Source organism: Oncorhynchus mykiss, chromosome 25 (genome assembly GCF_057628025.1).
Source record: "Oncorhynchus mykiss isolate SJ-2025 chromosome 25, ASM5762802v1, whole genome shotgun sequence".
NCBI lineage: Eukaryota > Metazoa > Chordata > Actinopteri > Salmoniformes > Salmonidae > Oncorhynchus > Oncorhynchus mykiss.
In genome coordinates this window covers 76,919,759-76,985,229 of record NC_143046.1, presented here as the reverse complement: position 1 = coordinate 76,985,229, position 65,471 = coordinate 76,919,759, and the positions used below count along the sequence as shown (strand labels likewise).

Genomic DNA, 65,471 nt, shown 5'->3' with positions numbered 1-65,471 from the left:
GTTCAGAGAGAGGTGAAAAGAAAGATTGGAGACACTTTCCATGGATGTATTGCTCATGTATTTATTTTCCTGCACCAAAAATCTCTCTCTCGCTCTCTCTCTCTCTCGCTCTGTATACTGATAGTTTATCAACATAAGAGGGCAAAAGAGATCCGGCGACCTGTACTACAGACTACACGCCAAGCAATTACGTCCACATCGTTTACGTTTCCTTTTTCTCTTATTGATGGGTTGACCCGCATGAGCTCTACTTTCCTCCCGGTGTCCACCGATAGAACAGCTAGGGCAGTGGTGAGACTTGTGCACCCATATATGGTCGATTATGTACTCGATGGTTGGATGCACCGTTGCCCTCAAGTTGCAATCCAAAGACAGGAGGGGTAGGAGAGGGCCTGTCTATTTGGACGCGAACGCTGATGTGTTGTAACCCTCCCCTCATAATGCTCAAGCGACACTATGACAAGCTTCTCGATTTCTCCTCTGGTAACCGTGGAGATCGCACAACTTGGGTGTCCCCACTCTTAATCCCACAAGATCCTCCCAGTGTATGTTTATCCGTCAGATAATCAGCCGTGTTCTAAATACGGAGGCTAAATCTTTCACTTTGTTGAAATCTGATAACGTTTGATATTCCTGGTCATCCCCAAGTCGGCAATGCATCCTTATGATCATATACTCGCAAAAATAAAATGCCTCGTGTAGCCTCTATGGCCTAAATGTGTTATATATATATTTAAACTTTATTTAACTAGGCAAGTCAGTTAAGAAAAAATCGAATTTACATTGACGGCCTAAGAACAGTGCCTTGTTCAGGGGCAGAACGACAGATCTTTAACCTTGTCAGCTCGGGGATTCGATCCAGCGCTCTCTCCACTAGGCTACCTGCCACCCCTACATTTGTATTATGGTTCAGTTCCCAATCCATCTTGACTAGACTTATAGAAGCCGTTTTTATTTATTTTGCAATGTTATTTTGGAGTGTGTGATGCTTTATTCCTTTTGGTAATTTTTCTCTCTTGGTCTTGGTGGAAAAGGATTGCGCACGAGCGCATCAAAAATAAACGGGATCCCCATTCCCGATTACCTCAATCACACGATGACATGCCTACAAAAACGGTTTATACGCTTTAATTAAAAACGTGTTCTGACAGCCCAGTGGTGAATGGCCTTCAGAGAAAAGCGTGACTGATCCTGTTGCTATAACGACACCAAATATTTCCAGTATTTCCTTTCACTTTAACGCATTCCATCCATGTATTCGTTGTGGACACTCTTTTCTACTAACACTGTATGGAACTTGAGGCTCATTGACAATACAAATGTTAATTAAGCACATTTTATAAAGCCTAGGCCTATGTCTAAAGCATGCAATTTGGGGGGAAATGTGGTAATTGCACAATGATTAAAAGTGGGCTATCCTGGCTATCGTTGTTTACAGTTGTTCTTTCGATCGGGTTAGACTTTGCGTGTTTCACTTGTTTGACTATAGATTATTTGGGCGTTCCCTATTACATTGCCAAATGGTTTATGTATTCTTTGTTTTCAGTTATATAGCAAATACTGTTTGTTTATAGGGCGACATATTTAACTGACTGGCATCATAGTATTTAATATTTTGAAATCTGGTATAGGCATACATTTGGAATAATTTCCATTTGTCTTCGTCCTCTGCAAAACCTGGTAGGCATTTGTTTGTTCTAACTTTTTCCGTCACCCTGCAAAAACAGCAACCAACAAAACAACCAAATTGGGTTGTCCCTTATTGTGGCCTCCAATGGATGAATGAAGACACAAAACATCATGGTGGCAGGGAGGCAGGCCGAGGGACCACCAACCTGACATAGTCAGTCCATATTAGGAGGACACAAAGCCCTAATAAACTTCTTCCGTATAATTTTTAATGGAAAACCAGCTGCTTCTAAAGCTGATTTCGGATAGAGCTCTCTCCCTCTTCCCCCTCGGCCTTTTGAAAGGTTCTTTTCTTTCGTCAGTGAATCTGAAGGGGTATTGCTTTGCTCTTTTCGTTGGCCAAGCACAATTGTGTTATTGGAGATAATTAATTCAATCCCCATCAAAAGGTATTAGAAGCGCTTTGGCCCTGTAGTGGCTTTCTAAACTCAGAATGAAAAGACTGAGAAGAAAGATCTATGGGTAGGCTCGCTGATGGTCGCTTTTGAAGTAAAGGGGTCTGCGCATTGTTGTCTACATTTTTGTCCATAAGGCTGAAAAAAGCTCCAGGATTTTTGATGTGGTAACGAGAAATACCACATCAATTGGAAAACAAGGTCCTGGTTTAAATCTTTATGCTGGACACTGCCTGCGGCTGGGCTGGCGGATAACATATGTCACACTGTACTTAAGATTGAATTAATTCATTAAAAGTTTCCAATGTGCTGCATGGGAGAAATATAGCACACGCCCAGGGCAATTTAAAACTATTAATAATAGTAATACTATTATTATTATTATTAGGGGCCTAATAATGATGATGATAGTAATAATAGATACACGTGTTGCCATATTGTAGCGATCTATTTGTATGCTACAATTCGGATAATAAACCTAATCTGCGTTTATAATTAGGTCTACTAAATTGACCCACAAAAGTGATTACTTCACCTTGCTATCTTGTGGGCATAAAGATGTTGCTATGCCAACAACATATGTATTGGGTTAGCTTTATCAAATATCCTACTAAAGCGAGCACTAATGTATGGGTCTCAACGTGATGTGCTCGAACTGTACATTTTACATGCTGTGTCATAGCTTTCAAAAAAGCATTTCATTGCCTCTTTCACAGGCAAATATATTAATTGAATATCTCTATTTGCCCGTTGAGTTATGACTCAATCATCAATATAAAGCATTATATATAACGATTAAAATGTAATAAGCAAATATCAAGCAAAAGCTGGCTCTGTATTTGTTCTTTCACTTTTCCATACTGAATCACACCCTGCAAAGCTTTTTTCCAACAGCTGGGCAAACTAATGAACAAGATCTGTCCAAAGTTCAAAGATTGCTTATGGAAACGAGTAGTCATTTTTGCCACAAACTGGAGTTTGTTATTGTAATCTGCTAAGAACACTTTGTAATAGAGGCTTAATTAACAGAGGAGGAGAAATAAATTAATTACTTGGTGCATTTGGGGCTATCTGCTGGGGTCGATATTTGTATTCAGCCCCTAATACTGCCCAGTACCATACGATTGTTGAATAAGATAGGCCTACTGCCTCAAATGATACACCTTCAAATGCAGTAGGCCTGAACAAGGTTGTAACTGTCCCATCGAGTAATTCCGGTGGGGACCTTGATCCAAACGTATTCCAATGAAATATCTGATTATGAACACAAATAATTGAGATCATATCTGGAGCTAGGATTGTTTCTCCAGTAAATTCATTGAATGTGGTCCATACCCTCTTTGATATGCTCGTAATTGATTCATGAACACTGTCATTGTAGAGAAATGACTGTAATTGCATATATCACAATCATTTTATTGAATAAATAATTTATCTTGGTGAAAATAACAAAAATTCAATATTAACCTAGGCCTAAATTATTCAGGAGAAATATCCAATCCTTGTAGAACTATACAATTTTTATTAGTCACCATTTAGGATATTATCGTCCAATTGATTTGAATAGAATAACATTTAAATATAAAAGGACAATACAATAATAAAATGTATGATAAAAATGTAGGTTTTTAGTCTTAATATTGTTAATATGAATGTGAGTTAATCTGGAGTAAATGTAACGACTCGAGCAACTCACGCGCAGACAGGCTTTTCAGTAGTTCCAAACACACTTGTTTAGATGTATTGTCTAAATAAACATGGCTTCTTAAAATGTTTTAATATTTATATTACAATAAGTAGGCCTAAACTTGAATATGTCCGAGTGGAAATATAATCTGGTAAAAGCACAGAGCACAAACCTAGCCCATATAACTCCTCGATATTTTCACGACGCTCAATTCAATTATCTATGTTATTTGCGCATCGGGGGGCAATTACATGATAATTAAACACGTTTCACGGTTACTCGGCCAAAATGTGTGTCTACAAAATACCATGATCAAAGTAAAATCTGTTCAGGTTCAGGAGCCGCATCATGTAGGGTTACGGTTCACAAAAAGATGATTTGGCCTTTCCATGAGATTGTTAAAAATCCATCTACAACACGCCGGAATCCTTTATGAGGTAAAGCTCTGTGGCTGTATTTCTGTTAGAGTTGGCTTTAGCCTTGCTCATTGATCAACAACCTGCGGTGCGTCAACCGAAGCGCGACCATCAATAGGGTACAGTTAGCGTTTCTAAACTTTACGGGGATATTATGCACTTTAGATGTTTTGATCAATGGTTATAACCCGCATTTCATATGGAGTTACATTCATGATATAGTAAGATGACGCATTAGTTTACAAGATTGAACAATAAAGCTGGCTATATGCCACCGACTGAAGATCTAGGCCCTATAATTAGTACATTCCCTTTACAATTGTAATGTTTTTAAGGCATAATTAAACGTAATATTGTTCCTGAATTATTTGGATATGCATAAAGTTGGAACAGTTGAGTAATTGAGTGGTAGGCTACATTTTACGCGTCAGACACAGCTTCAAATTAAGGTAAAAAATTACAACAATCAGTGAATAAATCGTATTTGTTTTATTTGGAAATGAACAAGAAATAAGTTAAGCACATGCAGAGACATCAAAAAAACAGAGAAAGACAAAACGCTGACATTAAGCTGCACATAATCACCCATTTTCTGGTTTGAAAAATACCACAAAAAAGACTGGAATTTTGCTGTAGCCTATAAAGAATAACATTTTATTTATAATTCATTTCCACTTGGAATTTAAGATTGTATTACAAGATTGCTTAAAAAATATGTTTGTCAGATATTTAGCAAATGAAACCAAAGCAATGCGTAAAGTGACAACATCCATTCAAAAAAGTAGGCTGTATCTGTAACAGACAGGTGTTTTGCACTTCACCTGCGTCACGCGTTCCACGAGACCTTATTGACTGACCTTCATTCATGCAAATTGTAACACATGGACATATTCATTGTGGGGACTACAAGTTTTGGGAATACAACATTATTTTACAAGCTCGAAATTGTTTTAAATACACTAGCAATGATTTACAGCTGGATATACAATCATTCAATTGGAAACACTTTACAGGACTATTGTATTTTACTCATACATATTCTTATACATTGAAGTAACAGTCCTTATGCACCAGGTGCATGCAAAAATAAGATAAATGTTTTCTGTTTGTCCTTTTGTCGAGCACTATAAAAATGAGAAGATACTAAGAAGTGTTGAGGACCGGTCTGGAATACACACCTTGATAGTATGACGCCTCTATTGCGGATGGGTCCATGGCTCTGCCTACCATGGACGCGCTGCCGAGGGGTAGACTGGAGGACATACTTGAGCCGTAGGAGGAGTATTGCAAAGCTTGCTCGTAGGCTTTCAAGTCCAGTTTGTGCTGTTGCTCTGAAGATGACATTAAATTATTTATTGAAAAGGGGTGGTTGAATGAGTAATGGGGATCCCCTTTTAGGTGCAGCTGGGACTCGTGCGCCATTGAGTGCGGAGGTAAAGGGAGAGAGGACAGGGACGTGACGGAGCTGGCCACAGGGTGGAGAGGTGGCCCGCTGCTCTTTAGTTCAGAGGCGCTGCTACTGCTCCTGCGGTCCATTATGTGAGGGCTGGAGGACTGGTTGCAGGTGGAGAGGGAGTTGGGGTCCACATGTCCAGTCTTGCTGTTGTCGCTCGAAGGTGACCCAGAACCAGACTGGTCTTTCCTTCCGTCTCCTTTACTTGAAGATAGCTTTCTATTTTCGCATTTAAAGCGCTTTTGTCTGCGGAGATAACAACCGTTCTCGAACATATTTCCAGAATCTGGGTGCAGGGCCCAGTATGAGCCTTTGCCTGGTTTATCCGGTGATCTAGACACTTTGATGAAACAATCATTAAAAGACAAGGAATGGCGAATAGAGTTCTGCCACCTCTGTTGGTTCTGTCTGTAGTATGGAAATAGGTCCATTATCCATTGGTAGATTTCGCTAAGCGTGAGCATCTTGCTTGGTGCTTGCTGAATGGCCATGGTTATCAGGGATATGTATGAATACGGAGGCTTTGCGTGCGGGTAGCTTCTCCTGAACGACTTGTTGTCCCTTGCTCGGTTCAGGTTGGGCTGATTATAGGACATTTGGCTCATTGTAGGGCTCATGCTGGCGTATGGATTCAGAGCGTTCATGGAAGCCTGCTGAGCCGACATTGCGCCCATGTTCGAGGGGCTAAGGGCAGTGCCCATTGACGATACCCCGCCGCACATTCCATTCATGGACGTGCTCGGAGGCATCCCTGCCATTGTACCGGGGCTTATTCCGGCTCCCAGGCCGGGGTTCGCGTAGGACATGTTGAAAGAACCGGAGGTCATATTTCCACTGGTAGACATACTCATGTAACTGTTCATACTATTCATGGAACCCAGTCCTGCATTCATGCCGCTGTTTGCCATGGGTGAATATACCTGGAATAACATGAGATAAAATGTGATCACAACAGTGCTTTAGTCTTCCACACACTCAAAGAGCTTGAGTGTAATTTTTTTATTCTGTTGAAATTGACTGTTTAATGTACATCCAATAATAATTAATAATGGTTAACACAAAATATTTCGAAACGAAACCTATTTAATTGATTCGATTTGACAAGAAAACATGATTCATTTTGAGAACCTCTTAACAACAGCATGAAAACAGTCCAAGATATTGTGAATCTCGAACTCGATATTGTTCCACCGTATTAGGCCATATCAAGCAATTATTTGTTACAATAATTAGACATTTCAATTGACATGTTATGTAAGCTTATTATGCACAAACAAAATGAGGTCAAGGAAAGTGTATTATGCCGTCTTATTGTTTGTGTCAAACAAACTAATTAAAATGGAGTTCTAACATTCCAAGCACTGACTGCAACTTTTTTTTCCGAATAGCATGATTTGAAAAACATATGCCATGATGTCTGGTAAATATTCAGTTAAAATCCTAACTTATTGTCGGAGTGCATTACCAACAGATGTAATGGGTTTTTACTTATTGTAAATTGCAAATATCTCAAGTCAGCATTTGGCCCTCTGACGAACATGCACTCGTTCTTTATATACATCAGGTTGCATTTAGTGACATCTATACCAAAAACAGCCCAATATCCCATAAACAACAACACTGACTTTAATTGAACAATTTGAGGGAAACTAACTCAATGAAGTTTGCTAGAAAACATTCATTGCAAAAACGGAAAAATTGGGAATCAGTTAACACTTTATTCTATAACCCAAATCGAAAACTTAGACACATACATACCTCTTGTGCGTCGTTGTAATAGCTGCTCCAATCTGGTGTTTCGTGACCTTCCATTTTCACTGTTCCCAACATTATGGTAGAAATCCACAAATCGTAAACATGCAGTTCCTCAGATTGAAGTTTTGGGAAAATGTATCCTAGGAAATGGTGTGCTGTAATTGGCTGGATGTTGCAGGAGGGCTAGAGTAAAGAAGTGAAGAGATGTTGAATGCAGTGTGAACTGAGTGTAGATCTTCCCCTATTACGAAGACGGTATAACACACCCACTTTTGTGTGTTCATTTTCCTGGCTCATTTTCCCTCACTGTAGTCACACATCCCCTGTCCACAATTCTTCTGCGTCTTTACAGAGACAAACAGCCCAGTCAAAAGTTATTTTCACCCTCATAAGGTGTGTAAACATTCGATCGGCTAGAAAGCAGGGTTTGAAAGACAGCCGAGCATGGCATTCCTTGTTGATAATTACGCACTTGAAATGTTCTACAAATAGCCAAAATACATTTCATATGCCACGGAGAACGCCAGGCATATACCAAATCGACTGGAAACTAGCATTACAAACCTAGTCTTTTAGATCTGTATTAGGATACATCATAAAGGGAATTTTAATGCAATAAAAACAACAAAAACATCCCTGTTTATGACTAATTTCAAAATGTCCATTATGCACACATGGGCGCCAGCACCCTACAATGTTATGACAATATTTGCTCTGGCTCACAGACAGTGGGCTATAAGAATCAAATTGCTAAATTCTGCGAAAAATTAGAAGGCGTGAGCACTGAGGATATTGGATATTCCGATACAAATAATTAATTGGTATGCATTATTCTGTCAGTTTAGTTTAATGTTTTGCCATATGATGCGATGCATATTTATTTCTATTAATTTAATATTTACTAATAATACTTTGCCCATATAGTATTTCATTTTAGCCCACGTAGGCCTATGTTAAAATTACTGTTATTGTCGCTGGTCAATGGAGAGAAGAGAGAACTTGTCAACATCCATATATATGCGTGAAAAGACCTTCATAGCCCTCGGCTCTGCTGTACGCTACAAGGGGTTACAGCCACGTCCTTCGATTCCAAACTCGTTAATGAGCGAATAACAGCGATACTTATCCCCTTACATTGGATTATCTCAGGGTGATTTCTAATGCCGTTAGGGAGAGAAAATCGATTAGTTCAAGCCGGATTAAAACCTCCCATAATGCTTACTGCTGGATTTGAATTCTGTCACGGGAGATATAGCCAGGGCATCAAAGGCCTACAGATGAAAATGGTTGTTTTACAGATAGGGCCTAATTAGACTCATCGTATGCTTCATTCTATGACACTAGTTATTATGATCATCCTGCTGTTTATTTTGGCACAGCAACATTTTTTTAAGACTATAATTTGCCCCAAAGAAACGCCAATTGCTACCATCACCACATGAGGAAGGAATTATATTCCACAGTTGAATAGGCTAGTAAAGGCTACTAAATTTATACAGAATTGTATGACAATACAGGTTAATATTTCCTGAAAGCCTTCAGTACAGAATAAAAACAATATGGCAAAATTGAAATTCTACTTCTGTTGATGAGAGCAACCTGTGCTTTGCATGGAGCATTATTATAGTCATGTAGGCTAACTCTTTCTATTTTGTTCCGTTCCCGAAGCTCGTCCCGATTCTGCACCCAGGTGGAGTCTGTTTTGTCCTGCCCAGTTGTCTGGTGGTTGCTAGGAGGTCCTCCCAGCCACCAGGAATAAATATTACAAAAAGATTGTCAACTTTTAACTGGCTCTCTATTTTGCCAACGTGTTTATGAGAACACACTGGTGGATGTTCAGATATAACGTACATTTTAAAAATGAGTGCCAAAAGTTACGTCAAAGTACCGTCAATGTCAGCAAAGAGCTGTGACTTATCACTTAACTATTTTAGAAAAAGGTAAGTGTTGGAATTGTTTAATGTGTTAAAGCTAGATAGCAACTAATAACTAGCTAATATATTCTAGAATATTAAAGGATGGGTAGCATAAAAGTAACCACATGTAACATATTGATTTGCATTAGAATATCCCAATGCAAAGTTTTCAAGTTATTACTAAAACTGATAAGAATTCTGAAGAATGCTGAACTGAAGTCCTATTGGAAAATGTTTTTGCAAGGTGTGACATAATATGGAGGACCAGGCATGCCAGCATATTCCCTATAGTAATAATCCCAACAGAAATAACTTCAAATGTATAACTTTAAATTAAACCAAATCGTTTGCACTCATGACTACTGGTTTCAATTGAATTTTCCACCAATTTACAAGCAAATACTTTATGAATGTATTGTCACAAATCAGCTTGCAAGGTTGCTAACCAACTACCCTGCCATCACTGCGTGAGTCAGCTATTTGCTATCAACACCTAGCTTACAGCTACATTAAAGTAAACCAACGTTTTGGTATACATTACACCATCTAATCAGTCATCAAACAATGTTACCGGTATATGCAATTACCTTAGCCAGCAAGCCAGCCAGCTAAAGTTAGTTATTTTAGCCTTGTAGCTAGCCTAGCCTGCAAACTAGCCTAGCTAGCCAACCGCCATTGTCGACATAGCTAAGTAGTAAGCCAGAGAAAAACTAGTCTAGCACAGGCAGGAACCACAGAACACAAAAAAAAGCCTGCAGATCAAGTAGAGGGAGCGGAAACTTACTGATTGACAGCTGAGTTAGCTACCAAAGTCAAAGAAGAACCAAAGAAGAGGCCTTCAGAGGGAGGCCGTTTCACCGGCCTAGGCAAGGGAGTGTCAGCTAGCTAGCTAATCTAATAGCGATATAGTGAGGTAAATCCACATTGAATTTACTCACTTCGATTGGACACACCGCTCCCACTTCAAAGCTTGCATCTAATTTTTGGGACACAAATGAGTCGTAACCCTTTCCTTGTGGGTATTACTGCACTAGCTACAAACAACGGAAAACTATGACAACGCTCGCTCGAATACCACTACCAAACACACAGGAGAAGAGGTGTTGCAGTTTTTCACATTCATTTATATGGTTTCTACATAGTTGTTCTCCAGCACTTGGTTTGGAAAGTAATTACATGCCAGCATGGCTAGTAGTTAACGTTAGCCAGCTGGAACTAGCTAGTTAACACCGGTTCTCCATATGACTTTGAGAAATAGTGCATTGTGGGTAGTCCCAAAGACATACGGAAATAAGTTAATACATATGTAAAAACGCTAAAACATAACTGTTTGTAATTATAGTTAACCAGATTGTGACTACAACTAAGTTAAAGTATTTGACCACACTGTGTTGTTACTCTGGTGAGTAAAAACTTATGCTTCCTATATTTAAAAAAAAAAGTGGTTCAATGGCAACATTATAGCTAACTGGGCATTTGACATCTTTCAAACTTCATTACCAACTAAATATACGCTATGAAGCTGTTGTTGGTTAGGCTGACAGTGCTCCTTCTTTGTAACGTTTGGAATTGTTAGTTAGATTACTTGTTATTACTGCATTGTCGGAACTAGAAGCACAAGCATTTCGCTACACTCGCACTAACATCTGCTAACCATGTGTATGTGACAAATAAAATGTGATTTGATTTGATTTGATTTGATAACACAGTAACAACAATCTTAACATCAACAGCTTGATCATCAATTATTGAGTAATCCCATAGAGAAGAAGCATAATTAGTGACAGAGATTTACCAATCATTTTATATTTTATAATTGCTGTTTTTTTACTCATTTTAAATGAGGTTTCATTATCACCCATTAAATGATTTCATCTTCAGTACTGTACTTTTTTTTTTTTTACATGTTTCACTTTCTAACACTTGGTCATGTTGATAGACACAGGGCAACATGCTGAGAAATAAGAAGATCGGAGCCACAGAAGAGCTGAAGCTGAGGGAAGAGTTAGAGGCTCTACGCAAGAGTCCCAGCGTGACTTCCTAAAAATGAATCAGCTGTTTTTCAACTCCCACGCAACGACAGCACAAATAGCCCAGCCAGCAGACTCTCCCCACACACTGGAGTCATGAGGACTGATGGAAGAGGCTACAGAGTGACTTCGGACACACCCCAAAACAAGACCTCAACAATGTCTGCAGGGTCAGACAGCCCGTTGGAGTTCCATGCAGACCTGCTACAATCCCCACCTGCCTCCTTACCACAGAGCGCACTACTACCAGACATCCCTTAAAGGAAGTCAGAGGTGAGCAAGAGTCAAGGGATAACACATATGTAAGGAATCAGTGGAGAGAGATGTCAGCAATGCTATTGATTCAGTTCATTTGGTACTGTGTCCTCCAGAGCACAAACCTGCCTCGAAGCCGGCCATACCTCAGCTAGCAGGCACTACTAAAGTGGTGTCCATGTCCATGAGGCCACAGTCTCCTTAAAAGCCCAGGACCAGAGAGGCCAGCAACAGGGACCAGGAAGGAGCAAGAAGGAGTCAGAGCAGGTGTCTATCTTGGAGAAGGAAGCAGCTGAGAGGCGTGTCCGGAGATCAAACTTCTTCAGCAGATGTCAGGCTCTGAGCTTGGACAGCACGGATGAGAGCAGGAACAGTGAGGACTCAGGCTCCGACCAATCCCACGGGAACGCCCCTGCGGAAGATCAAAAAAAAGAAAATTAGGAAACCGAAAGATAGGTCTACATCTACACCAAGGACTTCCACTGACAACAGCATCTGTACTGTCAAGTTCACCACAGAGCAGCTTCTTGAGGCCCGGGGGATCATAGGGACTGAGGAAGAGGGCCAGGAGGACAGACTCCCAGCAGAAGACCCCGAGGAGTCAGTGGCCACGGCTATGGGGCTTGGCAGAGGGAAGATGGTGGATGAGATTATTGCCTCCCAACAGATATGTCGTCTGCCTCAGACCAGATGATCAAGGGGCTGATGGGGAGAGTGCTGGGGGACCATAGAATTAATTCATTCTATTTCTATGTGGGAGACAGCTACAATGCAGACAATTAAGTGACAATAGGATAACAACAGCCTAACAATTGAGAATATGCTGAATGGTCACAAAAACTAAAGGTGACCTTCATACTTTTGGTAGAGATTAAATAAGCCCAGTGATAGTTACATAATAATAATTGTATTAGTTATTTAAAAAAGGTCTAAAATGGTCATAACAATTGCACTTTATTATTTAATGATCCGTTTTTGTTTTCAATTATGTTTTTAAAGGAAGTGAAAACAGCGCAATCAAAATCAGAGGATTCAGAACAGGAGATAGAAGATAATATTAGCCCTGTACAAACAGGTCATGGAGAGACTACGGGCAGTGTATTTAGATTTATCACATTTGACTTGCCTTGGCTTGTGAGATTGAAAAATAGCCTCTCAGAGCATTTGAGAAAATGTTAAGTGTTGAGCTTTCTGTTATTAAGGTTGTATAATGTTTGTATGATAGTTAAGATGTCTGTTATGCTGCTTTTCCAGAGTACTCCTCAGATAACCCACAACATCCTCTGTGGAATCGTAGGACAAGAGGGAGACACCAACCCCTCCAAGACCTGTTGAGTTCCCTAAAGTCACAACAGGTCTACAAGATGGCTGTCTCACTGTCTGAGATAATCAGGGGTCTACAAGATGGCCGACTCACTGAGAGAGAGTCAGGGGTCTACAAGATGGGCGACTCACTGTCAGAGTGACAGACCGACAACAACAACTGCTCTATGGCCTCTGCTCTCCCACAGAAGGTACTACTTGGATTTATTTGGTTGTCATCGTTTTTAGTTCAGTAGGTGTTTTACCCTGATCAACAACTTCAACTACTATCAGTTCGGTATTTTTTTCTGTCAAAGGTGACTTATACAGATGTAATGACAGCTCGAGATGCCATAGCTCCTTCTCAGAGACCAACGAGTGTGTATTTACAAAATAAAACCATTCAAGGCCTTTCACTTGTAGCAACATGGGCCCCAAAGCACCATAATACTCTTGTATTCCCTGTCTGTCTGGTTGATCATGAGAGTTGTGAGTTATTGTTACAAACCGATTTTGAGTGTGATCATTGAGGTTAAACTACAAGTGTGTGTAACACATGGATACAACATGAAATGATGCAACACAGACCTAGCCTGTGTTAGCTTCCACCAACACAGAACTGTAGTAAAAAAATAAAATCAGGTTGCTGTCATAAAATCAGGTAACCCTGTCATTGGCTAGTTATAGGTAGCCGTGACTGCTGCTTGTTTTGTAGGAAGTCGTTTCCCAACGACCTCTTCAACTCACTATCATGGTAACCATCTGCAACCTTGACTTTAATGGCTGGGGCGGGGATGGTCTTGGACGGAGGTAAACTCAGTTCCAGGGAGTCTAAGCGAAGTGACTAGGCTATCATCAAAACTCCTCCACCCCATTCTCAGAGACCCATTGACAAAGAGATTAATTATTATGCTCCCGGCCTAACACTCTCTTACGACTGCTCTCAGTCTGTCTGGTGCCTAGTGCACCCACACACTTCCTTATCACTGACTGCTTACTCACCCAAAGATACCAGATTTACTGCCTCCTATTGCAAGCCCAGAGTTGGAATTGTGCCACTCACTCCCTTTCCACTCCCTCCTATCCCCATTCATGAAACATTTTTACCAAAACAAGTGCCATTTAATTAGGTAGGGGTTTCAGAGCTTTGGTTCACTGAAAGGTTTCTGCTGGATATGGATGGGAGGCTTTATAAGGGGGCCAGGCTGCCAGCCTGCCTGTCTGCCAATGGTAGATGGATTAGAGTTTGATCGACAGCAAGTCTAAAGACAGGCAGCGCTCAGGTTGGCTCCACTCCACAGTTCTAGAATTCTCATTTCATTGAAAACAAGGTGAATGACTCTGGTTGACCTTACAGGGTTTTTGCTCCGCTCACTGAGCTGAGGCATACCTACCTACCTACCCCAGAGTTCCAGAGAGATGATTCATCCCAGGAGTGGCAGGCCATAGTGAACATGCTATCCTCCAATAAATTGTCCAGTGTCTGTCAGGTTAGAAGCCCTAGTCAAGTGGTGGATGGAGGCCAGACCTTTCCCTCCCAACACTAAGCGGCCACACATAGAGTCGCAAGTTCAAAGAGGGATGATAAGTTATGGCAGGGATGATCTGAGCAAATACACCTCCAGCTCATCTGCTTACGCAACAGAGAATGTTTCATCTGTTGGGACAAGTCACAAGACCACTGTATTGATTGTAGAGGTTTCAAATATGTGGATTGTTGTTGAATCATTGACATTATTCAATGTAACAAACCAGTGGGGTTTTGTTTCAAAGTTACATTTCCATAATCCCTTTACCTTACATGATAATACGGTGTGTTATATGACCTGTGTCATTACAGACTAGGTACAGAAGTCAGAAATTATGTTCAATTTAGATATACAGGCAAGTAAGTATTAGCTTGGTCCTAGATGTATTTATGCTATTGCCAACTCAATTGTTGTCATTGTCAAGCCAGTGACAAGGAGGTGGATGGTGACACGAACAGACTGGCTAAGTAAGCATATCACAACATTTTACTAATCACTGTTGTATTGCTCTCCCACAGTGCAGATGAATACAATACCATTCACCATCTTTGTACAACCGCAGTCAGCCAGGCCCTGCCTCTGGAGCTGACTTCCCTGGTCTGTCACACCTCCAGCCAACTCACTGCACCACCACTGTTTCACCAACAGAGGGTAGCACTACAACACATTGCTACCCAGCCTGACAGACACAGGTAAAATTAAATATCTTCCAGGCTCTGCTTCATAGGATGTCCAAAACTTGGATGTTATAGCTAAATGTGGAATTTAAGTGATATACATATACACATATATAGTTGAAGTCGGAAGTTTACATACACTAAGTTGACTGTGCCTTTAAACAGCTTTGAACATTCCAGAAAATGTCATGACTTTAGAAGCTTCTGATAGGCTAATTGACGTGTACCTGTGGATGTATTTCAAGGCCTACCTTCAAACTCAGTGCCTCTTTGCCTGATATCATGGGAAAATCAAAATAAATCAGCCAAGACCTCAGAAAAAAATTGTAGACCTCCAGAAGTCTGGTTCATCCTTGGGAGCAATTTCCAAACTCCTGAATGTACCACGTTCATCTGTACAAACAATAGTACGCAAGTATAAACAACATTGGACCACGCAGTCGTCATACCGCTCAGGAAGGGGGCTGTCTCCTAGAGATGAACGTACTTTGGTGCGAAAAGTGCAAATCAATCCCAGAACAATAGCAAAGGACATTGTGAAGATGCTGGAGGAAACAGGTACAAAAGTATCTATGTCCACAGTAAAATGAGTCCTATATCGACATAACCTGAACGGCCGCTCAGCAAGGAAGAAGCCACTGCTCCAAAACCGCCAACGAAAATCCAGACCACGGTTTGCAACTGCACATGGGGACAAATGTCTTCTGGTCTAATGAAACAAAATAGAACTGTTGGTCATAATGACCATCGTTATGTTTGGAGGAAAAAGGGGGAGGCTTGCAAGACGGACACCATCCCAACCGTGATGCTCGGGGGTGGCAGCATCATGTTGTGGGGGTGCTTTGCTGCAGGAGGGACTGGTGCACTTCACAAAATAGATGGCATCATGAGGCAGGGAAATAGTGGATATATTGAAGCAACATCTGAAGACATCAATCAGGAAGTTAAAGCTCTGGTCTTCCAAATGGACAATGACCCCAAGCATACTTCCAAAGTTGTGGCAAAATGGCTTAAGGACAACAAAGTCAAGGTATTGGAGTGGTCATCAAAGCCCTGACCTCAATCCTATAGAAAATTTGTGGGCAGAACTAAATTCACCCAACTTATTGTGGGAAGCTTGTGGAAGGCTACCTGAAACGTTTGACCCAAGTTAAACAATTTAAAGACAATGCTACCAAATACTAATTGAGTATGTGTAAACTTCTGACCCACTTGGAATATGATGAAAGAAATAAAAGCTGAAATAAATCATTCTTTCTAGTATTATCCTTACATTTCGCATTCTTAAAATAAAGTGGTGATCCTAACTGACCGAAGACAGGGAATTTTTACTAGGATTAAGTGTCGGGAATTGTGAAAAACTGAGTTTAAATGCATGTTAACTTCCGACTTCAACTGTGTGTGTGTGTGTGTGTATATATTCTGTATTAAAATGTGGTCATCTTCTCCACTTTCTCTCCCACTACCCTCTTTACTTGACTTCATATATACAAATACAAACTTTGCATGTCAGGAGTATCATTACAACATGTAAAAAAAGATACCTTTAATCTCTTTGCAGTATAGGTAATGAAGGCGTGCCCTGTGTGGATGTGACTGAGTCTGATGTAAAGGACTGTGGGACCCCTCCCCTGGACTCAGCCAGCCTGGCTGACTGGCAAAAGATCACTGGATATTACGTAGAGAAGCCCAGGATGATGCTTCATGGACAGGCGGGGGAGGAGAATGTTAATGCACCTAAATTAATTCAACTTTTTTCTCAAAATAATTATCCACTAGGTGGCACCAAATACATTTGCAACTCATTAGATTCAGCAGGTTGCTTGAAAGATGCTGCTATAACGTAAGGCACAATTATACATTCACTGAACACTAACTACTCAGTGTTGAATGTCTCAATATATTGTTTTGCTTGTTTTAAAGGAGTAATTTAATTGGTTTAAATTAGTTCCCTCAACTTCCCTGTCCTAAAGTGTGTTTCTCATCTGTGTTCCAACGAGCTGAAGATATTCTGGCACCCAGTGCCTCCCAAGTTCAGCTGCTTTCATGCCTTCGTCAAACACAAACTCTTTCCAGGTAGTGTAGTACTGAGCCAAGTACCAGGTAGTGTAGTACTGAGCCAAGTACCAGGTAGTGTAGTACTGAGCCAAATACCAGGTAGTGTAGTACTGAGCCAAGTACCAGGTAGTGTAGTACTGAGCCAAGTACCAGGTAGTGTAGTACTGAGCCAAGTACCAGGTAGTGTAGTACTGAGCCAAGTACCAGGTAGTGTAGTACTGAGCCAAGTACTAGGTATTGTAGTACTGAGCCAAGTACCAGGTAGTGTAGTACTGAGCCAAGTTCCAGGTGGTGTGGTACTGAGCCTAGTTCCAGGTGGTGTGGTACTGAGCCAAGTTCCAGGTGGTGTGGTACTGAGCCAAGTTCCAGGTGGTGTGGTACTGAGCCAAGTACAAGGTAGTGTGGTACTGAGCCAAGTACCAGGTAGTGTGGTACTGAGCCAAGTACAAGGTAGTGTGGTACTGAGCCAAGTACCAGGTAGTGTAGTTCTGAGCCAAGTACTAGGTAGTGTAGTACTGAGCCAAGTACTAGGTAGTGTAGTACTGAGCCAAGTACTAGGTAGTGTAGTACTGAGCCAAGTTCCAGGTAGTGTAGTACTGCGCCAAGTTCCAGGTAGTGTAGTACTGAGCCAAGTTCCAGGTAGTGTAGTACTGAGCCAAGTTCCAGATAGTGTAGTACTGAGCCAATTACTAGGTAGTGTAGTACTGAGACAAGTTCCAGGTAGTGTTGTACTGAGCCAATTACTAGGTAGTGTAGTACTGAGCCTCTGATGTTTACAGATGGACAGGCTACTTCCCTGCCAGACACAGTCAGTCCACTGGAACAGTTACAGGCAGACTTAACTTCAGAAATCTCCATCTGTTCAGTGTTTTAGTTGAGATGTGATGGGGAACATTGGCGATGCTCTTTGATCATTACATTACAATATGTCTTACTACTCTGACAGTTAGATGACATTTACAAGGACAAATTGATCATGCAGTTTTAACCTGGTGAAATAGAATATTTTTGAATATCAAATATCTTTGATATATCTGAAATATAGCTTTGAGTCCTAAAAATGGCAAATTGCAATTTAACCAGTTAACCATACCTCACCAATGTGATCTCACTCTGTATATCCTACTGCTGTGTTTCTATGGTGTTTTTTACTTAGGCAATCCGGAATGACAAGGGAGGATCTGCAGGACCTGAAGGAATCAGCCTGTGACCTGACAGAGATGGAGCCAACCAACTCATTGGTCAGTGTGGTGTTCAGTACCCCCCATACCCAAATGTAAATGTTATGTAATTCCCAACGCTGACCCCCCATTTCAGACTATAAATATCTTTAATTAAAATGTATGCGGACTTGATAAGTAGTAGCAATATTATCTTACAGTAACCCACACAATCTGAGCTTTTTAGGATATTATTGTATGTTCCATTGTGTGCTGAACTGAAGTGTTATGTTATGCAGTACTGTGAGCACTACAGATATACAGTGTTCTATTTAATTGTGTGCCACCAGTGCTCAACAATGACAGCCATGAGAACCTGAGTGCCTTCCTGGGGCCTGCTCTACACTGAGAAACGGCAGTGGCAACAAGCCATGTCCGACTTTGAAGCGGGATCAAACTCGACAGGTAATACCACTGGGCCTCTTGCTGTGACAGAGTCTGGATCCTTTCTTCTGAAAAGAGCAACGGGGCTTTGAGTGAGAGAGGGGAGAGAGACAGAAAGAGAGGGAGGGGCTGTTGGCACGAATAAGAGTTCCACGTTGTATAAGAATGTTTAGAACTAGAATCTTGCTCGAAGTGTAATGACTGGTAATGAGAATGTTGTAGAATACCCTGGAGATGGAGATTGAGAAATGACATTTTGTTCAATGTTTTTCTCTCTTTATAATGATTTCTTGTTTCTCTCATGTCTGTAGCGCTGGCCCCAGTGAACCTGGCTTGCTGAAGGTTGGGAAAATATCTGCAGTGGTTGGTGGATACCCACATTTTACCAGCCCCTCCTATTTTGTTCCAGGCCCATTTCTCTTCTATGCTGTACCCCACCCCGCTTTCACCTCTAGCATTCAGATTGTTTCTTCTAGAGCTGAAACACACACTAAAATAAATATTAATGTACCAGCCAATGCCAAAATCTACCAGCATTTGGCAAGTGGCTGGTGTTCATTTCCCACCCGCTGAAGATGGGTCAGAATTATGTAGCCATCAGAATGTTCAGTATCTGGACAGTATCTGAGAGACATGGAACAATTTGACCTGACCACGTTTTGTATTAAATACGCTGCTAAGATGAACGAAGGTACAAATATTCTATGCATAAAGGAAGCACAATATGAGCTCTGACAAGCCATTGCTATCTCTCAGACAGACGCTATATGGCGGAACTCACTGTGTCCAAAATGATATCCTAATCCCTACATAGTGCACTACTTTTGATCAGAGCCCATAGGGCTCTAGTCAAAAGTAATGCACTACAGTATATAGTGAATAGGGGGCCATTTAGGACTCAACAACTGTCTTATCAAACAGACTGTGATATTTATATTGGCCCTTCCCCACCACCAGCTCTAGGGTCATTTCCTATCCAGCAGGCTGCAGTCCAGTCTTTCCTGGGGAATGATGCCAAAGCCATTGCCTGTCTAGAGGCAGCCACCAACAACCGACCCTCACCTCCTATCTTCATTCTGCTGGGCAAGACTCAGATGAAGGCAAGCATGGTCATAGTATGTTGTTGCTATGTTATGGGTTACCATACCTTGACATGTTTCATCCATTAACTCAGGGTTTCCCAAACTCGGGCCTGGGTGCACGTTTTGGTTTTGGCCCTAGCACTTAACAACTGATTCAAATAATCAAAGCTTGATGATGAGTTGGTTATGTGAATCAGCTGTGTAGTGCTAGGGGAAAAAACAAAAAGGTGCACCCAGGGAGGCCCCCATTATCCAAGTCACACTTAACTTTTTTCCTACTAGCGGCGACTTTGCCGACAGCTACTTTAGTGAAGAAAAAATGTACTTGCTCTATGACTGAGATGTGGTTGTCCCACCTAGCTGTATTAATATGAATGCACTAACTGTAAGTTGCTCTGGATAAGAGCGTCTGCTAAAATACCAAAATGTAAATTGATTTTTCTATCATATCCTCTCTTCTGCGTTTAACTTGGTTGTCGAGTGTCCACTTTTGTTTTCAGTGCGCCCACTGTATGTTTTATTTCAGCCACATCTTCGCCCACTTTGGCAATTTTCTCTTCAAGATTTTTGTTCATTTTGCAAATCTCCTTTAGAACTGGGTCATCAGGATGTTCTTCTCTGCCATTTTCCTTGCTAGCAGCAGGTGCAGGTAGAGACGACATTTGTGTTTTTCATCAAAAGTGTCTGCTTTTGGGCATTTCTAAGTAATTTTCCATGTAACCGATATCTTGGACAATTAGTTAAAATGTGTAACTAGGAGTTGAATAATGAGTAAAAATGGGGTTGGAGCTACACAGACTTTAGTTAGCTGCTGATCGTCACCGGAAGCAGGTGATTGGCCATCCTTGATATACACAGGAAACTGTTGAACATGAAAAACCCAGCAGCGTTGCAGTTCTTGACATAACCCAGTTTTCCTGGCACCTATTACCATACCCCGTTCAAAGGTATATTTTGTCTTGCCCATTCACCCTCAATGGCACACATACACAATCCATGTCTTAAGGTTAAAATCCTTCTTTAATGTCTCCTCGCCTTCATCTACACTGATTGAAGTGGATTTAAAAAGCGACATCAATAAGGGATCATAGCTTTCAACTGGTCAGTCTGTCATGGAAAAAGCCTGTATACACTGGGTGTAGGCTACTGCATACATGAACAAGGCAATGGCCATGGGCCAATAAGTGTCATTTTGTAAATGTCGGCTCACAATGACAAGACGCATCATTCACTGAAGTTGTGTCAAATTCTGGCCAGCACTGTTTGAGATATCACATGTGACTAACATACAAACCACAGTCCCCTTGCAGGAGTGTCACTACAAACATTTACGTGAGAGGAAAACAAAAAGTGCACATGCATGAGTGGGAAACAGTCAAGAGTAAAATTAAAGCAATCAATCCAGCGAGATTTAAGTGACAAGTGGATTTTGTACCCAAATAAATGGCTGAAAAGGAGAGATCCTCAGGTGGGCGGGGCATGCAAGTTGCTACTCAATGTGTTCACTGTTCAGTAGTTTCTCAGTCCACTGTGCGCCAGGTATTATACAGAGATTTGTCATAATACAGAGATTTGTCATAAGTTACAAGGTCAGATGGTTGTATTGTAAACTTTTTTGTAATAAGTAGTTTGTGTTTAGGCCTGTTAAGTCAACCTGTCTCAAGGATATGTGGTTCAGTGCATTCTATTGTTGCGTTGTAGGCAATGTGGTAATGAATCAAACCCAAAACACTGCCATTGCAGAATCCATGCTCCAAACCCAGAACTCTGCCATTGCAGGCTCCAGGCTCCAGCCAATGAGCCTGATTTCCCTAATGACTTGTGATTGGCCTGCCAGATTAGATTCACCAATTGTGGCCAAGGATTTTAATTAAATATGGGTGATGAATGTGTGACCCTGCAGGCCGGGTGCTATGACAGACGCCTTGTTGTTCTGTCAGCAGGGCTGCTATGTTTCATACACTGCTGTTGGGTCTCTGTCTGATACCAATATTTTGTACATTTATTGTAATTCAGTTCCACTAATTTAATTAATGTGTTTTTAGGTGCTTTTTCAGACTTGATTGTATTGATGAGTGGGATTGCATGGAACTGAATCATATTTAATTTCATTGTTTTAGACAAGCCCATAGACCAAGCCCATTCAATTCATACGGTGAATGTGGAGAATAAGTGTTATGACTAAAAACATAGTTAGCTATGAATAGACAGCCTCAAACTGTCTGGTCTTGGTTTTATTCTGTGTGTATGTCTGTTCTCCTCCAGCCCAACGATGCCCTGGTCTACAAGCGGTGGAGGACTACAGAACAGAAGGTGAACTCCAAGAGGCACCTGAGGATTGAGATGAGCCATCCCCATAGTAGTGGTACTGTACCGTCTGTCTCCATATGATGCTACTCAAATAAAAAAAAAATGTATTAAGTACTTGATGTGTTTAGGTCTGTTAAATCACTCAACCAGTAGGTCTGAACCTGACATGATGGTTGACAGTAAAGATATTGTCAATCAAAATGATTACTTTGTGCATAGGAATCTTTATTGTGTTATGCGTTTAAAGTAACTTTCATGACATTGCATCTGAGTGTTTCAAGAGTCATGTGCAATCAGATCTTAAGTGCATTTACTGTAGTTATTTTGAAAAAAAGATTTTTGTGCCAAGTTCAAGATCTACCTTCATGAATCCTCATTGAGTCATTGGAAACAGCTTGCAGTTCCCAACAAACAAAGATTTTATTTATTTGGCTTTGGAGCTCTTTCCCAGTGAAATAACTGGTTTCCTTCTTGCCCATCCAAATCAGCTGAGTCAGTCTTTATAAAACAGGAGCTAGAGAGATGAGTGGGAGGCCTATGGAGTATGAAAAACACCTGCCAAATGAACCGGCGTGCATCCAGGAGGGAGATAGGAGTGTGAACACAACCATCTGTTCCACTCACATACTGAGTGTGTGTGTGTGTTGCTTGTTGCATTTCAAGGATAATCATTCTCTCAAAACAAATCTAGCAAAAATGATATGGCTGACCCAGCTGAATGCAGTGTTTCTTGAGGAGATTCTTCTGTTTTCCAATCCACCATTGTTTGTTGCATTCTAATGGAACATGTTTATTTTACTTCAATATGAGCCCTTAGAATTATACAATTAAGTCAAAGGCCTCTCTCTCGAGCTGAGGAAATCTAAAAATGTTTTAGTTATTGCTCACCAAACACTACTTAAGTTTAATTGAGTCTGTTTACTGCCCACTGGGCACAGACCTCAGTTCCTCATTTTGATTGACTTTTGATTGAGTTAAACATGAATTCAACGTGAAAACAACAATTGAACCATATCATTGGATTTAGATTAAAAGTTTGGTGAAAAAAAGCATACCAGTTTGTGCCCAGTGGGTAGAATCTAATGTAATTTCGTCAGTTCTGATAGATTAAAAGTCAAGTTGTCACATAAGACCCAGAAACTGCTCTCCTATCCAACTTTGTCAACACAGATATTGCATTTGTCTTTCCTCATGAAACTGTATTTACTTACTTACTTACTTAGATTTTCAGTCTCTAGAGCAGGGAGTGTCGCAAGTACTGCACGATTTTGCACCAGCTAGGGACCATACCTGAACCACTGAGTTAATTAATCAGTTCAGTTATTGACTAATTTCAACACACCTGGTCTTTCAGGTCGGTTTTAATCAAAAACATGAAGCGCATGCAGCACTACAGGATCAGGGTTTCCTACGCCGGCTCTAGAGTGAATATCTATGTTTTTGTACCAGGGGGCCATACTGTGATTTGAATATGACGATTGACTTTATTGATTAAACATAAATTAAAAAATATCACTGGGACTTATTTGAAATCCTCAGTGACATTCCCCCCTGATGTGGAAATGATTTGTGATTGTGTCGTCTGTAATAATTATAGTTGGTATGACAGCTCACTTATTTCAAAGTAAATACGATCTCTGTGCTCTGTTGCCTACACATGCCAGGTATGCTTTTTGATTGTCATTTTTATTAAATTAAAGATGACAATTTATGCAATTTATGCAGTTGTATTAGTCTCGTAAATGTCCAATAGTGTTGACTGCGTTTTAATTTAATTGTAAAATTGCTGATACGACGAGAACTTGTGGAAACTTTTAACTATTGTGCGTCGTCATCAAAAGACAAGGCTCTGCAGCAATTTACCAATCAATCAGTTGAAATTGAATGTGTGTTTTGACGTTCAACGACATTTCTATTTCAGATTACAGTAGTGTATATCGATTAGGACCTAGCCTAGTCCCCACCGCAACGTCATTTTACAACGTCTGAAGCTGCGTGTCTCAAATGACTACAGCATTCGTAGATATCCATGGTCCTGAAACGCAACGTCTGCGCGCTGTACCATAGATCAACTGCCGTGAGGAGATGGGTTCTCTGGACAGTACTGTTTGAGAAGGGTTATTTAAGATATACTTTTTTGTTTTAGAAAAAACTGCCAAAATGCTCAACAGCTCTATCAGGAATCTAACACTGGAGGACGTTTTTTTCCTAATTAACAACTCGTCTGGGAACGGAACGTACAACGAGTCTCACGGCAGCGCTATCCTCATCTCCTTCATTTACTCGGTTGTCTGTTTGGTCGGACTGTGCGGGAACTCTATGGTTATCTATGTCATTTTCAGATATGCCAAAATGAAAACGGCAACAAATATTTATATTCTAAATTTAGCCATCGCGGACGAGTTACTTATGCTGAGTGTCCCCTTCCTGGTGACATCTTCACTCCTTCACCACTGGCCTTTCGGCTCCCTTCTCTGCCGACTTGTTCTAAGTGTTGATGCTATTAATATGTTTACGAGTATTTACTGCCTAACTGTACTTAGCATAGACCGATATATTGCGGTTGTACACCCCATCAAAGCCTCCCGGTACCGGAGGCCCACAATAGCTAAAATAGTCAACTTTGGGGTTTGGATGTTTTCTATCCTGGTCATTTTGCCCATTATTATATTTTCCACGACCGTTCCAAACTTGGACGGTTCGCTCGCTTGCAACATTCAGATGCCAGAGCCAGTGAACCAGTGGATGGCTGTGTTTGTGATTTATGCCTTTCTCATGGGCTTTCTGTTCCCAGTCATTGCTATCTGTATGTGTTACATCCTCATCATCGCCAAGATGAGAGTGGTGGCAATGAAGGCAGGCTGGCAGCAGCGTAAGAAATCGGAGAGAAAGATCACTCTGATGGTGTTGATGGTGGTGACCGTGTTTGTCATCTGTTGGATGCCCTTTCACATTGTACAGCTCGTTAATGTCTTCGTGAAGCACCATAACGCGACATTCATGCAACTCGCAGTGATTTTGGGGTACGCAAACAGCTGCGCCAACCCTATACTGTATGGATTTTTATCAGACAATTTCAAACGTTCGTTCCAAAGAATTTTGTGCCTGCGGTGGATGGACAATGCAACGGAGGAACCAATAGATTACTATGCCACCGCTTTGAAAAGTCGTGGTTACAGTGCGGATGAATTTCAACCAGACAACATGGAATGTGACAGCACTTATAGAAATGGAATCTGCACTTCGAGGACAACGACACTGTAACCTAGCATATGGACATAAAGTGATGAAACGATATGAACAAAATCATAAATGTGACCACTGAGTGTTTTGCTCATTAGGCCTACTAGGCTGTTACTTCGGTATTTATTAGTTTTGTTTACTTGCAACTATTTATATGAACTAAATTAAAAGGTTGACCAATCAGAATGTCTTATCGAATCATTGCAATATGGATTCAGGTGGCACTGTGCGTAAAAGTTCTCCAATTATGACAAGTAGCCTTACAGAGCAGAAACAGACTGGCACTACTAGAGCCTGCCGGTGTGCAGTGTAGTTATACCATTTCCAATGTGTGAGCCAGAGTGTGGACTCGAGTCATAAGACTTGGACTCGAGTCTGACTTGAGTCACACATCTGATCACCTGAGACTCGACTTGATAGAAAATAAAATAACTCGAGACTTGACTCGAAACGCACACTCGGCACTCTCTCTGATTGGACCAACTGTCAATCAACACAGGTTGGATGAGCTGGCGCAGTGAGAACATTTTCGGGGGTCGCTTGTGAAAGCTGAATGGGAAAATATGAATATTTTTTCATACATATTTTAATAGGCTACATGTAGCCTGCCAGTTTAATTTTATAACAATGCCTTTGCTTATTCGATCTGGTCACTAACATGATAGGCCTACAGCATTGCAACAAATGGTTGTTTCTAAAACATTCTAAACTATGCTTCAGAACCACAAAGTTGTGCATCTTGACTGTTGACCAGTCATTACCATTGGCGTGCAAAGATGGGCTCACACATCCAGATTAGTGACCAGAAATCGCTTGTTTAATTTTCCCCGGTTTTGCTAGGCAAAAATAGAGCAGCCTGCCTAAATTAATATTATCCAGTGGAGATGCGTCATTCATGGCAGGTGGGGCAGAGCTCCATCTGTTTTGAGCCCCACCTGTTTAGAAAAAATATGTGTGACATATCCGTCTGTAAACAATGTAAAAAAAAAAATTGCATTAATAAAGCCACATACAAACATGGTCTCTTTTTTTGCTTTCTTGAGTAAAGCAGCTCCAAAATGAATGTGTTTCAGCCTAGCTCAGTGCTTTTTGTGATGGTGGGTCAGCCAGCGGAAAATATGGAGAGTAGGGGTTGGTAATGTTCTCTAGTTGCGCCATGATTGGCTCATTATTCTGTCACTCATGGGGACACTACCTCACCACAAAATCTATGGGTCGAGCTCGAAAATTCAAGCCTGCCATAGACTTACATTAGAAGTGCCCATCCAAGAAGGCTCAAGGTCATTGGCCACAGATAAAATGACATCAAATCATGTCATATCTACCTTAGCTTTGATTGGATTTATCATGTCAACTTCATACTTTCAACATCTTAGCTATCAGGCTAGACAAGCAATCATCATCATGCATCAAGTCAACAATCTACTGGGAAATCCTTTCAATCCTTGTCATATAAATAGAAATTATAGATTTAACGTAACGGTGCTCATCAGCCATTTGACATAAACATTACACAACAAGTTGGAAATCGCAAATTCAACAATGAGTGCTAAGGCGCCACTGCAGCCCCGGGTTCGATCCCAGGCATAACCGGCTGCGACCGGGAGACCCATGGGACGGTGCACAATTGTCCCAGCGTCGTCCGGGTTAGGGGAGGGTTTGGCCGGCTGGGATGTCCTTGTCTCATCGTGGTCTAGCGACTCCTTGTGGTGGGCCAGTCGGTCGACTTTGGTGTGTCAAGAAGCAGTGCAGCTTGGCTCTCGACCTACGCCGAGTCCGTAGGGGAATTGCAGTGATGAGACAAGATAGTAACTACCCCGAAAAGGGGGTAACACCATTGGCCAGAAAAGTTTGAATACATTGGCCATGCTATTAATCCGGCATGACTTCTGCCGAGTTCAAAACTGGAAATTCGGAACTGGGAAATCTGACTTCAGTGAGTTCAAGACAACTGGAAACTCTGAAAAAACGAACTCCAATTGTGAAAATACGGAAAATAATTTTGAACTGTCAACCAACTTTCTAGAGCCCACAAGAGCGCCACCTTCCTGTTGAAGTGAGCACAGCACAACAAGTCCAAAAATGTCTTGTATGCTTCTGCATAAATTATGTAATATGCCAGGGAGATAGTATTACTTTCTTAGCTACAGAATGTTGTGTAGTAAGCTGTTAGTAGACCAATCATTTGATCCCTTTTCCCTTCATAATTAGCCTACTGTTCTAACTTGGTGGGGCACATGTAGCAAATAGCCAGTTGTAGAGAAATGTCATCATCAAATATTGTAAGAGCTTTCATTGTCTGCTTCTATGCGCCCTTTATTTATCTTACGGTTCTGACTTAGTGTACAGGGAGAATACTGTAAGAACGGTCCATGTTCTGAATTCTAGCACCATACATTTCAAAGGTGCTGAACAAATAGTTATATTGACTAGGTCGCTCATTAATGTCTTAATCAAAATTAACGATTGCCTCTTATCCGCTCCTCTTCCCCTTATGCCATAGTTTGTACATCTCAGTTGTCAGTAGAAACCACATTTGTTTAGCAAGTCAGGCATATCAGCTATGCTTTTTTTAAAGGCAGCAAATGAGGCTGAATGAACTGTTTCGCTGCCAGACAAGGCTCCGCTGATAGCCAGGTGTAGCAGTGGTAAGGACAGCTTTATGTAAGCCCTAATAGTTTGTAGGCATCATTTGTAACCCTTATAGTGGAATTATTGTTTAGTATTGTGTAGTGGCTTTGCTGGCACATCTAAAATCTTTATTTTTGTTTGCCCCACCAACATTTACATGCCTAAATTGCCACTGATAGCATGTCATACTATTTCTGTCCAGACAGCATCAGTTACATGGGCACGCATAGAGGGGCTCTGTTTCGCTTGCTCGAATGCTTTCTCCAGTGATACAGTTTCAGCAGAGAGGGTGAGGCGAAGCAAGAGGGTTTATCCTCTCCTAGTATCCCAGCAGCATACCACCCTGCATACCACTGCTGACTTGCTTCTGAAGCTAAGCAGGTTTGGTCCTGGTCAGTTCCTGGATGGGAGACCAGATGCTGCTGGAAGTGGTGTTTGAGGGCCAGTAGGAGGCACTCTTTCCTCTGGTCTAACAAAAATATATCCCAATGCCCCAGAGCAGATGATTGGGGACACTGCCCTGTGTAGGGTGCCGTCTTTCAGATGGGACGTTAAACGGGTGTCCTGACTCTCTGAGGTCATTAAAGATCCCATGGCACTTATTGTAAGAGTAGGGGTGTTAACCCTGGTGTCATGGCTAAATTCCCAATCTGGCCCTCAAACCATCATGGTCCCCTAATAATCCCCAGTTTACAATTGGCTCATTCATCCCCCTCCTCTCCCCTGTACATAGGTTGTTGCTGCAACTGAGAATGTGTTCTCAGTCAACTTACCTGTTAAAATAATGGATGAATAAATAAAAATAAATCCCTGGTAAGCAATCACTGAGCTAGTTGATACAATGTGACAAGTTTGTTAGGGACAGCTTTGGGGCAGACCCTGTGAAGATTTAATAAGATGTTAAACTTCACTAGCAATAGCTCAAGGCAGGCAGATAGGCAGAGAAGAGAGATTCATGTGATTGAAAGAACTGGCATTTATCAGGATACTTTCAACTGTTTTTATTTGTTGGCTTTAGGCATATGTATTTTACTTAGTTGATGATGGAAGTTATAGTCCTACTGCTGCATTGGCCTATAGACTATCTCTGAGTTATATGCTCTCATTTCTTTAGCCACCAGTGGATCACAGTGCATCAGTGTGTCCATATGGCAGAGACTAGTGCCCTCACCATAGTTGAAATTGAACTTTTAGATTTGTATCATTTTACTTCAGATTTGTATGATTAACCATGTAACAATGATTTTGAGAAACAAACACGTTATTGAAATTAAACTGTTAAATATTTATAACTGAGAGGCAGATCGGTAGAAATTTGAAGATTAATTGTAATCCTCCCTAAACTTGAAACTCATGAGCCCCCTGTGGTCTTTACTATTGCACCCATTTAAAAAACAAACACGTGCAAGCGTGTACACACATTGGAGGTCCAGTGAACAAAATGGACCCGCCTATGGAAATCAAATGCCCGTTCAACTGATCCATTCTAGCGCTGGGTCTGCACAGAGTGATGAAAGATCAAATTGACCAGGAAAAAAAGAAACCATTTTTGAGGAAGCCTGGCGTCCCTTGGCATCCATGAGTACAAGCCACTGCCTAGATCTCAGAAGTTTTTGGTAGTGAACTCTTCTTTCATAACCCATTAAGGTCCTCATCTTAAAAGGTCCCTCAAGTCAAAATGCCCATCTGGGTTCAACCATAAGGTTCTATCTGACACATTTTCAGTTTTTAAGAAGACTGTAGCTATTTGACCACATAAATGACAGAATAACACTTCTACCAAGATAGAGTCAGAACACATCATCAAATAGAAAATGCATTATGAGCATCAGACAAATCACTGTCATCGCTGAACAATGATGTGACAACATCATTACTTTAAGATTTATGACAGTTTTGTTTTGTTCCTTGTGTGCCATTATTGCTGGCTAGATTAGCCTGGACCAGTGGTTCCCAACCAGGGGTACTAGGACCTCTGTATGTACTTGGTCTATCCACAGGGGGTACTTGAGAAGACTCATGAGACAGTAAGCCAACTGGTAAAAGACGCATGAGGGGGTCCTTTTGGGGTACTCCGGGCAGAGCAAAATTGAGTTGGTGGCACAGTAAGTGGAAAAAGGTTGGGAACCATTTGCCTAGACCATACTTAGAGTGAGATGGCAAAGACATGTCTTGTGTTTGGTCCGGGTCCGTCTGGATTTGTTCAGGCTTGTGATTGGATTGCAGATATAACTTTATAGTGCCATGTTCTAATGGGTTAATGCAGATATAACTATCTAGTTTTTCATTTATTTCACTTAAAATGTACTTCTAATTTCACAGACATATGAAGAACCATCTAAAGATGTATTATATCTGACTAACTAATTTTTGACAAGGTCTCGATTTGTAGTTGCATGTATCGATTTTTTTCACTTGACTTGAACTTGTGACTTGCTTTTAAAATGTATGACTTGGACATGATTCGAGACTTGACCCATTCTATTTGAAACTCGGACCTTGTGACTTGAGACTTGCTTGTGACTTGAATAATAGTGACTTGGTCCCACCTCTGGTGTGAGCACATACAAAAAAAGTGTTGAACCCTGCTGCCTATGATTCATTTATTCCAGAATTCTTGAAGAGTAAAAGGAGATTGATGCAGAGTTTAAGTTCAGATTTATGCTCAGTCTCTATGATTCATTATTCATTGTGTAAGTTCAAGTTAAAACAGCAGCAGTGATTTTTGCTTTAACATCTCTCAGGCAGACAGCAACAGGAAAACGTTTTTACCATTTGGCAAAACGACCACATCCTGGTCCGGATAGAGCAGCCAAGCCATCTCTTATCAGCTGTCCTCTCTCTCCTCTTTGGTGCATATTTACTCGGGCCTCTGTAGGCTAGAAGATAAACCTACCCACAGTGTCTGTTTGCTCATAATTCATTCAACCTTTATTTTCAATTATAATAAAATCATTGCTTTTAAAATCAGTTGATCTATTGACAAGATAGGGTCTTTCTTTTGAACTGAGAAAGAACTAGGTTAATATGGGCTCAACATTTTAAGCCATGGGCAGAGACTGTGATCCTTTATATCAGGACTAGAAACTTCCAAAATACTGAAGCATCAAATTCATCTTCCTATGTTACATGATGCCTTATATAAATACACACAAACCCTATACAGTATATACAACAGTACAACAGTTAAGTACGTAAATAAACATAGGCCTAGCAAATACTATGAAGAAATGTGAGCCCACATACAAATCCTCAAAATAAAATAATATCCAAAGCTTTCATTTTCACTACTGCAGTGAAAATTAACATTGTATTGTCTAAGTAGTGGTCAATCCTTTCTATTAAGAAATGTTATTCAAGTGCTTATTGACAATTAACTTTAAGAACTGAAATAAGTCATATATTGTCATTTTAAATCTTCAGGTTGTCTGAGTCTGCTGTGACCTCCGTTCACACTTCTGCTTAAGTTGCCTCCTTCTCATTTGTGTTTTCCAGGGAGTATTTTTCCTCCGAGGCCTCTGCCCTCTTTATTGCCATTTTCTCTGCAGTTTTCATGGCCAGTTTCTGCGATCGCCTCCTGAGACAGCACTTCACAGTAGCCAACACCACGACCACCAGAACGACCAAGGTCATCACTGCTATCACCACAGGTATGACGATTTTGGCTTGTTCTCCACTCTTGTCCACTATCTCAATGTCATCCGTAGGGGAAGTGGGAGTGGGTTGGTCCGGCAGAAAGATGGTAATTGTTGGCTTGGGAGTGGGAGTGTGGTCTTGGACCAAATAGTTGTCACTTCCTTCAGGAGTAAAAGTAGCTACTGGTAGTTCATTGCATGACACTGAGCCCTCGTCTTGAAAATTTCCATTTTTATCACGGCATTTACAGAGGTAAGAACCCTCTGTGTTGACACACAGGCCTTTGCAGGGCTGATCTCTGCATTCATCATTGTCCACACAGTTTCCAGACTCATCTCTCACATAACCTGCTTTGCACGAAGCACAAATGCCATCTATAGCCGATCCATCATCACGTTTCCATTTCAGAGTTGTTGCAGAGCAAGTCAGTTTAAACAATTGCCCAGACAAACATTCTAGATCCAGTTTATGAGGATTATTTGGGTCTGGCCTTATTGATCGGGCCTCCAGTATGTGTGGGGTAAGACACTGGTCCATGAAAGGCATCTTTTCATCACGTTGTTTACAAATGAATGGACGATTTGTCTTACAGGTACTGGGAACAAACCCCCAGTTCACTATTTCAGTTCCATTAAACTCACCTGAGAGAAATACACAGTGTATAACCGTGCAGGTTGGTTTGGGCAAAGACTTCCACTGATCCAGTTTTGTGTCACTGCTGCTATCCACTGTCCATTTAAAACCTTTCAGAGGTGTGTCATTGTTCACACAATCCAACTTTTCTTTCCTCAAACCCACCCAAAACTCAAATCTACCTTCTGTGGATGACATGTTCGCGATGACTTTCAAAATCTTCGTGGCTTCCTCCATACTGGCCACTTTAGTTAGGAAACTGGCAGGCAGACAGGCTTCTAAAGCTTTGTCGAAGTTGAGAGGACTCTGATGAAGAGTATAGTGTTCATCATCAGGAACACACAGACCCACCCCCAAGACGCTCCACAGGCATATCCAGTAGTACTCCATTCTCCCCGCTTGCACCAATCGATCTGATGACAGTGGTGCTCAGTCAGACTGATGATGGTCCTCCTGCTAGCCTCCCCTGTAATGGACTGGCTGACGATGCAAATATTCTTGCTACTTTCTTAGCCTACCCTGAGAGGCCCTCCCAAGACAACAAACACAGGAAGTGTGCTTAGACTTGATACAGCCATCCACTTCCTCTGCAGAGGGGGTGGTGGCATATCCAAACATTAGCAACTTTTAAACAAATTATTGTTGTTATAAAAGTATACAGCAGCCTAAGATTCAAGGCCTGGCAGTACACTAATGTACTCTAGGTCATATCAGCATAATAACTCCAGTAATTTCAATGATTTAGCTCTTTGATAATATTTCCCCATGAGATCACCAGGCGAGCTTCACTTTCTGTTGTGGGAAATGCAGGAAGTTTTCCTTCACAGAAAAGGTTTGCATAATAAAGAAAAGAACCAGTGTCACAAATGGGTGCTGAGATCCAACTTGAAACTTGTGAGAGGATATGCCAGCCTGCTGATACTGTCCTGGTATCAGGATGTGATGATAAAAAGCAGAAGTATGATTAATTCCCTCAGGAAATAGACCCTCGCTAATGTGTGCTTTGATTTTTATCAACCCTAAAACACGAAACTCAGAAAGTCATTGTGTCATTGTATAGCAACTTGACTTAGTGAGGCGTTCAGGGGGGACCCCACTTGGGATATACAGAGTATTCATTGTCTACTAAGTAAATTACTATTATTTAGGTTCTGTGGCAGTGTTTCTTTGTCAGAGAAAAGCAGATGCTTCCTGGGGAAGTGCCAGAGAATGGCAGGAAGAGAGGCTGAGGTGGAGTGCATTTCTACAACTCAGATAGGAGAGGACCTTATCCACAGCACATCTCAGACAGGAGAGGACCTTGTCCACAGCACATCTCAGACAGGAGAGGACCTTATCCACAGCACATCTCAGACAGGAGAGGACCTTATCCACAGCACATCTCAGACAGGAGAGGACCTTGTCCAAAACACATCTCAGACAGGAGAGGACCTTGTCCACAGCACATCTCAGGCAGGAGAGGACCTTGTCCACAGCACATCTCAGACAGGAGAGGACCTTGTCCACAGCACATCTCAGACAGGAGAGGACCTTGTCCACAGCACATCTCAGACAGGAGCAGTCCAAGGGACACAGAGGGAAGGGTCCGGTGTGGGGGAACCAAAGGAAATGGAATTCTAAGTGCACAGGAAAAGGAGTCTCCCCCAAAAGCCATCAGAGAACAAAGGAACAAGGGAGTGAAGTCACACTTCCTTTTGTCTACTTACTGTGAAAATGTATGTGAACTCCAGTCAGGGTTTAATTAATGCTTTCCATTTAAGACAGAAAAAATAAACAACCCTGTCTTGTACCCCAGACTGTATGGTTTCAGTGTGATTGCAAAGGATTGTGGGTAGAGGATTTGTATCATCATTTGCATTTCCACTCCCTACAGTGACCAACCACACAGTCCTTCAGGTGAGGAGGCAACTGTTTGCCGTGGTGGATGGAAAAAGGAAACCAAGATATTTAACTGGTTGGATAGATGTCACCAGGTGTACTCAGCTCCGGTCAGAGAGCAAGCAGACGACAGAGAGGACTGGTGGTTGGATATGGTAAAGGTGTGTGATTCTGCAACAAAGGAGAGGCATCATGTCAGGTTGCATAACATAAAAGGTAATGTTGATAAGGACAAAGCTATTAAAACACATCTCAAATGATGAAAATTACATTGTTAGGTAACTACAATAAACATGGAAAATAGGAAACAAACTTACTCTTAACTTGAACGCACACAACAGGAAAGAAATGTAGGAATTTCTTGCCAGGATTTAAATACAAAAGGTGTGAATGAGCGTATCTGGGCAGTCCGGATAATTAGTGACAAGTTTGTGCCATTGATAGAGTCAACAGGTAGTCAACAAGTTCCATCTCAGCAGTATGCTGCGCCACTGAGCACTTTTGTACAAAACCAATAACAACCTTTGGAGTATTGAGTGTCAGTGCAATGTGCTTCATCTTATCATCCTAAAAGCTAATTTATGCTTGATCTGGAAATGTGGACGGAGGCTGTGTGGAGAGTGTGGCGCAATTTCGGTGCCTCCAGAGGCATGCAGAGGACAAATCAAGCTCCTTACCGCATTTCTGTGCACCTCTCAAATGTTGCAACAATGCGGAAGGCTCCTTAAAGCTCACCATTAACATGATTGGTTGACGGTAGGTGGGGGCGGGAGGTTCTGTATAAACACAAACTGACTTCGCAAGAAGTATGAAAACCCTGAAGTCTGCAGAGGTTGCATTACAGTAAATGCTGTACGTGCACGTCAGACATCAGATTGACGCAGAGCCTTTAACACTATTGTACTTGAGGACTATTTCTATGGTTTTACTTAGTGGGAGTCATGACGCCAAAAGTCGAATTATGATATTAAAGTAATGAATGCTACCTACACAACGCTTCTGAATACTATTGATGCAATTTTTTTGTGAACACCGATTCATGTAGCAATACAAAGAGTGGTTGAATTATTTAGTACCACAGTACCAATTTGTTTTCAGGTTTTTACATTTTTCAATGTTTATTCAAGAAAACATGGTTGCTCCAAACTGTCCACCTATTTTTTATATTTTTTATATTTTCCCCCCATGAACACTGTTAAAGATTTAGACTGCTTGTTCTCCTCCTCAGTTTAGTTTGTTCTTAAACTACGGTGCCTCTCCCTTCAGTTTCCTGTCGTACCTCATCAATGTAAACACAACCGTTCTCGATGCACTAACTTATTTCCTCTACCCTGTCATCCATTTTCCTTTGCTATGATTTCTAATGATATACAGTGGGGTAAAAAAGTATTTAGTCAGCCACCAATTGTGCAATTTCTCCCACTTAAAAAGATGAGAGAGGCCTGTAATTTTCATCATAGGTACACTTCAACTATGACAGACAAAATTAGAAAAAAAATCCAGAAAATCACATTGTATGATTTTTAATGAATTTATTTGCAAATTATGGTGGAAAATAAGTATTTGGTCACCTATAAACAAGCAAGATTTCTGGCTCTCACAGACCTGTAACTTCTTCTTTAAGAGGCTCCTCTGTCCTCCACTCGTTACCTGTATTAATGGCACCTGTTTGAACTTGTTATCAGTATAAAAGACACCTGTCCACAACCTCAAACAGTCACACTCCAAACTCCACTATGGCCAAGACCAAAGAGCTGTCAAAGGACACCAGAAACAAAATTGTAGGCCTGCACCAGGCTGGGAAGACTGAATCTGCAATAGGGAAGCAGCTTGGTTTGAAGAAATCAACTGTGGGAGCAATTATTAGGAAATGGAAGACATACAAGACCACTGATAATCTCCCTCGATCTGGGGCTCCATGCAAGATCTCACCCCGTGGGGTCAAAATGATCACAAGAACGGTGAGCAAAAATCCCAGAACCACACGGGGGGACCTAGTGAATGACCTGCAGAGAGCTGGGACCAAAGTAACAAAGCGTACCATCAGTAACACACTATGCCGCCAGGGACTCAAATCCTGCAGTGCCAAACGTGTCCCCCTGCTTAAGCCAGTACATGTCCAGGCCCGACTGAAGTTTGCTAGAGAGCATTTGGATGATCCAGAAGAAGATTGGGAGAATGTCATATGGTCAGATGAAACCAAAATATAACTTTTTGGTAAAAACTCAACTCGTCGTGTTTGGAGGACAAAGAATGCTGAGTTGCATCCAAAGAACACCATACCTACTGTGAAGCATGGGGGTGGAAACATCATGCTTTGGGGCTGTTTTTCTGCAAAGGGACCAGGACGACTGATCCGTGTAAAGGAAAGAATGAATGGGGCCATGTATCGTGAGATTTTGAGTGAAAACCTCCTTCCATCAGCAAGGGCATTGAAGATGAAACGTGGCTGGGTCTTTCAGCATGACAATGATCCCAAACACACCGCCCGGGCAACGAAGGAGTGGCTTCGTAAGAAGCATTTCAAGGTCCTGGAGTGGCCTAGCCAGTCTCCAGATCTCAACCCCATAGAAAATCTTTGGAGGGAGTTGAAAGTCTGTGTTGCCCAGCAACAGCCCCAAAACATCACTGCTCTAGAGGAGATCTGCATGGAGGAATGGGACAAAATACATGCAACAGTGTGTGAAAACCTTGTGAAGACTCACAGAAAACGTTTGACCTCTGTCATTGCCAACAAAGGTTATATAACAAAGTATTGAGATAAACTTTTGTTATTGACCAAATACTTATTTTCCACCATAATTGGCAAATAAATTCATAAAAAATCCTACAATGTGATTTTCTGGATCTTTATTCTCTTTTTGTCTGTCATAGTTGAAGTGTACCTATGATAAATTACAGGCCTCATCTTTTTAAGTGGGAGAACTTGCATAATTGGTGGCTGACTAAATACTTTTTTGCCCCACTGTATTAGGGCCTGATGACAGTCATAACATTGTTGCCACGGTGCCTTTTTCAATTTGAATCACCCCTCTGCATGTCCTGAATTGTAAATGAACTGTTTTGCTCAGTCAGTCAGGCATAACTCTCCTCATGTAACACAGTGAAACTTTGCTGTGATGTGCTGGGTGGGTGGTGTGTACCAAGATGGAGGCTTCATGTATCTCTCCCACAAACCGCCCTGACTGATACAAACGGGATGTGAAATTACAAAAAAAATATTTATTCAGTGATTCTAAGCTACCTGTCGAAAAACTAATATATTGACAACATTCTTTTGACGGAACATAAGCTTTTAATGTCAATGTCCATCAAAAACAGCTTTCTATTCAGAATGAATATGAAGTATTATGACATCTGCCAAACATACAGCAATGAATTAATTTCACGTTCAACTGAACCTTTCAAATAAGATTTGAGTCTATAGTGGGACAGCCTGACAGTCGGCTGTGTGAAGGCTGATTGTGGTGAGGTCCTGCAGGACCTCTCTAAGTGTGAATAGATCTCCAGTGATACATGGAGATGGATATATTGTGTGGGAGGGTGGGAGGCAGCCCAGTCAGTATACATACAGAGCCTTCAGAAAGTATTCACACCCCTTTACCTTGTCCACATTTTCTTGTGTTATAGCCTGAATTTAAATTGAATTAAACTTAAAATTTTTGGTCACTGGCCTACACACAATACCCCATAATGTGAAAGTGGAATTATGTTTTTAGACATTTTACAAATGAATTAAAAATGAAAAGCTAAAATGTCTTGAGCCAATAAGTATTCCCTTTGTTATAGCAAGCATAAATAAGTTCAGGAGTAAAAATGTGCTTAACAAGTCACATAATAAGTTGCATGGACTCACTCTGTGTGTGATAATAGTGCTTAACATTATTTTTGTATGACTACCTCATCTCTGTACCCCACACATACTATTATCAAAGGTCCCTCAGTTCAGCAGTGAATTTCAAAAACACAGATTCAACCACAAAGACCAGGGAGGTTTTCCAATGCCTCGCAAAGAAGAGCACCTGTTGGTGGATGGGTAAAAATAAAGAAGCATAAACAACCTGAAAACAAGTTGGTTAACCCTTGCGTCAATCTAAGTAACATAATGAAAAAATCCCCATCAAAATCCATCAGTTTCAGCTAGAGATATCCCGAAAATCTATAACGCTGATGTGCCAACTTCTGTCTCTAGTGTCCGAACCGTTTGGGCTATAAACTAATATGTGGAAAGGGGAGACTCTCACAAACACCATGTTGTTCCCTATTTTTCTCAACGATCTACAGAAGTGTCACGGGACTCGTCTGAAGGTAACCCATTCAAATTAATGGAAGTTTGGAGGAACGGTAGTTTTGTGACAACAAAAATAAGCGGTTAATTATGTGTCCAAAAAACACAAGTATTTCCTTAGCTTTCTTATATATCTCCTAGATTTTGGGACAGACACTTCAAAACGTTATTCCTGATGATTTATTTTTTATGAATGTGTTATTCAATGTGTTTCAATAGGCTATAGTAGTAAAGGCCAAATTCAATATTTTATCAAATAATATTTTAATATTTTTGGGGGATACCTAAAGTGGTCCTAAAATTCCAAATCAAATAGCTAAAATATCCATGGTATTGTCACGTTCTGACCTTTATTTCCGTTGTTTTGTATTTATTTAGTATGGTCAGGGCGTGAGTTGGGTGGGCAGTCTATGTTTGTTTTTCTATGTTTTGGGGCATTTCTATGTTTTCGGCCTAGTATGGTTCTCAATCAGAGGCAGGTGTCATTAGTTGTCTCTGATTGAGAATCATACTTAGGTAGCCTGGGTTGCACTGTTTGTTTGTGGGTGATTGTCTATGTTAGTGGCTTGTGTCAGCACAGGTCTCATTTTGTAGCTTCACGGTCGTATTTGGTTTATTGTTTTCGTTACTCTTTTGCATAGTGTTCAGTCTTTCTTTATTAAAGATTCACCATGGACACTTACCACGCCGCATATTGGTCCTCTGATCCTTCTCGCCTCTCCTCTTCAGACGAAGAGGAGGACGATCGTGACAGGTATGACCATCTTAAAACAATTCTGTATATTATCTTACACTTTAAGCTTTTAATCCATTTTGAATTCAGGCTGTAACACAACAAAATGTAGAATAAATCAAGGGGTATGAATACTTTCTGAAGGCACTGTAGGGATGAATTCACACTGATCCCATCAATACCTTGTGGTCCCAAGATCCCTGACATTTACTCTCAATAAGTCCCTGACATTTACTCTCAATAAGTCCCTGACATTTACTCTCAATAAGTCCCTGACATTTACTCTCAATAAGTCCCTGACATTTACTCTCAATAAGTCCCTGACATTTACTCTCAATAAGTCACTGCAAATATGAAATATTCCATACAAATGGAGGAGATAAATAATGTACTCTTTATGAACATGATGACATGGTTTGATGTGTGTGTATGTAACAGTATAGCTTCCGTCCCTCTCCTCGCCTCTAACCAGGGACCCTCTGCACACAGACAACAGTCACCCTCGAAGCATCGTTACCCATCGCTCCACAAAAGCCGCGGCCCTTGCAGAGCAAGAGGAATAAATACTCGTCACCGTTTGAAACTCTATTAGCGTGCACCACTGCTAACTAGCTAGCCATTTCACATTGGTTACATGTACATGCGTGCGTTCACGGATACGTGCGTACTTGTGTGTACGTGTGTGTGTGAAAGCTGAGACGAGGGCTGTCTATTGGTACATGCAGTGGCGATTTTAGAATGTAAAGTTGAAGTTGGAAGTTTACATACAACTTAGCCAAATACATTTTAACTCAGTTTTTCACAATTCCTGACATTTAATCCTAGTCAAAATTTCCTGTTTTAGGTCAGTTAGGATCACCACTTTATTTTAAGAATGTGAAATGTCAGAATAATAGGAGAGAGAATGATTTATTTCAGCTTTATTTCTTTCATCACATTCCCAGTGGGTCAGAAGTTTACATACACTCAATTAGTATTTGGTAGCATTGCCTTTAAATTGTTTCACTTGGGTCAAACGTTTCATGTAGCCTTCCTCAAGCTTCCCACAATAAGTTGGGTGAATTTTGTCCCATTCCTCCTGACAGAGCTGGTGTAACTGAGTCAGGTTTGTAGGTCTCCTTGCTCACACACGCTTTTTCCGTTCTACCCACACATTTTCTATAGGATTGAGGTCAGGGCTTTGTTATGGCTGCTCTAATACCTAGACGTTGTCCTTAAGCCATTTTGCCACAACTTTGGAAGTATGCTTGGGGTCATTGTCCATTTGGAAGACCCATTTGCGACCAAGCTTTAACTTCCTGACTGATGTCTTGAGATGTTGCTACAATATATCCACATACATTTCCCTGCCTCATGATGCCATCTATTTTGTGAAGTGCACCAATCCATCCTGCAGCAAATCACCCCCACAACATGATGCTGCCACCCCTGTGCATCACGGTTGGGATGGTGTTCTTCGGCTTGCAATCCTCCCCCTTTTTCCTCCAAACATAACGATGGTCATTATGGCCAAACAGTTATATTTGTGTTTCATCCGACCAGAGGACATTTCTCCAAAAAGTACGATCTTTGTCCCCATGTGCAGTTGCAAACTGTAGTCTGGCTTTTTTATGGTGGTTTTGGAGCAGGGTCTTCTTCCCTGCTGAGCGGCCTTTCAGATTATGTCAATATAGAACTAGTTTTCCTGTGGATATAGATACTTTTGCACCTGTTTCCTCAAGCATATTCACAAGGTCCACAAATGAACTTTTAACAAGGCACACCTGTTAATTGAAATGCATTCTAGGTGACTACCTCATGAAGCTGGTTGAGACAATGCTAAGAGTGTACAAAGCTGTCATCAAGGCAAAGGGGGGCTACTTTGAAGAATCTTCAACACTTCTTTGGTTACTACCTGCCCTGAATGAAGGGTGACCACTGGGTACGTGGGGTTAAAGACAGAGTCCTGTATCTCCTGGATGCAATTAAAAGTGTAACCTTCTAATTGGACGAAACACTGACGGTTATTCAGCCTCTCAACACATTAATCAACACACAATGGCAATCATTCCTGTGGGTTAACAGATCTGCTAACATTGACTTAATGAGGAATGATGTTCAGAAGTGACTGCAACTGTGCTTACTGACAATGCCTTTATATATATAATAGTGTTGTTCACTCATTAATATAGCTACTTTTGTTAGTTGACAGCTCTATAAACCAGTAAATGGCCTGCTATAATATGTGTTTCAGTTTCAGAAGGCAGTAGAACATGTTCCTTGTACTTTACAATGAATGTCATTCACATGTATCTGTAGGAACTGCGCAAACAGCATTCAGTGCATCAGAACGCTTAAAAAAAAACCCACTGTATTATCCACAATATGACCCGAGGATGACAACAGATATCGACAAGAAAATTGGCATAACTTTAAAAAAGTAACCTCTTTCAACTTAATTGGACATGGCAAGTTACCTTCTGACTGCTGAATGACTGTTCATATCCATGTAGTGCAAACAACATTCTGTTTGTTAGAACACAGTGCTTTGCTTTTGCCTCTGATCTGGGGATGACCTGCGAGCTCTGTCGAACCACATTTATCCAATACAGGTAAGTGCTGTGGGAAATGCTTTCAAGCTGAGGCACATATTCACCCTTTGTTCTCGACAAAGTACTTGAACGGAGTGATTCTTGGCGAATACAATGTGCAGGAAATGAACTGACCCCGGCTGCAGCTGGTAGTCAGACAGACCCGAAGGCCAGACCGTTTGAAACTCCTTTCTCTTTTCTCTACATTTTACTTTCACATTTGAGTCATTTAGTAGACACTCTTATCCAGAGCCACTTTTTTATCATTATTCTAATTTTATTTTGTTTTTTAGACAATACACAAATATACGTATACAATAGACAACTTAATGCCATAAGGCTTCAAATTGCACTTTTTTGTTTCTCTCTGTAACACAAGGTTGTTCAATATATATACAGTATATATAGTATGGTCACATTGGGTATCTCAGCACACTCTTGTATGCCATGTCTTGAATATGCAGATAGACTAATTAAAGTAAACTTTCATTGTTAAACTTCTGACAGCCAACTTTCTAAGTCTGAGTGCCATGAGAGTTATTTAAGATACTTTTCAAAGAGGTAGGGTTTCAGACATTTTTTAAAGATGGGAAGGGACTCCACTGTCCTGGTTTTAGGGGAAAGCTAGTTCCACCATTGGGGTGCCAGTACAGAGAAGAGTTTTGACTGGCCTGAGCGGATGGGAGGGCCCAGAGACCAGAGGTGGCAGAACGGAGTAATCGGGTTGGGATATAGGGTTTGATCATAGCCCCTTAGCCCTCTTTTCATCATGTCTGTAATTGTAAAGGAAATGACAACAGGACCCCTCTCTCTGCTCCTCTCTCAATAAAGCCACATCATTACATTTTTGGGAGAAGAGGAAATGTTTCATATTGTCCCAGGAGTCTCCCTGGGCTGGTCCCCGAGGGGGAAGGATGGGGGATGGCCAGGGTTTGACAGGCTGTGGTCTGTGTTAATACCATTAATACCATTAACACAGACCACAGCCTGTCAAACCCTGGCCATCCCCCACTCAGGCCGACAGCAACATTTTACCATAATTTCTAGGCGGCAGGAGGACTATTTATAGGTGTAGCACATCAATCCCATACGGATTAGCCCTGGATATTTCATTACAGTTTACCGCCTCTCCCTGTTGTCCTCTTACTCACTAGCAGCTATGTGGTTTGTGGGGCAGTGAGAGAAAAGAGAGAGAGCGAGAAAAGAGAGTGAGAGAGAGAAAGTAGAGTGAGACAGCGAGAGACAGAGAGAGCAAGAGAGAGAGAGAGAGGGGAAGGTGAGAGAGAACAGAGAGGGAGTGGGGAGAAAGAGAGGCAGAACTATAAACCATTATCATCAGCACAGAGGATCCTGATATTTACTTTGATTAACAAGAGGGAGCAATTTATCCAAGAGGAAAATATATTTTTATTTCATCTTTAGGAAACCATTCAAACGGGAAATGAATGTCAGAGATGCAATATTGAATACGTAGCTGAGAATAAACTTGAGTTATTCGCTTCCCCTCTCATTTGACAGGCATATGCTAATTACTTGTGTATGAAAGTAAGGTATTTAGAGAGGTTAAAGACCTGTATAATGTTAGCTCTAAGAACATATGTTCTTCAATTCTGGTCCTGGAAACTTTGTACTAACACACCTGATTCAACTAACCAAAAATCATGTATTAGTGCTACGCAAGAACAAAAGCCAGCACCTCCTGTGGGCTTCTACGACCACTGTCCTGGAGAGTATTCTGCCTAAGCGGTTTTGCTGGATCATCGCCAAAGTGAAGATTACTATCAGACGTGGAATTCTCCAGTGATTCAATATCAATACTGTATGCGGGTGAACAGCCAGACAAACACTAGAGCTTTGAAAGGGTACATGGAAAACACAAAGAAAGGCAAGGATGCATGGCCATACAGTATTACAGGGCTTCAAAAGCGATATGTAAAATGTACTACATTTGTAGAGAAGCCTTTTTTAGTCCCCATGTGTAACCGTTTCTCTGGTAGACAGTCGCACAATTGTGTAAACCAAAGCTAGTGAGATTTGACAGCACAGCGGACTGGATGACGTAAATAACAGGTAAATGACAGGTACACATTTCTCAAGGTCATTTCCTAGACTATGATGGAGTTTGATGTCACGTGGTTTCCCCCCCTATCATCTTGAAAAGGGCTTGAATTTAATTGAAATCCCAGATCTGATACATCTTGGATACAACTCAAACAATAATTTCTTTGTAGGTCAATATCAACACTGAGAAATCACAATCCCCATCAGCAGCAGAGGAGATGTTGGTGCTTTGCTCCCTATACCCACTGCTGTGTACAGACAGGGGTAGGTGCAACATTTGCGGGCTGTGGGTTCTGAACAACAATGACAACAACAAAAAAACATAGTATACCAAATTGTTAATTTGTCATTTATACCATTGGCCAAAGGGGCAGGTGCTCGGGCACTGGTAGACCTCTATCGGTGCACGTGCCTGCCTATACCATTACTGACATTATGGGTTGATACAGCGTAGCATGGCAAGACAATACATCTACACAAATTATATGATACAACTTGTGTCAAAGACATTTCACCACTTGCCTGTTGTTAGTGACTATGTATTTCAAAGGAATGCAGGTTTGAATGAGCCATAAAGAGCAATAGTTTAATTTGTAGAAAGCTTAAGGCAGTCAGGTGGTTTTCATTGAGAGTTGATACATGTGGAAAAATGACTCTCTTTCTGATGTCCTCTGGTGCTTTTCAGCAAAATTAAATTGATCCTTGACTGGAAGTGTTTTCAACAAATCTTTTTTTCCTGGATTTACAAAATGGTAGATAAGAGGAAAAACACCCTACAGGAGAAATTGTTATGCTGTTAAATTGTTATCACAGGAGGCTGGGGAGGGGAGAAAGGCTCATAATAATGGCTGGAACGACACAAATGGAATGACATCAAACACATATTTTTTAAAATGTATTAACCTTTAACTAGGCAAGTCAGTTAAGAACAAATTTTTATTTACAATGACGGCCTACCAAAAGGCAAAACACCTCCTGCGGGGACGGGGGCTGGGATTAAAAATACATTAAACAAAAATATAGGACAAACACACATCACGGCAAGATAGACAACACAACACTACATAAAGAGAGACCTAAGATAACATAGAAAGGCAGCAACATAACATGGTAGCAGCACAAAACATGGTACAAAAATGATTGGGCACAGACAACAGCACAAAGGGCAAGACGTTAGAGACAACAATACATCATGCAAAGCAGCCACAACTGTCAGTAAGAGTGTCCATGATTGAGTCTTTGAATGAAGAGATTGAAATAAAACGGTCCAGTTTGAGTGTTTGTTGCAGCTTGTTCCAGTCGCTAGCTGCAGCGAACTGAAAACAGGAGCGACCCAGAGATGTGTGTGCTTTGGGGACAGAATGTGACTGGCAGAACAGGTGTTGTATGTGGAGGATGAGGGCTGCAGTAGATATCTCAGACAGGGGGGTGTGAGGCCTAAGAGAGTTTTATAAATAACATCAACCAGTGGGTCTTGAGACGGGTAAAACTGGTTGATGTATTAGGATGTCATCCCATCAATTCCAGTCATTGCCGCGAGCACGTTCTACCCAAACTCCTGGGATTGTTACAAATTGTTGACTGGTACATTATTTTCTATATTTTTCCTTGAACCTGAATACTGTTGGAAAACTGTGCACAGTTATCTCAATGATTGAAAATAATGTTCTACTGTCAACAGTCAATCTAACAATCTGTCCCATAATAGTTCACTATGGTCTTCTAAAAGTACCAAAGTAGTTGTAATTGTCCCTGTATAGAAGTAGGATCTTAATTTCAGCCAGTTTGCTACAGCAAGGAAATTATCCTGCAGCAATTGGACATGTTTAATTATTGTGTGGAATGTAATTAATGGACATTTTTGTAAGGGTTAATTCCTTTTTTGTCAGGGAAAATTAAGTCTGACATTTCAAAATGGAAACTACAACCTTCAGAAGCCCTTTTAAATCTCAAATACCCTACACATTTTACATTTCCTGCATCGCAGGAAAGTTCTCCTGCAATGGGGTGATCAAATTAACATCCTGTATTTATAAAAAAAATATTTATTTATTTAACTAGGCAAGTCAGTTAAGAACAAATTCTTATTTACAATGACTGCCTACTGGGGAACAGTGGGTTAACTGCCTTGCTCAGAGGCAGAACGACAGATTTTTACCTTGTCAGCTTCTATCTGTAGGCCTACTCAGAAAACGTATTGATCTGTCACCGCTAATGCCCTTGGTGGCCCCTCCAAAGTGTTTTTTTCTTGTAAACAACTCAAAAAGCATTGAATCCAATAGCATATTATCTTTCTTGGTATCTTCTTTGTCTAGAGTGCACTTCTAGAGCTAAGTGCAGCAGTCTTAGTAGTGGTATGAACAAAAGTAGCTTAAAGAACCTGTTGCTTTAATCAGGAGGACCTGATGAAATTTCTTATTAAGGCATCAATACAAGGCTACAGCAGAAATGTCAAATATTTATGATTTAACTATTGATGATGTAGCAAGGCACAAGGCAAGACCCAGATGCAGACACAGGAGGCAGATGGTTGGAGTCTTACAATGTTTTTTCATCCAAAGGGGTAGGCAAGAGAATGGTCGTGGACAGGTAAAAGGCCAAAACCAGTTCAGAGTCCAGGAGGTACAGAGTGGCAGACAGGCTCGTGGTCAAGGCAGGCAGAATGGTCAGGTAGGCAGGTACATAGTCCAGAAACAGGCAAGGGTCAAAACCAAGAGGACTAGAAAAAGGAGAATAGAAAAAGCAGTATGGGAAAAACACGCTGGTTGACTTGACTAAACATACCAGACAAACTGGCACAGAGAGACAGGAAACACAGGGATAAATACACCAGGGAAAATAAGCGACACCTGGAGGGGGTGGAGACAATAACAGGAACAGGTGAAACAGATCAGGGTGTGACATGATGTGTGTGTTGATTTATCAATACTGCTGTATAAGGGATGGTTCAAGGCCGTTATCTTTAAATAATAGATTCTGCACATAAAGTATATGAAAGCAGGTCTGATTTCACTTCCGTTCTGATAATGTTCCCCCTCTGCGAAAAGTGCAAATCAATCCCAGAACAACAGCAAAGGACCTCCTGAAGATGCTGGAGGAAACATGTACAAAAGTATCTATATGAACAGTAAAACGAGTCCTGTATCGACATAACCTGAAAGGCCGCTCAGCAAGGAAAAAGCCACTGCTCCAAAACCGACATAAAAAAGCCAGACAACGTTTTGCAACTGCACATGGGACAAAGATCATACTTTTTGGAGAAATATCCTCTGGTCTGATGAAACAAAAATAGAACTGTTTGGCCATAATGACAATCGTTATGTTTAGAGGAAAATTGTGTGGATATATTGAAGCAACACCTCAAGACAACTGAGTTTAAATGTATTTGGCTAAGGTGTATGTAAACTTCCGACTTCAACTGTACATATATCATAGCAATAGGAGTGTCTCTCTTGAGAAGCACAAAATTGCTATGGATGTGCATTAGTCTTGCAGGACCATCCTTCTTGTCTTGTTGACTCAAAGCTTGCGCTTCCGAGGCTAGGTTTGTCCCATTGGCCTTATCAAACCACAGTGTAGTGACAAACCGTAACTCTCCATCCTGCACTGTTTAATTGGGGTTGACCCCTGCCTTGGCCTCATTATCAACATGGCCCCTTCATAAACACACCTGACATCCAGTCTGAGGGGTCACAGCTGCCTTGCATTTGGTTTTCTAGTTTTTTGGTGTTCAGACGTTAAATCAAAAGATGACATCTCATGAATATTTATGCCTATTTATGAATGAGACCTTGTAGGTTGCAAGAGGAAGGGAACGTACTTTGTAAATATGCCTTTGTCCCGAATGGCACCCTATTCCCTATATAGTGCACTACTTTTGACCAGAGCCCTATAGACCCCGGGTCCTTGTCCAAAGTAGTGCACTATATAGGGAATTGGATGCTATTGGGGTCGCAACCATGATGGACCTTGCTAGTGACCACTTCTCAGAGCCTGCTGGAGCAAGGAAAGACACCTGTGTGTCCCCAATGGTATCCCCAATGGCACCCATAGGGCTCTTCTCAACATACCTGCACTATGTAGGGACGAGGGTGCCATTGAGGACATAACCACTATTCCATTGCCATTTATCCATGTCCTTATATATAAAACTCTTGGCCCTTTTGTGCCAGTAATCCATGACAGAATGCCATACAGTCCATTATTGCAGTGGCAATACATGTAATTGTGTATCATGTGGATGTCAGCTATGCTGATTTAAGCTAGGCCTGACTGTCTAAGAGAGGAGGGTATGTTGTGTCATCAGACAATGCAGTCAGCAGGATCGGATTTATGGCTTTTTGACTACCACCAGCCATTTGATTAATTGACTGGGTCTTGCCAGGTTTTGTGTTAATTGCCATTGGCACAATGCATATGGGATTTGTTGGCCGACGAGCCAAAAGTTATCCCATATTCAAAGCATCTCTCTCTCTCTGATCTGCCAGAAAGCTATTGCACCGTGCAGATAAACTGTTAGAGGACAAATTTGAGGGCCACACAATAGCATCCTACACTGATAGTACAAAACATTAAAGTGGAACTGACAGCATTTTAGCAACATAAAATCGTATTCAAATCTGTTCATATACACCCCCAGGAAGAATTACACATTTTTAAAACATTTCTGACAAGCGAGCGCTTAGACTTGGTCATTTTCACATTTTCATACATTCTTAGAATGTTTGGGAATTACAATGCATTCAGAAAATATTCAGACCCCTTGACTTTTTACACATTTTGTTATGTTACAGCCATATTCTAAAATGGATTTTTTTTTAAATTCCCTCATCAATCTACACTCAATACCCCAAAATGACAAAGCAAAAACAGGATTTTTTTTTTTTTTTTGCAAATTTATATATAAATAAAAACTGAAATATAACATTTACATAAGTATTCAGACCCTTTACTCAGTACTTTGTTGAAGAAAAATTGGCAGCAATTACAGCCTCGAGTCTTCTTGGGTATGCCGCTACAAGCTTGGCACACCTGTATTTGGGGAGTTTCTCCCATTCTTCTCTATAGATCCTCTCAAGCTCTGTCAGGTTGGATGGGTAGCATCGCTGCACAGCTATTTTCAGGTCTCTCCAGAGATGTTTGATCAGGTTCTCTTGTCCCGAAGACTTGTCCCGAAGCCACTCCTGCATTGTCTTGGCTGTGTGCTTATGGTTGTTGTCCTGTTGGAAGGTGAACCTTCACCCCAGTCTGAGGTCCTGAGTGCTCTGGAGATGGTTTTCATCAAGGATCTCTCTGTACTTTGCTCTGTACATCTTAGCATTGCCCCTGACTAGTCTCCCAGTCTTGCCACTGAAAAACATCCCCACAGCATGATGCTGCCACCACCACGCTTCACTGTAGGGATGATGCCAGGTTTTCTCCAGATGTGACGCTTGGCATTCAGTCCAAGGAGTTCAATCTTGGTTTCATCAGACCAGAGAGTCTTGTTTCTCATGGTCTGAGAGTCCTTTAGGTGCCTTTTGGCAAACTACAAGCAGGCTGTCATATGCCTTTTACTGAGGAGTGGCTTCCGTTTGGCCACTCTACCATAAAGGCCTGATTGGTGGAGTGCTGCAGAGAGATGGTTGTCCTTCTGGAAGGTTCTCCCATCTCCACAGAGGAACTCTGGAGCACTGTCAGAGTGACCATTGGGTTCTTGGTCATCTCCCTGACCAATGCCCTTCTCCCCCATTGCTCAGTTTGTCTGGGTGGCCAGCTCTAGGAAGAGTCTTGGTGGTTCCAAACTTCTTCCATTTTAGAATGATGGAGGCAACGGTGTTCTTGGGGACCTTCACTGCTGCAGACATTTTTTGGTACCCTTCCCCAGATCTGTGCCTCGACACAATCCTGTCTCGGAGCTCTACGGACAATTCCTTCAATCTCATGGCTTGGTATTTGCTCTGACATGCACTGTCAACTGTGGGACCTTATATAGACAGGTGTGTGCCTTTCCAAATCATGTCCAATCAATTGAATTTACCACAGGTGGAATCTAATCAAGTTGTAGAAACATCTCAAGCATGATCAATGGAAACAGGATGCACCTGGGCTCAATTTAGAATCTCATAGAAAAAGGGTCTGAATATTTATGTAAATAAGGTATTTATGTTTTCTTTTCTATTTTACATTCGCAAAAATCTCAAAACCTGTTTTCGTTTTGTGGTTGAATACTTATGTAAATGTAAGTAAGGTATCTTATGTTTTTTAGTTTTAATAAATTAGTTAACATTTCTAAAAACCTGTTTTGGCATTGTTATTATGGGGTATTGTCTGTAGATGAATGAGGGCATTTAAAAAAAACAATTGTTTAGAATAAGGTTGTAACGTAATAAAATGTGGAAAAGGGGGTCTGAATACTTTCCGAATCCACTGTATGTATACTAAGGGATTTTTGAAAATTCTATAGCAATATAGAGTGGGAAAGCCGCCATGGGTCCAGACAATTAAGAAACACTGCAGTAAATAAAACCTAATACAAACATCTGTCCCGTCCAAGAGTTTACCCAGAACGGTGCACCATAGCCAAATCAGAGCTACAGTATGCCTTTATGCAAGCAAGCCATTTGCCACACAGGCCTGCCATCATTCACTTTGAACTGGACTGTGTGTTTACAGGCAGTTGGGCCTGCCATCATTCACTTTGAACTGGACTGTGTGTTTACAGGCAGTTGGGCCTGCCATCACTCACTATGAACTGGACTGTGTGTTTACAGGCAGTTGGGCCTGCCATCATTCACTATGAACTGGACTGTGTGTTCACAGGCAGTTGGGCCTGCCATCATTCACTATGAACTGGACTGTGTGTTTACAGGCAGTTGGGCCTGCCATCATTCACTTTGAACTGGACTGTGTGTTTACAGGCAGTTGGGCCTGCCATCATTCACTATGAACTGGACTGTGTGTTTACAGGCAGTTCGGCCTGCCATCACTCACTTTGAACTGGACTGTGTGTTTACAGGCAGTTGGGCCTGCCATCATTCACTTTGAACTGGACTGTGTGTTTACAGGCAGTTGGGCCCTGCCATCATTCACTTTGAACTGGACTGTGTGTTTACAGGCAGTTGGGCCTGCCATCATTCACTTTGAACTGGACTGTGTGTTTACAGGCAGTTGGGCCCTGCCATCATTTACTATGAACTGGACTGTGTGTTTACAGGCAGTTGGGCCTGCCATCATTCACTTTGAACTGGACTGTGTGTTTACAGGCAGTTGGGCCTGCCATCATTCACTTTGAACTGGACTGTGTGTTTACAGGCAGTTGGGCCCTGCCATCATTCACTTTGAACTGGACTGTGTGTTTACAGGCAGTTGGGCCCTGCCATCATTCACTTTGAACTGGACTGTGTGTTTACATGCAGTTGCAACAGCACAACTTTAGAACATTAGAACGCATTCGCCAAAAGCCACAAAATACACCTGGATTTCTGCAAATATGTCAATACCACAGGAGTCCTCTTACATTTGGGAACAGTACTCTCCTATTGATAAAAAAAAAACATGAAAAGGTAGCTAGCTATCTAACTAACGTTAGGCTCTGTGATTTTAGCTTGCTACAAAAATAGGCATGCTAGCCTATTAGCCATGTTATGACTGACTTTTGATTGAATTGACATCCCCAGCCTTAGTTACACTTGTCCGTTTTTGTTCAAAATATTGAGTCATTTCAATTGGAGGCAGCAAACAATGTAACAGGCCAGCTGTGATTTACAACCTGAAAGCAATATTTATTTTCTGGACTACCAAGAAATGTATTGGTGAATTATATTAGATCATTAAACTGCATCCATCTATTCTGCCAGCAATGCCTTAGTATTCATCATGGAATGTTGAGTCAAATAAACTCAGCAAAAAAAGAAACATCCCTTTTTCAGGACCCTGTCTTTCAAAGATAATCCATAAAAATCCTAATAACTTCACAGATCTTCATTGTAAAGTGTTTAAACACGGTTTCCCATGCTTGTTCAATGAACCATAAACAATTAATGAACATGAAGCTGTGGAATGGTTGTTAAGACACTAACAGCTTACAGATGGTAGGCAATTAAGGTCACAGTTATTCAAACTTAGGACACTAAAGAGGCCTTTCTACTGATTCTGAAAAACACCAAAAGAAAGATGCCCAGGGCCCCTGTTCATCTGCGTGAACGTGCCTTTGGCATGCAGCAAGGAGGCATGAGGACTGCAGATGTGGCCAGGGAAATAAATTGCAATGCTTTGAGACGCCTAAGACAGCGCTACAGGGAGACAGGACGGACAGCTGATCGTCCTCGCAGTGGCAGACCACGTGTAAAAACACCTGCACAGGATCGGTACATCCAAACATTACACCTGTGGGACAGGTACAGGATGGCAACAACAACTGCCCGAGTTACACCACGAACGCACAATCCCTCCATCAGTGCTCAGACTGTCCGCAATAGGCTGAGAGAGGCTGGACTGAGGGCTTGTAAGCCAGTTGTAAGGCAGGTCCTCACATCACCGGCAACAACTATGGGCAGAAAGTGTTCATCTCTGACGAGTCACGGTTTTGTCTCACCAGGGGTGATGGTCGGATTCGCGTTTATCGTCGAAGGAATGAGCGTTGCACTGAGGCCTGTACTCTGGAGCGAGATCGATTTGGAGGTGGAGGGTCAGTCATGGTCTGGGGCGGCATCATCGGACTGAGCTTATTGTCATTGCAGGCAAACTCAATGCTGTGCGTTGCAGGGAAGGCATCCTCCCCCCTCATGTGGTACCCTTCCTGACATGACCCTCCAGCCATACTGCTCGTTCTGTGTGTGATTTCCTGCAAGACAGGAGCGTTAGTGTTCTGCCTTGGCCAGTGAAGAGCCCGGATCTCAATCCAATTGAGCACATCTGGGACCTGTTGGATCGGAGGGTGAGGGTTAGGGCCATTCCCCCCAGAAATGTCCGGGAACTTGCAGGTGCCTTGGTGGAAGATTGCAGTAACATCTTACAGCAAGAACTGGCAAATCTGGTGCAGTCCATGAGGAGATGCACTGCAGTACTTAATGCAGCTGGTGACCACACCAGATACTGACTGTTACTTTTGATTTTGACCCCACCCCTTTGTTCAGGGACACATTATTCCATTTCTGTTAGTCACAAGTCTGTGGAACTTGTTCAGTTTATGTCTCAGTTGTTGAATCTTGTTATGTTCACACAAATATTTACACGTCAAGTTTGCTGAAAATAAACGCAGTTGACAGTGAGAAGACGTTTCTATTTTTGGTGAGTTAGAACCCATTTTTAAAACCTTTTATAAAGTTGTTTTTGTAGCATAAACTGGGAATTTGATATTTTTTACTGATGTTATGATTCTGTTTGTTTCATATCTGCAAAGTAGTTTAAACGCTGTCAGTTTAAGAACACCTTCCTAATATTGAGTTGCACCCCCTTTTGCCCTCAGAACAGGCTCAATTCGTCGGGGCATGGACTCTACTAAGGTGTCAAAAGCGTTCCACAGGGATGCTGGCCCATGTTGACTCCAATGCTTCCCACAGCTGTGTCAAGTTGGCTGGTAGTGGATCTCTACTCCAAATAGCTCGTTCCATCTCGTCCCACAGATACTCAATTAGATTAAGATCTTGGTGACTGGGCAAGCCACTGCAGTAAACTAAATTCCTCGTCACGTTTGTGGAACCATTTCTGGACAATCCTGTACTTATAACATTAGCCAGCTGAAAAAATCAATTCGCAGATGGAGACATTGCTGCCATGAAGGGATGCACAGACAATGAATATGAAGTTGAAAATGTGTGAAATTTCTCTTTAAATTACTACTCACTAGAGAATGTTTTTTTTTATAATGTACTGTTGCTTGCCTGCTCAATGGAAATGTACATTATGCATAATGTTTCTAAAGTGACATGGCTGTTTGATATGCTTGTAACAATGCATACAAAATATAACTGACATGATCCTAAGTATAGTGACCCTGGTTACTGTGATGGTTCTTGTTTGTTTTGCTTGTTTGTAGTGCACTACTTTTGACCAAAGCTCTATGGGCCCTCTATGGTACATTACATAAACAATATGATGAATTTTGGGACACACTGCCAAAGTGTCCATTAGCTGGTAGGGCTGTCTTTAATCCATTAACCTGCTACTATATTTGAAGTGTAATGGTTCAGCACCGACTGACAGTCATAAAGTAATGTTCGCTGGCTAATTGGGTTCGCATCAAAGCCTAATTGCATATCTGTCTTATTGAGCAATGTGTTCGAAAGGGGGTCAAAAACGAAATCAACAAACCATCCGAGTTGGATTGTATTTCATACCATGTTTGGGGTTTGATTTCTGTGGGTTTTCTTGATAACGATCCTGATTTGACATATTTTGGCGCAATTTGAATAATTTCTTTCAGTATGAGGAGCAGATGAGGACAGAATCATCCACTCTCAGAAAGAGAGTGAATCATAGGAAAGTTCAAAATCTTTCTGAGAGTGAATGATTCTGTCCTCACCTGCTCCTCATACTTCAACTGAAAGAAATCACTTTTCACAATAGCTATATACCGTATAAAGCATGTGAATAAAGTCACTGAATGCCTACTTCCTGTATAACTCATCCATGTGGGTTATAGAGTACAGCAGAAAGAACGATGAATGATCTTTCTCTCTCTCACACACACGCACACGTCCTTGTCTTCCAAGAGAAAATTCACTATTACATGGATTAATATCACACTCATTGGCATAATCACATTTGATTGAAATCAGTGTTTGCATGTGTGGTTGGCTGGTCGATCTCCCACATATTCAGTGTCACACTAAGCACATGAACGCTTGTCATACACTAAAACAGTTGTAACGTCAAAGAGAAAGGCAGTTACAAAATTAATAACATCAACATTAATAAATAACGCAATTCAAGTTTTGGATTTCATACACATATAATATAAAACATTTATCCAAATAACAAAAACAATACCCATGGGTCATATTATTCCACAGGAAGGAAGAAGGAGCAATGTTGCTCTTGGTGGTAATGCACATCCCCATCTGGAGGACTCTGTAGCTCAGTTGGTAGAGCAAGGTGCTTGCACCGTCAGGGTTGTGGGTTTGATTCCTGGGGCCACCCAGATGTAAAATGTATGCCCACATCACTGTAATCAATTCGGAAAAAAGCATCTGCTAAATGGCCTAGATTATATTTTCAGTTCACATCATTGCTATTCATACTCACAATGATGAACAACACCCTTATGTCGTCACCCTTTCCTCCAGAATTAAAGTCTATCATGAAGTCTATTCCCCTCACACTCATTATAGCCTTCATCACCCTTTCCTCCAGAAGTACAGAAAATACTATTACAAAACATTTAAAGAATAGTCTATTCCCCTCACACTATGGGTTTAACCCAAATGCCACCCTATTCCCTATAAAGTGCACTAATTCCCTATATAATGGGCTACTTTTGACCAGGTCCTTTGGAATAGGGAGCCATTTGGGACGCAGCCTCTGCCTTCCCCAGTGCTTCCTCCTCTCTCAGTCAGTCAAAGCCCTCTCAGCCGTCTCTGTGTCCTGTGGCCCAAGGTCAGCCTTAATGATGACAGACTCAGCATGCAGCTGCCATCCAAGCCTGGCTACCTGTGCCCTGTTATACTCAATTAAAGTGACCCTGCACGTTTTGTTTTTTGCAATTTGTATGATACGTTACAAATCCAATTTGTGCTTAAGATACCGGAAGGCGCCTTTAACTTCACAGCCCTGAGTCACTACTTTTGATCAGGGCCCATAGGGCTCCCGTAAGGCTCCCATCGGGCTACGGTCAAAAGTAGTGCACTATATAGGGAATAGGGTGCTATTTGGGACAAAGTTTCAGTGACTACAAACTACAGTGGCAGCAGCCGACCATCCACCTGTACAAGGTCATTCTAGAGGACAGACAGAAGGCAAGTCAGAAGCCAAATGCTGGGCAGGCAGCAGAGAGAGAGATTCATCACTATGTATCGCATCATCAGCTCGGGCCTCATTGTCTATTTAGGACCCATTTGCTCTGATAAAGCTTTATTACTGCCTGCGTTTCCCATTTGAAGCACCTCATACTATTTATCATAAATGTCCTTCAGGGGCCAGTGATTTCGCTGGCTCACAAGCTGGCATGAAAGGACGATTGCAGATAAAATATTAAAGTAAAAGGTCCCCAGGGTATCTAGTGTGGATACATATTCACCCATAGTGTACCTGTTACTAATGAGGAATGTAAAGGAATTGTGATTACTGTTTCATATGCACATCAGCTTAGGATGGGGGGTGTCTTTGTATGAAAGCCATCAAGACAACCCCAACGTCAGTTTACACAGCAGTTGGTATCATCATCAAACACAACGAAGCAGGACCACATTAAAACACATCAATGATTACAGCATATTATACAACGGGAGGGTCTAATCCTGGATTCTGATTGGTGTCTATTCTCTCCTGAGCGCTCCTTTCCCACCTGAACCCAGTGGGATCCGTCTCTCCTTGCCCCAGGAGTACGACGGGAGGGCTGCGAACTGCCAGGGGTTCTTGTTACAATTAGACCTTTATCTGGCCACCGTCCACCCAGCTCCATCGGACTGTGAGAGGGTGTCCGCCCTCGTCTCGTGCCTCACCGGGAGAGCCCTGGAGTAGGCCAACACCGTGTGGAGAGAGGGAGATGCGACATTGGACTAGTTTGAGGAGTTCACCCGTCGTTTCCGGGCAGTCTTCGACCACCCGCCCGAGGGTAGAGACATCTGAGGCAGGAGACGAGAAGCGCCCAGGAGTTTTTTCTGGAGTTTAGGACCCTGGCTGCTGGCGCGGGATGCAACAACAGGGCCCTGATAGACCATTACCGCTGCAGTCTGCGCGAGGACGTCCTTCGGGAGACACCACCCACACATTTGACCAGCTGGTGGACCTGTCCATCCGTCTGGACAACCTGCTGGCTACTCGCGGACGTTCAGATCGGGGTCTGGTGGTTCCATCCTCCCGCACCTCCTCTCCGATACCCATGGAGCTGGGAGGGGCAGTGCGCAGGGATACCGGAAGCGGTTCCCGCTCGTGCACCATCTGGGGCCGCAGAGGTCACACTGCTGGTCGGTGCCGGGTTGGTTTCTTTGGGAATCAAGGCAGCAGGCAGGGCGCTCTGGCGTCACCCCAGGTGAGCCGGCACCATTCTCACCCAGAGCCCTCTGTTGCACATATGTTTGTGTCTGTTACGTTCCCTGAATTTTCCCCTCATTCCCAGCATAGGGCGATCGTCGATTCATTCGCGGCTGGGAATTTTATTGATAGTGCTTTAGCCTATAGTTTAGGGATCCCTATTGTTCCCGTTGATGTGCCCTTCCCCGTTCACGCCTTAGATAGTCGATCAATAGGGTCAGGGTTAATTAGGGAGGTCACCGCGCCTTTATGCATGGTGACGCAGGGGGGTCATGCGCAGAGAATTAGTCTCTTCCTTATTGATTCTCCTGCATTTCCAGTGGTGCTGGGCCTGCCCTCACGGGGTGGTCGCGAGAGTGCTCAGGTAGGTGTTTATGGGTTTCCGTTGGTGCTACTACGGTGGAAAGTCCAGACCAGGTCTCCACCGTGTGCATTCCCGCTGAATATGACAATTTGGCTCTCTTTTGAGAAGGCAACTCTATTACCACCTCATCGACGGGGCAATTGTGCGATAGATCTCCTGGTAGACGCTGCACTTCCCAGGAGTCACGTGTATCCCCTCTCACAGGCGGAGACGGAGGCTATGGAAACATATGTCTCTGAATCCCTGCATCAGGGGCACATTCGGTCCTCCACTTCACCCGCCTCCTCAAGTTTATTTTTTGTGAAGAAGAAGGAGGGAGGTCTACGCCCGTGCATTGACTATCTGGGTCGGAATCAGATCACTGTGAGGTATAGCTACCCGCTACCGCTCATAGCCACAGCGATATAGTCAATGCACAGGGTGCACTTCTTCACTAAACTAGATCTCAGGTGCGCTTACAACCTGGTGTGTATCCAAGAGGCAGACCAGTGGAAGACGGCTTTCAGCACCTCGTCATGCCGTACGGGTTGATGAATGCGCCATCAGTCTTCCAAGCCTTTGTAGACGAGATTTTCAGGGACCTGCACGGGCAGGGTGTAGTGGTGTTTATTGATGACATCTTGAAATACTCCGCTACACGCGCTGAGCATGTGTCCCTGGTGCGCAGAGTGCTTGGTCGCCTGTTGGAGCATGACCTGTACGTCAAGGCTGAGAAATGCCTGTCCTTCCAACCGTCTCCTTCCTAGGGTATCGCATTCCCACTTCAGGGGTGGTGAAGAGTGACCGCATTGCAGCCGTGTGTAATTGGCCAACTCCCACCACGGTAAAGGAGGTGCAGCGGTTCTTAGGGTTTTCCAACTACTACCGGAGGTTTATCCAGGCGTTTGGTCAGGTGGCAGCTCCCATTATCTCACTGCTGAAGGGGGGCCCGGTGCGCTTGCAGTGGTCAGCTGAGGCGGACAGGGCTTTTAGTCACCTGAGGGCTCTGTTTACCTTGGCTCCCGTGTTGGCCCATCCGGATCCCTCTTTGGCGTTCTTTGTGGAGGTGGACACGTCCAAGGCTGGGATAGGAGCGGTACTCTCTCAGCGCTCGGGTACGCCACCTAAGCTCAGCCCCTGTGCCTTCTTCTCGAAGAAGCTCAGCCCGGCGGAGCGAAACTATGATGTGGGGGACCGGGAGCTGTTGGCTGTCATCAAGGCCTTGAAGGTGTGGAGACATTGGCTTGAGGGGGCTAAACACCCTTTTCTCATCTGGACTGACCACCGCAATCTGGAGGTCATCCGGGCGTCGAGGAGACTGAACCCTCGCCAGGCAAGGTGGGCCGTGTTTTTCACCCATTTTGTGTTTACCCTTTCCTACAGACCAGGCTCTCAGAACGTTAAGGCAGATGCATTGTCCCGGCTGTATGACACAGAGGAGCGGCCCATGGATCCCACTCCCATTCTCCCAGCCTCTTGCCTGGTGGCGCCGGTAGTGTGGAGCCTAGATGCAGACATTGAGCAGGCGTTGCGTACAGAGCCCGCTCCCCTTCAGTGTCCGGCTGGGCGTCTGTACGTTCCGTCTGCTGTCCGCGACCGGCTGATCTATTGGGCCCATATGTCACCCTCCTCTGATCATCCTGGTATCGGTCGGACGGTGCGCTGTCTTATTGGGAAGTTCTGGTGGTCCACTTTAGCTAAGGACGTGAGGGTTTATGTTTCCTCCTGCTCGGTGTGCGCCCAGTGCAAGGCTCCTAGACACCTGCCCAGAGGTAAGTTACAACCCTTACCCATTCCACAACGGCCATGGTCGCACCTGTCGGTGGAATTCCTGACTGATCTTCCTCCTTTACAGGGTAACACCACGATCTTGGTCGTTGTGGATCGTTTTTCTAAGTCCTGTCGTCTCCTCCCGTTGCCCGGTCTCCCTACGGCCCTACAGACTGCGGAGGCTCTATTTGCACACGTCTTGGATATAGTGTCTGATCCGGGTCCCCAGTTCACGTCGAGGGTCTGGAGGGCGTTCATGGAACGTCTGGGTGTCTCGGTCAACCTTACCTCAAGTTTTCACCCCGAGAGTAACGGGCAGGTGGAGAGAGTAAATCAGGATGTGGGTAGGTTTCTGAGGTCTTATTGCCAGGACTGGCCGGGGGAGTGGGCAGCGTTAGTGCCCTGGGCAGAAATGGCCCAGAATTCACTCCGCCACTCCTCCACTAACCTTTCTCCCTTCCCGTGTGTATTGGGGTATCAGCCGGTTCTGGCTCCTTGGCATCAGAGTCAGACCGAGGCTCCTGCGATGGATGACTGGTTCGGCACACGGAGGAAACATGGGAGGCCGCACATGTCCACCTTCAGCGCGTCGCGCTGCGCAGACCGTCACTGCAGTGAGGCCCCGGACCAGGTCTGGCTCTCGACCCTAAACCTGCCCCTCCGCCTGCCCTGTCAGAAGCTGAGTCCGCGGTTTGTGGGGCCATTTAAAGTCCTGAGGAGAGTGAACGAGGTATGTTACAGGTTACAGCTTCCCCCCGATTACCGCATTAACCCCTCGTTCCATGTGTCTGTCCTCAGGCCGGTGGTGGCTGGCCTGCTTCAGGAGTCTGAGGTGTGGGAGGTTCCTCCGCCCCCTCTGGACATCTAGGGGGCACCGGCGTACTCCGTTCGTTCCATATTGGATTCGAGACGTCGGGCGAGGGGCCTTCAGTACCTCGTGGACTGGGAGGGGTATGGTACGGAGGAGAGATGCTGGGTTCCGGTGGAGGACGTGTTGGATCCTTCTATGCTGTGATATTTCCACCGTCTCCATCCAGATCCTCCAGTGCTTCTCCCTCCGGGTCGTCCCCGAGGTTGGTGCCGACGCGCGGCAGGGGGGGTACTGTCACGACTTCTGCTGAAGTCGGTCCCTTTCCTTGTTCGGGCGGTGTTCGGCGGTCTAGCCATCACCGATCCATTTTTCATTTTCCATTGGTTTTGTCTTGTCTTCCTTCACACCTGGTTCCAATCCCATCAATTACATGTTGTGTATTTAGCCCTCTGTTTCCCCTCATGTCCTTGTCAGAGATTGTTTGATTGTATGTGATGTGCTAGTTATGTGTTGGTGTGCGACGGGTTTTGTTCCCACTTTTGTTATTTGGTATATTTTGGTTTTTGGAGTTTTGTTAGCACTTATTAAACGACTCCATTTTTACCAAGTTTGTTCTCCTGCACCTGATGTCCCTGCCACCAACACGCACCCTTTACAGCAACAGTCAGGACTAAACTGAGTAACAGTAATATGTTGAAGAGTCCGTGTTAACTCAGTGTAAACGAAATGCAGCACAACTCTAAAGATGTGACAGTGGCACACCATTTTCCTATGCAGTGATTTGAGATGTTCTGTTTTCAGATGTCTGTCTAATCAGTTGTAGTTCAATTTTCAGGTGTCTGTCTGTAATTATTGTAGTTCTGTTTTCAGGTGTCTGTCTAATCAGTTGTAGTTCTTGTGCATAGATGTGTGTCCACGTGTACGCCATAAACATGCATCGTAATCAATGAAGCCCGAGAATATTAAGGTCACAGTTATTAAAACTTAGGGCACTAAAGAGGCCTTTCTACTGACCCTGAAAAAAACCAAAAGAAAGATGCCCAGAGTCCCTGCTCATCTGCGTGAAAGTGCATTTGGCATGCTGCAAGGAGGCATGAGGACTGCAGATGTGGCCAGGGCAATAAATTGCAATGTCTGTACTGTGAGACGCTTAAGACAGCGCTACAGGGAGACAGGACGGACAGCTGATCGTCCTCGCAGTGGCAGACCACGTGTAAAAACACCTGCACAGAATCAGTACATACAAACATCACACCTGTGGGACAGGTACAGGATGGCAACAACAACTTCCCAAGTTACCCCAGGAACGCTCAATCCCTCCATCAGTGCTCAGACTGTCCACAATAGGCTGAGAAAGGCTGGACTGTGGGCTTGTAAGCCTGTTGTAAGGCAGGTCCTCACCAGACATCACCGGCAACAACTAAGAGCACAAACTCACCGTCGCTGGACCAGACAGGACTGGCAAAAAGTGCTCATCACTGACGAGTCGCGCTTTTGTCTCACCAGGGGTGATGGTCGGATTCACATTTATCATCGAAAGAATGAGCGTTACACCGAGGCCTGCAGGATCGATTTGGAGGTGGAGGGTCGGTCATGGTCTGGGGCAGTGTGTCACAGCATCATCGGACTGAGCTTGTTGTCATTGCAGGCAATCTCAACGCTGTGCGTTACAGGGAAGACATCCTCCCCCCTCATGTGGTACCCTTCCTGCAGGCTCATCCTGACATGACTCTCCAGCACAATGCCACCAGCCATACTGCTCATTCTGTGCGTGATTTCCTGCAAGACAGGAATGTCAGTGTTCTGCCATGGCCAGTGAAGAGCCCAGATCTCAATCCAATTGAGCACGTCTGGGACCTGTTGGATCAGAGGGTGAGGGCTAGGGCCATTCCACCCAGAAATGTCCGGGAACTTGCAGGTGCCTTGGTGGAAGAGTGGGGTAACATCTCACAGCAAGAACTGACAAATCTGGTGCAGTCCATGAGGAGATGCACTGCAGTACTTAATGCAGCTGGTGACCACACCAGATACTGACTGTTACTTTTGATTTTGACCCCACCCCTTTGTTCAGGGACACATTATTCCATTTCTGTTAGTCACAAGTCTGTGGAACTTGTTCAGTTTATGTCTCAGTTGTTGAATCTTATGTTCATACAAATATTTACACATGTTAAGTTTGCTGAAAATAAACGCAATTGACAGTGAGAGGACGTTTCTTATTTTGCTGAGTTTAGAAGCGTCAGTATGTTAACTGGAGAATGGCTGCCTTGTTGTTTGGTTAGACATTGTGTCAGTGGGTGATATGGGCAAGCAGCTTTTGTGTAAAATCACCAGTGTGCTTTCATCGATGTGATCATTAAACATAGCCTTTGTTTTGTGCAGTTAGTGCTCATTACTCAAGGTGTCAAAGGTATCTTAGAATGCACAGCCGTTACCATAGAGACCAAATGGCCCTGAGATAAAACTGGAGAACTGGAGGGTGCATATTAGTACAAAATATGATAGATCTAACTCATGCATAATATTCCCTGTATGACTTGATGTACTCACTCTCTCACAGTGTACTCGCACAGTATATTTTTACTCTCTGAAAGTGGAATGAGTTAACTTTTCTTTTCACATAACTTTTCTTTGTAATTCCACAAAATGTATTTTTTTTATACTGAACAAAAATGCAAGATGCAATAATTTCTAAGATTTTACTGTTACAGTTCATATAAGGAAATCAGTCAATTGACATAACTTCATTAGGCCCTAATTTATGGATTTCACATGACTGGAAATCCCACTTGGGAGCCAGGTCCAGCCGATCAAAATGACTTTTAGCCCTCAGAAGGGCTTTATTACAGACAGAAATACTCCTCAGTTTCATCAGCTGTCAGGGTGACTGGTCTCAGACGATCCCGCGGGGGAGGATGCCAGATGTGGAGGTCCTGGGCTGGTGGGTTGTGAGGCCGCTAAATGGTCAGAGATTTCTCTAACAACAGAAGGTAAATACTTTGATTCAGTCTACACGTCATTTAACTGCTATGGCCAATTCATACATCAGTGGTGTGTTGTTTCACCCAAACTCTGGACATACCCCCAGCCTGCTGTGATGAGCTAATAAAATAGCATGGCTATTGAAGCCAATTGAAGCACTAGAAAACAGGGACAAATTAGTATGAAAATAAAATATATATTTCAAAAATATTGAGTAGGTTGTGATGAATGTTAGTGAATGGCTCATTCATTATGTATAGTCAGATTATGAGATAAGTTCAGCATTGCCTCATAAATCTAGTCACAGTCTCTTGGTATTACTATCATCAATAAACAAGTGTGCCGCCTGCTTGAATAGCAATTAAACTCACGATGAGTGCATGCACGATATTATCAGGTGATGATGTATGGAGTTTGATTGACTCTTCAGCACAGCGTACCGCCGACCGCCATATAACCTTAAAACCTCTATATAGGCTTTAGTTCAATCAATAGCCATTCATTGAAATAAAATACGTATGTGTGAAATGTTCATTCAAGCCAAAGTTGCCATGGAAACTCAACTGCAATTTATATCACTATATTGGTCCCTTCATGTATTCATGATGTATAAAAGCCTTTATAACTTCATGTTCTCTTTCACTGACCAGATCAAATGAAAACAAACTCAGATGTCACGCTTCATGCATCATGGATGTGTCATAGGGCAGATATGTGTTCTCTCATCTGAATATATGGTTTCAAGTGCTGTACCATAAATACATGTTCAGCACAATGAATATATTGTCAGTCAGCCCGGAGCTGCTTATTACATGTATTTTGTATTGGTGTGCCAATCTGCCTCTGCTGAACTCTAATGATGTTGCCGCCTATCTAGCTCTCTGGAGGGTTGTTTGTCTCCATATATTACATGACAGCGTGTCTTCTATGTGAGACAGGGTGGAGGTTTAAGGTTGGAGAGTGAATCAAAAATGACCTTCTGCTTTACACTGTGATTGAAATTTAACAGGCAATGTTCCCGTTGTAGCTGAGACTGCATTCACGGTAAATGCTGCATATGTCGGCTCAATCGAAAATTTCTATTGTGGAATCTGTAACGCTTCAGCTTTCCAGACTGAACAGAGCCCTAAAAGCCTCAGAGATGGTCCTATTTGAAGGAACACGGCAGAAATTGATAAAACAGACATTTCCATTGGACATTTGGGTAAATTGGACCAAATCTGAGAACATTCCTTGTCTCACCGTACAGAAGCCATAGATGATTAGTGAAATCTGTCCTCCACCTCCAGACATACCCTCAGGAACTTGGAGTGAAATTAGTGCCAGCAGATTCAAAAAGATTCAATCCAGATTAAATTTATGTTGGCACTAATATAACTCCACATAGATATGCCTACACCTTGCCATGTCTCTCTGATCAGTCCAGCTCTACAGCTGTATAGAAATGCATTATATTCCCTCCCCAATAACCTGTGCATGGTTGAATAAAAAAAACAGATACTGTGAAATTGGTCACATAATTACTTAACAGGTTGTAGGAAAAACTGAAATGGATTTACATTACTGGTACATTCAACCAAACTTGAAATTCTCTGCTGCAAGGCTCTATATACAGTTGAAGTCGGAAGTTTACATACACCTTAGCCAAATACATTTAAACTCAGTTTTCACAATTCCTGACATGTAATCCTAGTAAAACATCCCTGTCAGTTAGGATCACCACTTTATTTTAAGAATGTGAACTGTCTGAATAATTGTAGAGATAAATATTTATTTCAGCTAACTGAAATAAATATGTCTAACGTTTTGGGTAGCCTTCCACAAGCTTCCCACAATAAGTTGGGTGAATTTTGTCCCATTCCTTCAGACACTGCTGGTCTAACGGAATCAGGTTTGTAGGCCTCCTTGCTCGCACATGTTTTTCAGTTCTGCCCACATATTTTCTATAGGATTGCGGTCATGGCTTTGTGATGGCCCCTCCAATACCTTGACGTTGTTGTCCTTAAGCAATTTTGCCACAACTTTGGAAGTATGCTTGGGGTCATTGTCCATTTGGAAGACCCATTTGCGACCAAGATTTAACTTCCTTACTGATGTCTTAAGATGTTGTTTAAATATATCCACTTAATTTTCTCCCTCATGATGCCATCCATTTTATGAAGTGCACCAGTCCCTCCTGCAGCAAAGCACCCCCACAACATGATGCTGCCACCCCTGTGCTTCACGGTTGGGATAGCGTTCTTCGGCTTGCAATCCTCCCCCTTTTTCCTCCAAACATAATGATGGTCATTATGGCCAAACAGCGTAGAGGTGGATCAGAGACTCACCAGCAGCAAGAGCGACATCATTGATGTATAGAGGGAAGAGAGTCGGTCCAAGAATTGAACCCTGTGGTACCCCCATAGAGACTGCCAGAGGTCCGGACAGCAGACCCTCCGATTTGACACACTGAACTCTATCAGAGAAGTAGTTGGTGAACCAGGTGAGGCAATCATTTGAGAAACCAAGGCTGTCGAGTCTGCCGATGAGGATGTGGTGACTGACAGAGTCGAAAGCCTTGG

General features: G+C 42.4%; 4 protein-coding genes across 4 annotated transcripts; 2 read left to right on the top strand and 2 right to left on the bottom strand.

The window, feature by feature from the left end:
• Window positions 1-4,661: 4,661 nt before the first annotated feature.
• On the bottom strand, window positions 4,662-10,605 carry LOC110505788 (hepatocyte nuclear factor 3-alpha). Its single transcript, XM_021585223.3, has 3 exons — window positions 10,096-10,605; window positions 7,399-7,578; window positions 4,662-6,560 (listed from the first exon to the last, which is right to left on the bottom strand). The coding sequence occupies exons 2-3, from the start codon at window positions 7,468-7,470 to the stop codon at window positions 5,331-5,333; spliced, it is 1,302 nt and encodes a 433-aa protein (XP_021440898.1). The 5' UTR covers window positions 7,471-7,578; window positions 10,096-10,605; the 3' UTR covers window positions 4,662-5,330.
• A 13,463-nt stretch (window positions 10,606-24,068) lies between these two features.
• Window positions 24,069-26,422, top strand: LOC110505787 (somatostatin receptor type 1-like). The gene has a single exon (XM_021585222.3). It carries the CDS (start codon window positions 24,319-24,321, stop codon window positions 25,420-25,422), a length of 1,104 nt encoding a protein of 367 aa, XP_021440897.1. The 5' UTR covers window positions 24,069-24,318; the 3' UTR covers window positions 25,423-26,422.
• Window positions 26,423-30,940: 4,518 nt separating this feature from the next.
• Window positions 30,941-32,819, bottom strand: LOC118944303 (C-type lectin domain family 14 member A). The gene has a single exon (XM_036962802.2). The coding sequence runs from the start codon at window positions 32,689-32,691 to the stop codon at window positions 31,495-31,497; it is 1,197 nt and encodes a 398-aa protein (XP_036818697.2). The 5' UTR covers window positions 32,692-32,819; the 3' UTR covers window positions 30,941-31,494.
• Window positions 32,820-60,964: 28,145 nt separating this feature from the next.
• Window positions 60,965-61,657, top strand: LOC149972135 (uncharacterized). Its single transcript, XM_090219226.1, has one exon. It carries the CDS (start codon window positions 60,965-60,967, stop codon window positions 61,655-61,657), a length of 693 nt encoding a protein of 230 aa, XP_090075352.1.
• Window positions 61,658-65,471: the final 3,814 nt, after the last annotated feature.

Bases quoted from the DNA above. Each gene is read 5' to 3' on its own strand.
- LOC110505788 (XM_021585223.3), bottom strand. From the start codon at position 7,470: ATGTTGGGAACAGTGAAAATGGAAGGTCACGAAACACCAGATTGGAGC. The intron at 6,561-7,398 runs GTATGTATGTGT...ATGTTATTCCAG, and splicing joins ATTACAACGACGCACAAGAG to GTATATTCACCCATGGCAAA.
- LOC110505787 (XM_021585222.3), top strand. From the start codon at position 24,319: ATGCTCAACAGCTCTATCAGGAATCTAACACTGGAGGACGTTTTTTTC.
- LOC149972135 (XM_090219226.1), top strand. From the start codon at position 60,965: ATGCCCAGAGTCCCTGCTCATCTGCGTGAAAGTGCATTTGGCATGCTG.
- LOC118944303 (XM_036962802.2), bottom strand. From the start codon at position 32,691: ATGGAGTACTACTGGATATGCCTGTGGAGCGTCTTGGGGGTGGGTCTG.